Here is a 57,801-nt window from a genome sequence, read left to right as displayed (position 1 = left end):
CAGTCAAAATAATATTCCCCTGATTCCTAGTGTCGCGTTTGATGAAGCTAACTCCTTGGGAGTAGTATTCCAACGGGTTGTGAAGCTCACACGGCCAAGTACCGAAGCACTTTGGCCGTGCCCATGACAAAGTCTCAATTACCAAGATAACAAGACCATCTACACGCATACACGAGGGGGTTCAGTGAAGCTCAACAAAAACAAAACAACTCGAGTATATAAAATATAGAACACGGAATACAACTTGAGATGGAAAATGAAAATAAACTCAGAAGGAGAATCCTTTCTGAGTGAACAAGTCCAAAATAAAGTGCATAAAAGTAAAGAAATGGAAATAAAATCAAATATCGGTGTCGCGCTCTGGGTGCTCTGCTGCTGCTGGTGAGGAAGTATATGGTAGGTCCACCGGTGCTGGTATAGGTGATGGTGAAGATGCTGGAAATGCCGAAGGGGCCTGAGGAGTCCTCGGTCGCAAGACAAATGATGAGGCGACGTCTCGCTCTAAGATCTGTTGTAGTGCGTCAAAACGTGCCATGAACTCTGTGTACTGAGTAGCCTGCATGGCCCTGATCTCGGTAATCTTTGCTCGGGCCTCAACGACCTCTGTCTATATCACTCCTAAAGCACTCTCGAGCCTCTCAAAACGATCATGGGCTTGAGATGGTGAAAACATACATACGGGGGGCGCGTCCTCTGCCACTGGGGGTGCCTCAGTCTCCATCGGTGCTAGCTGAGGCTCAGGAGCAGGCTAAGATGCCCCGGCCTCATCACCCTCGTCCGCAGCTGTCTCTGGAGTCAGTAGAACTAAGATGTAAACCCCTGTCCGAACTCTCCGTACCATCCCCATCAATCTCAGTGTTTCCATGCCCAAGGGAGCAGGTATAGTCACCTTCCCAGCCCCTCTAATCGCATCAAGTAATCCCATACCAACGATTAATCTCGTGATATAAGGGCCTGAGAAAATCACTCCAAGTCTGGCATACTGCCCCTGGTGTCGTATGTACTCTGCCAAGATATACCCTAAGTGTATCGGTGTACGCCGCACCATCGAGTATAGATATAAAAGATCCTGTCTACTAAGCACACCAGTACTGTCACCTCGCCCGCTCACTGATCTACTCAGAATAGCATGAATGTATCTGTAGCTAGGGCGAGAAAGGCAACTGACCTTCGAAACCCCAGGCTCATACTGTCCCTGCCCACATAATACGGTGTATGCACGTTGTGGAGTCAAACTCCCAGGATAATCTGTGGGCAGGTGCTCATACTCCTCTGTCTCAGTATAAGGCGCATCATATAACTCCATCAAGATTGCAAACTGAGTCATACTCACGCTATGATGCTGTCCGAGGGCTCTGAACTGAATAGTACCAATGTTGCCGACACTATCAAAATGAGCAAAAGAGCTGTCAAACTCAAATGATGCGAGTACCTCCAAAGTGAGTGGGCGGATGGTAGGGTCACGAATATTAAACAACTTGTGCCAACTACCGACCAATAATAGCTTCTTGACGTCATCAGCCATGCCATGTGCTAGTTGCATCATCCTGAGTGAACTAACATCCGGAATTCGCGTTTACCCAAACTTAAGCTTTGCTAATCGCTCAAACCGAGTTCGATGTGCTGGAAGTATAAATTCCAAGACTTCTGGCTCAGGGGTAGCCTGTCTAGGACGTTTACCAACTGCTCTCTTCGATCTGGTGGCCATACCTGCATACATTAGAAAAAGAAAATCAATCAGCCTCATTTAGTTTGCAAAAGAATAAAAACAAACGGGCATGCGGAAATTCCACACGCCCGTGCACATTCACGGGGCGAGGGAAAACATACGGCCCTTGTAATCATCCTTCCAGCTACACCTCTATCTCACTTCCAGAGCTTATCAAAAGCAAATCATAACCATTCTAGCAAGAAACCGGTGTGCATTATTCATTTTAATAAAAAAAAAAGTCAACTAAAATCACAGGAAATCGGGGAAGAGAGAAAACAAGGATTTACCGATGGGTTGAAGCTAAAATCCCTTCAATCTGCACAATACTCAATCAACCGTCTCAAAAAAATAGGAAGACGGGAGAATGTCGAAAAGTGTTTTAGGGTCAGCTGAGGAACAGGGTCTAACTGATGTATCAGGAGAGAATACAGTGTTTTAATTCATGGAGAACCCCACTGGCGTACGGCGTTCACCCACGCCCGTACATCCTCACATGAAGGTCTCCTTGGGGCAGATGCACACCCCTGTGTACTCTCGGGAACAAATTTCACTATCTCTGAACGCTCTCGCACGGGCGTGTGGAAAATTACCACGCCCGTGCGTCTGTGGGTCAGGGGCAAACGCACGCCCCTGTGATTTCTCTGGTCATCCAAGACAAATCTCCTAAGTGTTCCGCACGCCTGTGCGGAAATGCCGTACGGGCGTGGACATTCACAAGTCCAACTCACAGGGGCAAGCGCACGCCCCTGTGTCTTCTCGGGATCGAGAAAGCTCCTCTGTAGAGATTCGCATGGCGTGCGGAAAATATCCACGCCCGTGTGACATTCAGAAGGTCGCCCATAGGGGCAAGTTCACGCCCCTGTGTGCTCTCGGGATAATCTGCCAAACTCTGCAGGAAATCACACGCCCGTGCGGAAATTACACACGGGCGTGCGATATTCGTATAGTTGTTTACAGGGGCAGCCGCACACACCTTCTCTGGATGAGCTCGCAGTGTACGTCCACGGGCGTGCGGAAATACCACACACCCGTGCGTTTTCCCTGGATGCCTTAGAAAAACCTGCAGGCTCTGTAGGAAATTTCTGAACATGTTTACCCACTTAGAGCCTGCCCTATTATGCAAGTTTTACCAGTGAAAAACATGAAATAAAGCTCAAACGACCCAACTTCGCCAAATCCACATGAAAACACACGATGAATACTTAAAACCTCAAATAAAATCACAGCACAAACATCTAAAAATCAAGACACCAAGACTCAACAATTTATTCATGCAAAATACTACATTATTCGACTAAGAAAAATAGTAAACACTTGGTTTGCCTTCCAAGAAGCACTTGTTTAATGTCACTAAGCTTGACGTACCTTGTCTTACCTCACGGGGGCTCATAGATGAATGTTGCCCTCTTACGCATGACTTGGAAGCATGATGAGCACAATCTCTTGAAGGTAGAGGGTGTATTATCGGGCTTGGAGCCACCTAGCAATGGTTCATCCAACTTCTTTGGTTCACGGATGTCTCCAACAGCCTTGGAGCATTTCCGGTGGCGTCACCTATCCCTCTTCATTTTCCGAAGCACCTTCATCAAGATCCCCGGGGTAGATGGTACTTCTTCCGTCGAACCAAGCATCATTATGTCTTCATAATCCTCCTCTTGGTCGAACAAACCCTCGTACGGGTCGGGATTGAACATTTCCTGCATATATTCATCAACAATCTCATCAGTAGTGTCTAGAAAATATAAAGTGTCATCAAAATCAAGAGAATGCCGCATAGCTTCAGCGAGGCGGTATGTGAGTTTGTCATCTCCAACTCAAAAAGTTAGCTCTCCGCCGTCCATGTCAATCAATGCCTTGGAACTCCGCAAGAATTGCCTCCCAAGTATCAAGGGTACATCCGCATCCTCATCGACGTCTAACACCACAAAGTATACAGGAAATATATACTTGTCCACCTTGACAAGTATATCTTCGATGATAGCCCTCGGATGTCTCACCGTTTGGTCCGCCAATTGCAAAGTCATCCGAGTGGGTCTAGGCTCACCCAAGCCTAACTTTCAGAAGAAAGTGTATGGCATGACGTTGATGCTGGCCCCTGAGTCCGCCAATGCCATTTCTTCACCCATATTGCCAATGCTACACGGAATGATGAAGCTTCCCAAGTCTTTCTTCTTGCTCGACATGTTCCTTTGCAACACCGCCGAGCATGAAGCATCTAGAATCACAGAAGCACTCTCCCTCAACTTCCTCTTGTTGGTCAACAAGTCTTTCAATAACTTCGCATACTTAAGCATTTGGGCCAATGCCTCAACAAAAGGAATATTGATGTGGAGTTGCTTGAACAAACTCAGGAACTTCTTGTACTATTCATCCCCTTGGTCATTCTTCAATCTAGAGGGATAAGGGATTCTTGGCTTGAAAGGTGGGGGTGCCACCTCCTTCTCTTTGCTTGTTCCCTCTTCAACCTATATAACCTCCGGTGCATATTCTTTTGGCATCTCACTCGGAAGCTTACCCTCAACCTCACGACCACTTCTCAAAGTGATCGCCTTCACCTACTCTCTAGGGTTGGTCTCTGTATTTCTCGGCAAGCATCCATGTGGCCTTTCAGAGAGAGACTTCACAATTTGCCCCACCTAATTTTCAAGGTTGTGTAAAAAGGCGGTGTGGTTGGAAGTGTGGCCTCAACTGATTCAAACCTTGTATTTGCAGATTGCACAAATCTAGTCAAGGCCTTCTCCAAATCATTCATTCGGATTTCCAAACCTGAAACTCTGTTTTCCACATGCGGGGCTTGTTGTTGTGGTTGGAAACCCGGTGGCCCCATGGCCTTTGGTGGACCCTGATTGCTCCATGAGAAATTTGGATGATTCTTCCAACCCGGATTGTTGGTATTGCTATGTGGGTTTCCTTGAGGTCTCATACCATTACCTACAAAATCGACGTTCTCAACCGAAGATGCATCACCAATAGAGATCGGACAATCAGAGGGAGCATGTCCTCCACACACCCGTTGCAATTCGTCACGGCCGCTACTCTATTCGAAGTTTGCACCTATCCCAACTACTGACAGTAATTATCCACCATATAGGCCTTTGAGAAAGTAGTCATCCACAAAGATTATAGGTCTACATCCTGCCAGGAATCCTGCCCTAAGTGGGAACAAACACACATACATCTATTTGAATCCAGTTTCATTGCATTTAAATTTAATTGTTGACCCAGGATGTTTTCTAATTAACTCAAGATTGTATCCATATAATTTTGTTGATGAGTACTATATTATACATATCCTATTGAATATCTTTTTCACTTAAGTCATCTTCAAGAGTGTTTTTATGGATAATTTGGTACTTAGTTTGTTCCATTTATACTCACATGTCATTATAAGAATAACTAAAGCCAAAGGAATGAATCGGGAGCAAAATGGGGCCATAAACATCAAATAGAGAAATACACAGCAAGGTACATGCACGTGTACATTCTTGTGTATCTTTCGAGTATCCTCAAGCTGAGCATCCAGAGAAATACACGGACCATGCACATGGCCGTGTAAATGACTATGCACTCCCCAGCCCAAAGTCTTAACGAGAAGAACATAGCTATGTATATGTTGTACATGCCCATGTAGATCAAAGAAGCTTTAGAGAATGATCAAGAGAAGAACATGAGGTGAAGTGAAGCACAAGCCCGTACATTTAAGAGCTGAAGAGAAGAGCATCTCGAGATATACATGGCCAAATTAAGAGATACACGACTGTGTACACCCGGCCTTGTACCCTAGAGATCGTGGTTTACATTCATTCAGAGATCTACATAGGCAAAGTGTACACATGTGTACTTGTCCATGTACTTACTTGATTTATGGAGGTATAGGAAGGAAGTTGAAAAATGTATTCATCATCTATGTCTTAGGAAAGTGACTTTTGGGTCATCGGCTAGGGTTTGAAGGAAAATCAAAGGAAGAAGAAGGAGATTGAAGGAGTCACAGCAGTGACGATCCAAGGTGACAATACCAGCTCACATCTATTCCGCCATTGAAGACATTGAGAGGGGATTTCTTCTTTGATGGATAGTGTTTTAGGGATTTATTTCCATTGCTTTGATTTGAACATTGACCCCATGGAGGGCTAACTTCCTTGGGTGTCCGGATTGATGTAGCTTGGGAATATATACTCTTTATTATTGCTTTTTATATAGATTTCCTTCAGTTTGTTGGTATCATCTATGTCTCTTTATTGTTGATTTAGCATAATGAAAGTGGTTATTTCATTCTGATTGTGTGATTGAGATCAAGAGATTCATCAAGTGAGATCACCTATAAATGAAGAGAATTAAGAATGTGCACTAGAGATAGGTCACTCATGATTCTCTTGAGTAGGGTTGTGTAGTGAGAGCTTCAACTTATAATCAGTGGTTTCTTTGATCTCTTTACAATCATGTGAAAGTAGGATTTGAAGATATTCATTAATACCATAGCATAGGATTAGATATTAGGGCACCTTGAAGGAGCACTTCATGTATTTTTGAAATCCCTTGGTCCACCAACACTAGGGTTTAATCTATGTCAATTGCAATTATTTCAATTCTTAATTCCCAAGTGAAATCATATCCGGGCACTGTCTTCTCTCATTGTTTGTTACTTCCCTTAACCTTAGTTCTTTTTATCATTGATGTTTATTTATTTATTATTATTTTTTTTGAGTTTACTCTTGATCATTTGATTGTTAGCTAGATAATAAGCATAGAAATAGTAGTAGTAGTAGTAGTAGTAGTAGTAGTAGTAGTAGTATTTAGTCCCTGTGGATTTGACCTTGCTCTTAGCACTTTATTACATGTCGGCATGTACACTTGCGTAGTCTCAATCACTAGTCATATGTGTATGCTCATCATCATCAAGCATCCTAAAGTCAAAACACATATGCATAGAACATAGTAGAAAAGGAAAATGCTTAGGATCCTATATAATGTAATATTTTTTAACATGCATTTATAATAAAATCAATTAGTAAACTACCTTGTTTCAATGCTTTTGACCCTCTAATCCTTTAACTTGCTAATGTTAACCTCTTGATTGGTTTTAATAGCTTGTAAGATGCCAGCAAGCTTTTAGGAAGGGTTTGCCCAAAATTACTCTAAGTACTGCTCTGCTGTCCATTGAGTATTCACATGCCTTATATTATGATCTTTTGTGCACTCATGCTTCAAATTCCTAGCCTTTATCTGGATAGTGCTCTTGTCTTTGATTATTAGTGAGGCCCATAGGTATAAAGGACAACCTCTCTTGCAATATGTTTTACACCTCTTCTTGGTATTAAGTTTAAAATTCATAACTCACCTATTCTTAATGCTATAAATATTAACTGCCTCTTTGAACTATTTAAAATTTCTAAACTTCATACCAATTTTGAATTTGGGATTCTTCATGTCAATTTGTTTAGTGAACTTAGCATACCTAGGTCTAGCAGGATCTAATTCATCTTCATTTGTTGATGAACATGACTGTAACTCATCCGACACAGCATAATCAGGCTAAACACCATCTTCATCACCATTTTCTTCCCTTCTAATTTCATCATGTGCAACTATTTAGGCCTATGCACATCAATATCATCCACTCCAACTTCACATTCCTCTCCATCACTATGAAGAGTATACTCAGAATCTTGTAATCCACTCTCTTCTTCTTCCTCAACATCCTCTTGTTCCATCTCTCCTTCTACTTCTTCTCCTAAATTTTCTGCTAGAGAAACACCACCTTGTGGTACACCTCCACAATCAATATTACCATTTCTTAAGGAAGTATCACTACTAGTGGCATTTACCCTAGTCACCTTAACATGCAAATTTGTGGCCCTACTCTCACCTATATCCACAGGCATTGCCACTACACCCAAATCATTTTTAATTTCTTACATTCCCAAACCTTCACTCTTACCGTCTTTAAACAGAAAAGAACAACCTTCTACATGTAATTTTAACTCCTTAGCCATGCTTATAAGTTCTCATCTTGATATGTAATCAACAACACAATAATAAACAAACCCTATCATCCTATACTCACTTTAATTCTCTACATCACCAACTCCATAATACATCTGAATGGTGAAATATTCAATAGTAGACACTAAAAAATAAATAAATATGGAAATATTGATGAATTAAAGTGTGATTTAAACTAAGTTGGGTACCCCTAACATTAAAAAACATTAAGGTGCATGCTTGATAAACAAACATGAAGGTACATGACAGATGTGATAAACAAACAAACCAGTAGGGTATCCTAAATACATGAAGACTTCACAACCAAACAAATCAAAAAAATCAACATAAGATCAAACAAAAATCTAATAAACATATTACAAATAACACGTTGAATGAATAAGAGTCTAAATAAAGCCTTGATAAAGATAACAAATCAAATAATAGTGTAATTCACAAAGACCTAACATTGAATGAAATCAACATTGTAAAATTACCAACATGATAAACATTAAAGTTTACAAGTAGCATCAATGTAACAATAAAAAATAAAAAATTAAACATATTAACCATGATAAATAGAAACAACTTAAACATCAACATTAACTACACAAAAAATTGGCCAGTATAGACATTAGTAATTTAGTTCTTTCATATTATATTCACATTCTTGTTGAACATCGAACAATGAGGAGTGGATCTAAGCAATGGTATTAAAAAAATAAAAAAAAAAACAATCACACACAAAGCGACGAGGGATTTTATGTGGTTTGGTAAAAAAAAAATGACCTACGTCTATGAGCACACTAGTATCAATTCTTTCACTCACAATAAGGATTTACAATTACAAGGATATTTATAAAGAGAAGAGTAAAATGAGTCAAAAAATTTCCATATTAGTCTGGGACTTAGATAACATTTTCCTTTCAGGGATGTTGTCCCTTAAAAACCTAGCAAGGCCCCCACCGAGGCGCTTATGCCCTTAGACTCATGCAAACAACGTAGTCATATATCATCAGGCATACATCAGACTCCAGATACTCAACAATTCCCACTTGGAGGCTAATCACATCAACTACACTCACATCTATGTAAACCCAAATCTACAACGAGTAACTTCAACTAGTGCGACATCTTCTCTTCAATCAACTCTGAAGGTTAGTTGAAGCTTTACAAAGCTTTAACTTCAATAAAGTAACCACCTTCGTCAACATATCTGTAAGATTATTTGAGCCAGAGATCTTTATCAAGGACAAGATACCACCACTGATCAATTCTCTAATAAAATGATACCTCAGTTGTATGTGTTTTGTTCTAGCATGAAACACAAGATTCTTAGCAAGATGAATATCACTCTGACTGTCACTATAAAGAACACTATCAACCTATTTATTTCCCAACTCCTCAAGAAGATTCTTCAACCAAGTCATCTCCTTACCAGCTTTTGAGATGGCCATATATTCTGCTTCTATGGTCAAAAGAGAACCACTATTTTGAAGTTGAGACATCAACCTAACTACTGTGCTTCCTACTATGAAAATGTACCCGGCAGTGCTTTTTCTTGTATCCAAACAACCACCTAAATATACATCAGAAACTCCTTCCAAAACATAATGCAACTTTGGAAGTACCTTTCAAGTAGCGTAATACCCACTTAACTGTTTCCCAATGCTCTCTACTTGGATTAGACATATATCTACTAACAACTCCTTCTGCATGATCAATGTTTGGCCTCATGCATATCATTGCATACATAATGCTACCAATTTTAGATGCATATGAGACTTCAGCCACATCTTTCTTGTTTTCATCCGTTTGATGTAATTGCTTCTTTGTGAGATTGAAGTGACTTCCCAAAGGCATGCGTCTAATCTTAGTATCTTGGAGACTGAACTTTTCCAACACTTTTCCAATATACTTGGAAAATCTTTAGAGTACTTTCAGATCTTTTCTTCCTAATGCTTATACCAAGTATTTGCATCGAAGCACCCAAACCCTTTATCTCAAACACTTTAGGCATCTGTCTTTTCAATTTGTTGATTTCATTCTTGTTGTCCCCTATAATTAGCACGTCATCAGCATACTACAATAATATGGTATAGGATGAATCATATTTCTTCAAATAACAACAATGATCCAAAGCACGTCTGTTATACCCACTCCTTCTCATGAAGCTGTCAAACTTCAAGTACCACTGTGTTGGTGCTTGTTTCAAACCATATAAACTTTTTCTCAACTTGCAAACCAAGTTTTCTTTCCCAGCCACTTGAAAACCATTAATCCTATTTTAATTTTCCTTGATAAAATTTTGAGTAGAATTTCTGTGTACATGTCAAACTAAAAAAACTAAGGTTGAGTACAACTATTAATGTTGTTCTATTTCCTTATTACAATAGCACATAATTAATTCATGCTAGTTTATTATTTGTTTATGTTTTTGTTACACAAATTTCTTGCTTGACCAATTAAAATGCTACAATTATATAAGTTTCTTTTTCTAAATATCAATTATTGTAGTTGAATTGTTGATATTTTACACAAAGCTAATATTGATGATCTATTTCTCTCATAATATTTTCTGTTTCAACATGCATTCACATGCTTCTTTACTTTATCTTCTATCTTTAGAGGATTGAAATAAGGATTGTTTTATTGATGCTAACCATCATTAGGAGGAAAATGACCAACTTTATGTATTTTACATAAAAACTATCAATTATTCTGCTTACTTATTTTCCTCCATATGAACATATATTAAGAAATTGAATAATTCAATATTACATTTTGAATTGTATTGTTTGTACATAACACTGCTATCTTTAGAAATTTTAAATGAGAACGGATGGGGAATAGATGTATAATATACTTATAAATGAATGTAGGTATATATCACCCTTGACTTCTTCGTTGGAGTTGATTCATTAGTTGAATATGCTTGGCATCAACCAACATTTATGGATTGTAATAAAAATAAGGTGCCCTTGAAGTTAAGGATTACTATCAGTGTGTTTACCATGGGAAACCTTTAGGTATAGTGAACTTTATGCAAACAAATTAAGTGTAATTTATTGTTTTATTTTTTTATTTTTGTAAGAGAAACACTAGATCCTATAACTTAAAGATTATATGGCATGCTTTATATTGATAAACCATTGTGGGCAGATTGTTCCAATCACTCATAGTTATATGTTTTGGCAAGATTGTTGAATATTAAGCCTAACTTTTATATAAGAGAAGTGTTATGATGTTTTGTTGCAATTATGATATTACTAACAGACAATAAATTGGTTGCCAACTTTTATGAGACAAAGAAGTTTGTTGTAAACCTAGGTCTTCCCATTGTTGGGTTAATAGATGCATGTTATGTTGGGGAGAGGATATTGACATAATAAGTTACAAATTTTATAATCACCCTTAATACAAAATTAAACAGTGAGGATCTATAAGAGAGAAGGTTGATATACCACATCACATGATGAATTACTTTCTTCTTACACCTAAGATACAAAGGTTATATGCTTTAAAAGTCATGAGTAAGCATATGAGGTGGAACAATAAGTGATGAGTGCATATTATACACATAATTAACATATATTTTGCATGCACTTTGTTTATCTTCTTGCATGATTTTTTTATATTTTAGTGGTACTTTGGCTATTTTGTGCATAAATGGGCAGGAAGACAGGTTTTAGGGAAAAAGAAGGAGATTATGTGCTAATTAGAGCGAAACAAGGAAGAAAATAGCACTCCAGAGGGAAGCATGACCATGCTTGGGCCATGCTTAGGCCATGCAGATCATAAGAGCTGATAATTCAGAGTCCACCAAGCCAACATGACCCCTTTGCTCCTTGCACTATAGTGCAAAAGGAACCACGACAGTGCTTATGCCGTACAATTTACAGGTTCTGAAGAATTAAAGAATTACTAGCAACTAGCTTCTTGCACGGCTAAGCTTTGGGAAGTATGGTCGTGCTTTAGCTCGTGAAAATCCTAGAGATGGATTTTTCACACTATTCAAGCCCTGAAATTCACCAGTAAAGTGCACGGTCATGAGCAAGGCCCCAACATAGTCGTGCACCTGTTGAACCTACATATTTATTTCCAAAAGTTAGACTAATGAAATTAATTTTGGTTGGAAAATAGAGGAGATGACTAGAGTTTCAAAGAGAGAGAGCCAAAGGCCATTAATCAAGAGGTGATTGAAGCTTCCCTCAAGATCCAGAGGAGAGCTATTGATGAATCGGCATTTTCCATCCTTGGATTCCATTGCAACTATTGAGAGAAGCTTGAGGGAGTTTTAATTATAATTTCCTTCTTGTCTTTAATCTTGGATTGCATCTTATTCATACTAACATGAGAGGCTAAACCATCATTTAGTGGCTCAATCCATGAATCCCAAAACTTATTCTATTTGACTTCCTTGTTTTTATTATATACTATCTAAGAGTATTCTTGTGAATCTTTTATGTTGTTTCATGCTTACAATTTACATTGTGTGAAAGCCTTAATTCCAAATCTGATTAGCATGAATACGATTGAGAAATCCATCATGATAGGTTATACATAGAAGATGGGGGTTGAGTGCGTTACTAGAGCTAGGGTATATAGTGTCAAAATCCTCAGAGGTTGAGTACATGTCTAGAGATATGGTATATGGTATCAAACCCATTGAAGGTTGAGTGCAAACCTGGAGATAGGGTGTATGGTGTCGAACTCTACTAATCATGGTTAATCCTACTAGTGGCATCCATAGAGTCTCATGCAATCATAGGGTAATGAGAGAAAATAATAGAAGAAAATGAAATAAAGGGGGTTATAACCCCCAATACCTTATTCATGAAGCTATATTATATAGTTTATTTAAATTTGAATATATTTATATTTAAACCTATACTTTTGGTTACCATTTGGTGTAATACACTAAATTACGTATGCTATTCTACACTTCTAATCCCCCCACTCTAATTTGATCCAATTTTGTCCCTCTACTTTTTAATTGCTTCAATTAAGTACACCCAAGTAATAGGAGTTATTCTTGCCGTTTGTTTCGACTGACATGTTATTGAAAAAGGAAAACATAAAAAATTATTAAATGGATTTCCAATTTTTGACTCTAGATCTCCATCATCGTCTTTGCCATTATTGAATACTCAAAGACGTGAAGATTGGTTCAATCTGTAACTTAGAAGGCAACTGATGTGAGCTTCTATAAGAAAAAATTAATAATTTTAAAGGAAATAGGCAGCTATAAAAGGAAGGGGAGAAAGGAGATGTGCAAAAGAAGATGCAAAGGAAGAAGATACAGGGGACAAGGGAAAAAGGAACATTATCTCTATATTCTCATTTATTCCTTTCTCTTTTTTATGAGAGCTTGTAACAAATTTGTAACAACCTCCTCAGATGCATAATAACAAACATCTCATATGCAATTCACTCTCCACTCTCTGAATATTGTACCCTATAACAACCCATGCCTCAAATTACATATTGATTCCTAACAACATTCATAATTAACCCATTACAAAATCACAACTACATTGATTACCATGTTCTTGTGTTGTCTAGTCTGTTAGTTGAGCATTTAGGATTAGTTTACCCTTTGGTAGGATCAACTTCGAAGTGTGGCTATATTTGACAAGTAGCAGTTATGAGTGATTTCCAAGAAGAAATTCATTCTCTTAGAAGTAAATGGCATAGTATCATATGCCATCATGAGTAGGTGAAATTAGAAGACTTTGGGCAAGGTAGTCAAACTAATCATGTGAGACACGAAGGGTAGTTTGGTAATCTTACTCTATTATGGTTATTTACATATGATTGAGTTTGGTGAGTTTGACGATTTCCATGACTCTCACTTAGTTGGGATAGAAGAACGAAGGGTTTTTACACACATAGTAATCATAACCATAAAGGTTTGTAATGATCTACTCAGTTGTATTTGATTTGGCTACAAGTGGGGCCACGGGGTTGGCAATGTATCCCCCACGCCCTTTAGTTCCTCCCATTGCCAATTGAAATTAAGAATCGGTATTATTTTGAGTGTACGATTAAAATTATTATTTTATAATTTTAATTCGTGGGATGAAGTGCAATTGTAAATTGGGCTAGAGTTTTATCTTAAGATTAAATTTTGATTAATTTTGATGGAGTTGAATAATTAATCAAAATAATAAGGGCTTGAAGACAAAAGTTATTTTAGTTGCTTTATGACTCATATTTATGTCTAGACTTCATGATAGAATAATGTTTCTCATGTTTTAAAGAGTTTATATAAATACGACTCCTCTCTAATCCTTGACACACAATTCTATTCTTTTGTGAGATTATTCCCTAATATTTCTTTCTCTAGCTCTAATCTTAGCAGCATTTTTAGAGAAGAAAAGGAGATTATTTTTTAATTTCGGCATGCGATCTAAAGATGTGGGATCTTTGTTCGACTCTAAAAGATCTAGGATGATCCGAGTAACAAATTGGACACATCAAAGATAACATTTTCAGTTAATGTATTTAATTAAAGAAAATAAATTAGGTGTTTATTAAATCTTGTAGTTGATATTAAGAAATTTCTCTGCTACCGTATGCATCTGATTTTATTTATATAATTTTGCAATGTTTTCTAATAGGTGAGTGTATACCTAGCTTAGTAACTACTAATCTGATCATTGCAGTTATCAGGTCAGCAATCTATTATGAGTGCGATCGATGAATGGTTAGTCCAGATTATTAGATGGTTATTTATCATTTTAGTTAAAGAATCTATTAGGCCCGCAATCTCTTACGGACATCTAGATTGAAACTAACAATCTGATCATAGCACTTATCAGGTTGGCAATCTCTTATGAGTTCGATGGTTGAATGGCTAGTCCGGATTATTAAATGGTTACTTATCATTTCAGTTAAAGAACTTATTAGGTCCGCAATCTATTACGAGTTCGGCAACGAGATGGTAATTTATCAATTCATTTAGAGTATCTATCAAATAGCTAATCTCTTATGATTTTGATGATTAGATGGCATGTAACCTTTTAAAAATAAGCATTGTCATCTATCTTGCTCATTTCTATTTTTCTGTTCTTTTTAAAAAGCTTAAAAAATAAAATAAGCATATTTTTTGGTGTTATAAAAATAAAAAAACGATTTGATGTGGATTTGATGTTTGCAACTGCAAGGACTTCAATGAAAATGTAAATAAAAATTGGGATCTATTGGCCATTGAAAAGTCAACCCTTTTTGGTCACTATGAAACTATTTTGTGCCGTAGAGAAATTTTCTCTTATTTGCATCTTTATTTAATTTATAATATTATATTTTTTCTATTTCTTATGCAAAATTTTGATTTTAAATTAGTGGATTTATGGATTTTTCGGTAATTTTTAAATAATGATATTAAAAATCTAAAATCATTATACATCTATTAAATTAGATGGATTATTAAAATTTGTTATTGTTTGAAAATTCAACATAGAAGAGCATGGCCATGTAACTAGGCCCACTGGCCTCGAACCAAAACCGTCCCAACCTACGGAGCCTACCCACCTGGGTAGGTTGCCTTGACATACCAACATGGTCCATTGCCTCTAAACAAGCGCATCAGGCTAAATTCATCGGTTCACATGCCAGTCAATGAGTTTTATTATTTTTTATAAGTACTACAAAATATAATTTTAAAAAATAACATAAAATATAAAAAATTACAGCCATTTGCTCTTTTACTGACTTATCTCAAGACTCATTAACAATTAGTGAGAAGTTACTATCACTAATTTCATTAACTATTTCTAATGTTGTTTCTGTTACGGATGCATTCACTAACTATTTTTCTATCAAAGGAGAAGTTAATTGATTATTCTCATGAGCATTTTCATTAATAACACTCCTACTCTTCTCAACCTTTTCACATACCAATTAAATATCTGTAGAAAGTTCGCTGTATTTTTAGAACTATAAGACTCATCATGACCACGGAAAGCATAACCTTGTGCAAAAATAATTTAAACAACATCCAAAATAGCTATCAACTAAAAGCGATAATCAATCTCCATTTGACGACCATGAGAAACTAACACATGTGGCACACTTTGTCTTTGATTTTTAAAATTATCACAATGTTGTCTAGCATCATTTCGTGCATTGTTCAATAGACCTACATGTTGATTAAAAGCTTCAGGTGCTCTCCTCCAATTAATATATCTGTGTCTTGTAGAAATATTATTTACACCTTCATTTCTATCTTGCTTGAAAAGATAACAATAAAAGCAATAGGTTTCTTCTTTTGCCACATTATATTCCAAGCAATCAAACTTCTAAAACCATGCATTTTAAAAGCCCCACATTTATTTCCTTTGCGGTTTTGTAGGAAAGTTATATCTAAATGGCTAACACAGACATTTTAATAAATACACCCTCCGAACTTGATCTCGAATCCCCACATCATACTCTTCAACTAGTTTTGGAAGTCTAGGATCAACAATGACATCATTTGGACTAAAGTCAACATGAATTCTTTCTTGTGTTATAATGCTTGTTCAAAAGAAACATGTGTTCTCGGTTCATTACGTCTTGGTTTTGGTGTAAAAAGGCTCTCCATATCTACATAATTAACCATTAACAAAACTAACAATTAAGAACTAAACTAACAAATAATGCAATTTTAAAACAACTTGACACAATTCACAATTTAATTCAATATTTGATACAACAATTATTTAAAAAATAATTTAATGAATAATCTAAATTTTCATAACAATCAACTAAACAAATATCTATCAATTTTTCTTTAAAAAAAATTTTCATAACAAATAATCAATGAGACAAAAATATTTTGCAAAAAATTATTTAATAAATAATTAAACAATCAAATTAAAATAGGTATATAAAAACACACACAAATCTCTAAGATAAAATATAAATTTAAAAAAGATTTAATAAATAGAAAAAACTCACCAATCAATGGAATCTGCAAATATAAACTTCATTAAATTTCAGTACTACCTTTGGACTTATGAGAAAAGAGAAACGATAGGGGAATTGAAACTTTTTTTTAGAGATTTTGAGAAAGAGAAGTAGGGATTTTAAGAGAGGGGTTATGTCTTTTTTAGGGTTTTTAATTATATTTATATTTATATTTATTATTATTATTGTTTTTTTTATATGCTAAAATTTGATGATTATGTATGGATAAATCAAATAAAAATATATATCTTAAATATAAAAATTAAAAACAACTTATCCACTTTAATAAAAAAAATAAAAATAAAAATATTATATAGATCCGTATTTGACTTAATATCAATTTTATTTAATATACCAATTTTATAGTTTTAATTTTTTATAAATAGTGCCGATTAAAAAAAATCAAGTGTGGATTCATCACAAGTGTGATTATTGTGATTTTTTTTTAATCTCATATAAGCATATAATGAATTGATTATTAATACTTTAATTGTGTATGTATATATTTATTAAAATCTTTTGCAAATTATGTAGGGATAAGTTCAATAAAAATATATATCTATAATATAAAAATTAAAAACAACATTTCCACTTTAATTAAAAAAATAAAAATAAAAGTATTATATATCCGTATTTGATTAGATATATTATTTATTATTATGGCTTAATAACAACAAAATCCGGCTATGGCTATGACCGTTTTTAGAGGCAATTATGATGTTTTTCTTAGACGAGCCATTGTGCCCCTCTGACCAATTAATGTTATTCAGAGAATATTACGATTTGAAGTTAATAAAATTTTAGAAATAGACAAGAATTTAGAGATTTTAACTTTAAAAATATATATATATACAGCAAAAGGCTTTTACTTTTAAATTAACAATATGTTTATACTATTTGACACCATTAAAATTATGTTACTTTATATAAGAATATTTTCTATACAAAATTTGGTATATATTCTATACATTGTAAATAAAATGTATGACAAGATTGTTGGAAATTTTTAACTTATAGGGCCACGCATATAAATTAAATGTGTGTGCGCTATTCTTTATTTAAGCCCAGCTAAAGCGATTTAATTAAATTCTTTAATGGGTTAAGGAGTATAATTGTTATGAGGTTCATGTGGAGACCAATTATAATTTTCAAATTAATGAGGCCAAATGGAATAAAATGTAATTAAAATAACTAAATGAGTCATACTTCCCGACCCATAGATAAGATTTTGAGAAAGTTTTAACCATCCCATTAGAGAGAACAAGGCCCTTTTATAATGGAAACACATAGTAAATTGGAAGATCATAACATATCACACAAATTCTTGGCTATTTATTAAGGTATGCTTTTACATATTTAGATATTTATTCTGTTGATGAGTCATGGATTATGATTCATAGGGTTTCATGAAACTAGCGATTTTATGTCTCAATTTTGTGATTCCCTAAACTATATTAATTTTAATCCCATAAAGTGGTACCCGAGTCCATCCATGAACAATTCCATAAAATTTAGATTGTTTTAGAGATTTACCTGATTTGTTAAAAAATTTCAAATTTGTTAAAATTCTTTTATAATATGGTGAAATTTTTTCAAATCTATTAAAGTTTTGTTCCAATATATTGAAATCCTTCCTACGTCCATTAAATTCTTTTCAGATGTGTACAAGTTTTTTTTTTTTTTAAAAAAAATATTTGATATTAAGGTTACTGTGGGCTCCTTTCTTTTCACCCAAGCCTTTGATTAGGATTGACCGGGTAAAAAGCATGGATCACAAATCAAATTTTATTTTTTTTATATTTCAGATGATTGCGGGTTCATGACTCCTATTAGGGGCAAACCCCTAATATTAATTACCCTAGACAATATCATGGGAATCTCCGATTAAGAAACAAGTGTGAATGAGAAATAACTTAGCAAACATAGTAATTTTTTATTTAATTTCAAAGATGCATATGAACACATGATCATAAGCGAGAATACAAAAGTAAGAGAGCTATTCTCTAAGAAAAGTTAACGAGAGATTTTTTAAAAGAGGGCTATTTTTATCATGCTCTTCAAACCTTTTTTTTTTTTAGCTGGCGCTCTTAGCTCTTTTACTGAAAGTATGTCGGAAGATCCTTTTAACTCCGTGAATGTGACCCTCCTCGATTTCTTATTTTTTATATGTGGGTTTGTGTTTTGACATATCGCTTAGTTCTCAAGTTGCGGCCATTCTACATTTGTGAGTTGCCTGCTTGGTCATCTTTGCTTCTTTTGTCACTGAAGACTTTGGCACCTTGTTCTTGTAAAATCTCCAGCTCCTGGACTTGTGAAACTCCTCAAGTCTTTTGCTTCTTGGTGACTTAAAACTTCAGAGTTGCATTTATCGTTTACATGATAGATTTAGGTCTTAACTCTTCAATGCTTTTGAGCCTTGACCATTTGATTTTTTTATTTTTTTTAAGTCATGACATTCAACATGGTTAGGTCATTAACTTGATAATTTTGACTTGCTTTTAAAATGGATCTCAAACTCATTTTTTTTCAAAAGAGATCTCATAATGGGCTTTAGGAAAAGCTTTGCCAACTCAACTTTTTCAAAAAGTGTTGACCAGAGACATTTTTTTCTTTGTTTGTGAAAATTTTCATTCATTTTTTTCTTCCTTTCATTCATTTTTTTTGTTTTGAAATTTTCAATTTTTTTACTCTTCCTTTCATTCCAAGAAAAGATTTTTTTTCACCTCTTTTCACTCTAACGAGTGTCAAAAGACCTCCAAGCGAGCTTCAAGAAAATCTTTGTCAACTCTTCTCTTTTTTTTTAACGAGTATTGATGAGAGAAATTTTTTGTGAACTTTTCATTTTTTCCTTTTCTTCTCTTCCTTTCACTTCAAGAAATTTTTTACCCTTCTTTTCAATCCCCTTTTTTCTTTTACTCCAATGAGTGTCAAAAGACCTCACAGTGAGTTCGAAGAGAGGTTTTTTATTTATGAAAATTGCTCTTTATCACAAACGTGTCTAAACCTCAAAGTGCCATTAGAGTATTTCATGACAAATCCTCGTTACCCCAAGAAAGTCAAGACTTCGAGGTGGAATTAGAGAATTTGTGAGAATTTTCTCGTTACCCCAAGAAAGTCAAGACTTCAAGCTGGAATTAGAGAATTTTTGAAAAATTTCTCGTTACCCCAAGAAAGTCAAGACTTCAAGGTGGAATTTGAGAAAATATGAAATTTTCTCAAGGCTTCAAGGTGGAATTAGAGAAAATATGAAAGTTTCTCGTTATCTCAAGAAAAGCAAGGCTTGAGGTGGAATTAGAGAAAAATTTTTATGAAAAATTTCTCTTTACTCCCAGAAAGCCAAGGCTCAGGTGGAATTAGAGAAAAATATGAGAATTTTCTCGTTACAAGAAAGCAAGGCTTCAGGTGGAATTAGAAAATATGAAATTTTCTCGTTAGCCCAAAAAAGTCAAGATGGAATTAGAGAAATTTCATAGGATTTTTCTAAAGGAAACCCTACAAAGAAAATTACTAGAATACCCTTGCTAAATTCATCCATCATTCATTTTCATATCTTCTCTCTTTTTTTAACCTCTCTTCATTTTTTCTCTCTCTTTTTTCTCATTTTTCATCTCTTCTTTTTTACTACTCCCTTCACTTTTTTCATTATTTTTCTCTCTCTCTTTTTTAACCCTTCATTTTTTCATCTCTTTTTTTTCCTTACTCACCCTTCATTTTTTCCTTCTCTCTTTTTTAACTTACCTCTTCATTTTTTATTTTTCCTTTTTCTCTTCTCCCACTCTTCCTTCATTCATTTTTTTCCCTCTACTTCATTTTTAATCATTTTTCTACCGGAAATGCCCCTCACCAATAAACTCATCACTTATCATTTTTTATAACTTTTTTTCCATCATGTGTAGTAACACTACTAGAATAATAAAATAAATAAATAAATAAAACCAGCTCTTCCATGCTTCATGCTAACCATTAATAATTTTTTTATGGACCATAAACCATTAGTCTTTGCTAGCTAGGGATTTGTATCTTGAGCTTCTCATCCTAAATTTTGTGACCGTTACCCTCACTTATACTCTCAAATATTCAGAGCTTTCACTCTAATCTCTAACTCACATGCCTTAATTTCCAAGTACTAAACCAAACAAACAATTCAACTAGCAAGTTCAAACTCACCCTATCATTATCAACAAGAGCAACTTCACCCATTTTTTTTTCAAGTATATGTGAGCAACAGCTTCATTATTTCAACTAAATCAATTTCTTCTACGGTTTTGCCTCTCTACACATGTCGTGGATCAACATTGTATGTGTTCATTCGGCTTTAATTTGGTCCATTAGTTTTCATCAGCCAAAACATCTTGATAGCCTCTGGCCTTCGCTATGCTCTCATCAATCCCTCAAGCATGCTATTATGAACAAAAATATCTATCTTGAATCCATTATCGTTCATCTTATTCTAGATCCTTGCAGCTTCAAACACATTCTTTATCTTGCAATATCCGAAGAGGAGCATAGTGTAGGTCTGGAGATTGAGCAGGTACTGATCTTTCATCTTTGCAAACGAGGAACTTACTTCTTTGCCAAGCTTAACTCTCACTAGCAAACCAATCAAGCAGTTGAAGGTCTCGACATCCACTTTGAAACTGAACTTCTTCATGATCTTGATTGTGATGAGCTTCTGTTTGCTTGATTCTTCAAGCATGGCCACCATGGTTTCAAGCATCGGAGGAAGTAGTAGGTGGGCCTGTGGGCATACCAAAACCAATCAAGGACGCCAATCACAACAGGTTCTTCAATATGGACGCTGCAGTATCCGGAACAGCCTCCATGTTGCCATCACGAAAAGTTCATTGATAATTATACAAACCCGATCAATATCCGACGAGTGCCCAATGGCGGTACGATCCGAATCAGGATCCGAATTAGAAGAGATCGGACCATTGCCATATGAGAAGGAATGTGGGAAGGATGAAGAGTATATATTTTTTTTTAAGAAAATCCCTTTTTTTTATATTTACAACCCAGGAAAAACGCTCATTTTTGCATGTTCATAAAAACAATGCATGCTAGCTTTGATAATCTATTTCATAGAGGCCAAGTATCACACGTGAATGGCATGCATTTAATCTTAAAAAAAACATATGGCATGAGCGGTGGGTCCATGTAAGCCATGGCATGAATGCATATGCTCAATCATGCATACATAAAGACTTTTCTCTTACCATATATATATATATATATATAGTACATTTATTTCTCTTATTGTGTATTTCTTGGGAGAAATTTTTAGCTATCCGATGATCTTTCTTCTTCAAATTTTTTCGTCTCCTTCCCCGTAAAGAACCAAAACTTCTTCTTCCTTTCCTACTCTTCGTCCTCTTCTCTCTATTCTTCAACTGTTTTTCTCCAAACCCTCTCTTTTTCCTCCTCCTTCTCTCTTTTTCTTCGTCTTTCTCCTATTCGAAAAATCCTCAACACCCCTCGTCATATGAGATTTTTCATTTTCAATTTTTAAATTTCAAACTTTTTTATTTCAAAAATCAGGTCTTATCCACTCCTTTTTATATTATTATATTCTCACTTTTTTTAAACTTTTAAAAATTTTTAATTATTATTTTTTACACCATAATCCGAAACGTGACACCTTTTTATTTTGGTCCTCCTATGTTTTTATTTGATTCTGTTTTTAAATTGATTTATTTATTTTTTGCAAAGTCTATATAAACAGTTACAATCTTCCTATAAGGAATTATTTGATAATTTGTGAACAATTTTGATAGAAATTGTTGTTTATAAATCAAAATGTCAATTTTAAGCGTTGGTTTGACACTTGCAATAATTAATAATCATTGTTCTTTTCGAGTTTTTCCAGTAGCTCGTCATTTAAAGACATAGCGTTGGGTATAGTAAGAATTTAGTAAAATGGTTATCCAACATTCCAATTGAATTGGTTAAAGCAAGATGTAACCAAAGTTATCTCTCTTGTATAGATTATTCATGAAGAATGTTCAATGTTTGTGTGTATGTATATTTATGCGAATATTAGCTGGCCTAAAGGAAAATTACTATTTAGAAAAGTTATATACACACTTGTGGTGATAAATATGAGGTAATTATAAAGTTTTACGTGCCAATAATAATTTGATCCAAAAATAGTTTATTATTGGACATGATTTATTGATTATATTTGATCATAACAACAAGATCACCACTCCCAATTAATATAATTGTCCAAAGTGTTGAGATTAATATTGTGCTAAGTATCTTATGATGAGTGTTGCCATTGTTTGAGTTTGTTTTGATTATTATTTCTTTGCTAGATATTGATGTCGTATAATTGTTTGTTTATTTTTGTTTTTATCAACTTTTTGTTTTTCACAATATCTATTAATATCAATAGCATTCCTATCCTTTTTGGAACAAAATTCAAGGATTGGATAGAAAATTCTCTTATTGTTCTAAGCTGCATGAATCTAGACCTTTCACTTTTGATTGAGCAACCCCCTTCTCTTTTGCATGAAAGTTCTCTTAAAGAAAATAGAAACATTGAGAAGTGGTATCGCTCAAATCTCATGAGTCTGATGATCATTAAGCACATCACTCCTGAGTCATTTAGAGGTGTGTTATCTGAAGAGATAACTAATGCTAAGGATTTCCTAGTAGAAATTGAGAAACATTTAGCCAAGAACGATAAGGCAAAAATAAGCATGCTTTTGCAAAGCTTGATTTCTATGAAGTATAAAGTCAAAGGAGATATAAGGGAATATATTAAGGAAATGTCTCATCTTGCTTTGAAACTTAAGGTATTAAAACATGAGCTTGCATCTGATTTGCTCAAACATTTGATATTGATCTCTCTCCCTGCATAATTAAACCAATTTAAGGTCAGTTATTATTAGCAAAAGAAGAAAGGGACTCTTATTGAGCTTATTTCATAATGTGTTCAAAAGGAAGAGAGATTGAAGCAGGATTGAACACAAAGTGTCAATTTAACAAGCACCTCTAAGAATAAAGGCAAAAAGAGAAACAAAATTAAAGCTGCTAAAGATTCACCTTCCAAGAAACAACAACAAGATAAAGAGATTTTTTTTATGAAAACCTAAACATGTGAAGAAGGATTGTGCCAAATATCATGTATGGCATGCAAAAAAAGGTACATCTTTTACTTTGGTCTATTTTGAGGTAAGTTCAGTACCTAGAAACACCTGGTGGGTAGATTCCACTTCAACCACTCACATCAATGTTTCCATGTAGGGTTACCAAAACTGCCAAAAGCCAAATAATGTTGAAATAGACATCTATGTGGGGCAATGGAAAATTGGTAGAAGTGGAGGTAATAGGGCATTTTAGATTGTTATTACATACTGGTTACTATTTGGATTTCATAGACACTATTATTGTATCGTCTTTTCGGTGGAATTTGGTTTTTGTTTCTCAGTTGGACAAATTTGGTCACTCTTGTTTATCTAGAAACAAGTTATTCAGTTTGTCTACAAATGCAAATGCCATTGGAACTAGTTTTCTTAATATTTATGACAATATATATACACTTGATATAGTTGAATCTTACATTGAATCAATGCATACAAAATTAGGTGGTATTAGACATAAAATTAATAAAGAATATTCAACCATTTAGTGGCATAAGCGCTTTGGCCACATCTCTAGAAATAGAGTTGAACGACTTATGTATGATGGAATTTTTAGATTCTCTTGATTTTTATAGAATTTGATGTTTGTATTGAATGCATTAAATGAAACATACCAAAACAAAGAAATCAGGGTGTCTCTAGAGCAACAGATGTTTTAGAATTGATTCATACAAATATCTCGTGAGTCATTCCCTGCGAGTTTATTGGAATGGTCAACATTATTTTTATATCCTTCATAAAAAGATTATTCAAGATATGGGTACTCTGTATTTTTGTTCATGAAAAAAATCACAACCTATGGATGTGTTTAAAACATTTAAGGATGAAGTTGAGAACCAACTCAACAAAACAATTAAGAGTGTCAAATCTAATCGTGGTAGGGATTACTATGGTAGTTATGGCAATTCAAGTTTACCACGTCTAGGACCATTTGTTAAATTCCTAGAGGAACGTGGAATACTCCATGCCAGGATCACCTAGAATGATCGATGTAGCTGAAAGACAAAATAGGATTCTTATAGATATGATGAGGTCTATGATTATCCATTCTACCTTACTAGAACCCCTCTAGGGAGAAGTACTCAAAACAACAGCTTATTTTCTAAATAGCGTGCCAACTAAAGCATTTCCATATTTGGACATGTTGAAAGCCTAGTCTAAACATTTCCATATTTGGGGATGTTCAGCTGAGGTTAAACTTTTTCAGCCAAATGAAAGAAAATTGGACTCCAAAATAGTAACAAGCTACTTTATTGGCTCTACAGAGTGATCTAAGGAGTACAAATTTTATGATCCTGCACTTAAGAAAATTTTTGAAATGGGCAGTGCAACATTTTTTTAGGATGTTGAGTTTGGTGGGAGAAATAAGGTTGGAAATATAATCTTTAAGGAGATGGAATCAGTTTCAGTTCCTATTGTAGCTTTTGATAATGTGCATGTTTCTATAACTGTCATTGATCAAGAAGTTTATTCAAATCATTAACCAGAATATGGTGAACTCCCCATTCATAATAAAGTAAGTGTTCCTTAGAAACAAACTCAACAACCTCAAGAATTAGTACCATTAAGGCAATCAACTAGAGAAAAGAGAAGTGTTATTCCAAATGATTTTGTTGTATTTCTCATGCAACATGAGGAAAGCATTGGAATGATGGAAGATGATCCAATTAACTTTCATCAAGCCATGAAAAGTTCCAATTCTCAAAAGTGGATTGAATCCATGAATGAGGAGTATAAGCCTATGCAAGAAAAGTTTGGGAACTTGTCCCATTACTAGAAGATGTTAAACCCATTGGTTTTAAATGGATATTTAACACCAAATGGGATTCTAAAGGTAATGTGGAAAGGCATAAATTTGTCTTGTTTCTAAGGGCTTTACTCAGAAGGAAGAAATTGATTTTAAAGAGACTTTCTCTCGAATTTATACGAAAGACTCTTCTAGAATAGTCATGGCTCTTGTTGCACATTGAGACCTTGAGCTTCATCAAATGGATGTCAAAACTACATTTTTCAATGGTGACATTGATGAAACAATTTATACGGTGCAACCAAAAAACTTTGTATTAGGTGGTCCAAAGAACATGGTTTGCAAATTGATAAAATCAATTTATGGACTGAAACAAGCTTCCTATCAATAGTACTATAATTAAGTTTCACCAAGTTATTGTCTCATTCAGTTTTGAGACAAATGTTTTAGATATAGGAATGCCACAAGTTCAGTGGGAATAAATATATATTTCTGGTTTTGTATGTTGATGACATACTACATGCCACAAATGATAAAGGAATGTGATATGACACACACACACACACACACACACACACACAAAATCTATCAACGAATTTTGAGATGCCAGATATAGCATATATTTTTAGGATGTTAGGTAGACATTTAAGTAACACTGGAATGGATCATGGAAAAGTATTCAAATGGGTTATAAGGTATTTGGAAAGAACTAAAGATTATATGCTCACATATAAGAAATCAGATCATTTGTAGATCATAGGGCATTCCAACTCTTAGTATACTGAATGCTAAGGCAGCAGAAGATCCACATCAAGCTACATTTGCTCACTGGTAGGAGCTATATAATAGAAGAGCACTAAGCAAACAATCATAGCATTTTTCACAATGGCAACAAAATTTGTAGCATGCTATGAGGCATCTAGTCACGGAATTTGGCTACAAAATTTTGTTAAGGGGCTACACATTGTGGAGAGTGTTGAAAGACCACTCAAAATATAAATTGTGATAATAAGCCCACATTGTTATATTTCAATAACTTCAAGAGTTTATAGAAGGCAAACCATATTGATATTAAATTCCTGGTTGTAAAAAAAAAAAGAGTGTAAAATGGACAAATATCTGTAGTGTGCATTGAGACAAACTCCATGATAGAGGATCTTCTTACAAAGTGATTACCATCCAAATTCTTTCATAAGCATATTTCTTACATGAGTGTTAATTTATATGAAGATAACTTGTTATAGTGTGACTTTGTATTGCTTTATATTTTGCTGCTTTATTTTTGTCTTAGGTTATGTCCATGCGCTTAGATACTTTTCTAATTAAAAATAAAGAAATTTAATACTTTTAATTCTATTAATCTATGTTAAAGCATTGATCTCAGTAAGATAAAGTATGACAAGTTGGAAGTAGACATGTACAGCTCACATTTCATGTAATTCCCCTGCTACACACCCATAATTGATCTAAGTGATTTAGTTATTTTGTATGGGTGACCATTGATAAATCTAGTTGCGCTAAATGCAACAAAAGTCGTTTTGGTCCAATATCAATATAGGTAATGGGCGAGATTGTCGGGATATACTCCAAGCTTAAAATAGCAAATCAAGGAGCTCTCATAAAGTTTAGCACATTTAAATTTATATATGTGGTCCATTAGTAGATTGTTGGAAATTTTCAACTTATAGAGCCACATATGAAAATTAAATGTGTGTGTGCTATTCTTTATTTAATCCCAAGTAAAGTGATCTAATTAATTCTTTAATGGGTCAAAGAGTATAAATGTTATAAGATTTATGTGTAGAGACCAAATATAATTTTCAATTTGATGAAGATGTAATTAAAATAACTAAAGGGGTTGTGGTCCCCGATCCATACATAAGATTTCCATAAAGTTTTCTCCATCCATGTCAGAGAGAACAAGACCCTTTTGGAGTAGAAACACAGTGAATTGGATTCAAGTTCGCTTCCACATATTTAAATATTTATTCTCCTGATTTTTCATGGATTGTGATTCTTAGGGTTTCATGAGATTGGATATTTTGGATCTCAATTTTGTGATTATGTGAAATTTATTAATCTTAATCTCAACAAAATAAATAATACATATAATTTGTCAAAATATAGAAAAAAAAGTCCCTCTATTATTCAAATCATGCCTCAGTACTCTCTACAATATAAAAGTCTGCTGATCCCTTTATTTTTCATATTTAGGAATTTCGATTCAATCATGAACATCCGTTAGCCCATCCATCTAGTGTTTGTCTGATATGACATACTTAATATTAAAAATTATTTAAAAAAATGAGATAAAAGTTAGAAGCAATATTAAAATATTAATTACTAAGTTTTTAGATCCATTCTTCTTTTGGATCTGAATCCAATTAGAGGTGGGCACGGGCCGGTTAACCGGGCCCGCCGGGCTCGACTCCCCGGGTCCGGTTCACTGGAAACCGGATCCGGAACCGGCCCTGCTACGGGGAGAGCCGCCGGGCCGGGTTGACCCGGCAGGCCCGCCGGGCCGGGTCCATTTTGTGAATGAACCGGACCCGGCCCGGCTTATCACGAACCCGCCGGGTCCGGCCAGGCCCGCTTTGACCCGGCGGGTTTTTGTAAATAACCCAAAAATTGTGTCTGAGATGGGGTTTTGAACCTAGGGGACCTCTCACGTGAGAAAAAAATAAGATTAACCAATTGGCTCTACAAATTTTTTTGTCTTAGTTTTAAAAACATAAATAAATATAAAGAAGTTTACAAAAAATATTTTTTTAAATTTAATCTCAAACAACAAAAAAATTTAAAAATAATTTATAATAACTTAAAAAATTTTTATGACATATCAAAAATAATTTTTAAAAAGGATAAAAAGCTACATTTTTAATTTATTTATCTATCAAATTAAATTATTAAGAAACCTTTTTTTAAGTCAGATAAAATGTATATATCAAGTAGTATTACTTTATTTTTTTAAATTGAAGTTATCATCAACTTTATTTATTTATTATAATTAGGGTTGGGCTCTAGATTTTTACTTTTGGTCTCGACAATAGGGGTTATTATTGTCGATTATCGTCATTTGTTATTGAAAAAGTTACTGAAATCAAAAAATAATATGGTGTGAACCATATTATTCAAAGATATTTTTTACTAATATATTTTTTTATAAATTGATTTACATAATTTAAAAAAACAATTTTTTTGTAATTTTTATTTTTTTATTTTATAAATTGAAACAAAATAATCTAATATATATGTAATAAATAAAAAGTCGCTTATTTAAGAGAATTTAAGAGTATGTATATGTAGAGATTTAGTCTTATGAGTAGAAAAGACAATTAACAAAATAATTATTTTTTAAAAAAATATTTATGAAAATTTATTGTTTGATACATTGATATTTTACTAATTGATTTGTATACTTTTTTAATTTATTATATGGTTTCTTAATTTTTTTATAAATTAAATATATAAAAATATTTTTGATCCATATCCTACATCTATCTATATATAATTCTTTCCAATAAATATTGGAAACAAATGTAGACTTTCAAGTGGTTGGGTTTTTCTTATCCAAGTCCAAGATCGTGGGTTGAAATCCCATAGCAACAAATACTTAGTATTAAAAAAAAACAAACAAAAACATTAAACCGGGCTTGACCCGGCCCGCCGGGCCCAACCGGTTTTGACCCGGGTCAACCCGCCGGGTCACGGGTTGGGAAAACCCCTAACCGGCCCGTCTACAGTACGGGCCGGTTACGGGTCAATGAACCGGTCCGCCGGGTCATTGAACCGGCGGGCCGGGCACGGGCCGGGCCGGTTTTCGGACGGCCCGTGCCCACCTCTAAATCCAATCCCTCTAAATCCCTATCACTAAGGCGAGCCAGATTGTGAAGAACTCTCGCCGATCTCCATCCTTCCAACTCTGGTGATCTCCATACCCACCTGCGCAATGGCTTCCACCACTATTGCAGGAGTAGCGGCCTTCCCAAGCGGCTCCACCACTCTTGCGTTGGGCTTTCTCAGCGCTTCTTCGGCAAGGTATACCTCTCTCCTTCACCACTCCCTTTCTATGTATGAATTGGCATTTAGAGTATCTAATTAAGCCTATTTGTGTTGTTATATCTATTATATATGATGTATAGAGTGAAATGTGAGGTTTGGTTTACATCTGGTATATATTTAAAGGGATGTGCTCTAGTAAGACCCTCATCCCCTTTCACAATAGTTTAATAAATCCTTTATTTAGTTCACCATGCTTATTCATGCTTGATGTAGTGGTTTCTACATATGACAAATGTGTGCAGGACCACCTTGTATATATAATTATATGTGTCTACTACATATATAGAGAATTAGATTTCTCTTCAAGGTAGTAACTTAGGTCATAAAACTGCCTAGAGCACAATATGAGTTAGTCTTGCTATTTCAAAAGTAGTGGGCACCATAATTGGACCATATGTTCAAACTTAGGACTTTTTATGAAGCCATGTACTTCTTTTACGATGTGAATCAAGTGTGAATTAATAATAGAAGTTTATTAAATGCCTATGTAATTCCTTGAGATCTTCTTTTATTGTTGTTTGAATTTGTTCCATTTCTTAAATTGAATTCCATACCATCATTATTGTTATGGAGGCAATAGCATCATATGCATTTGTGCATATATTTAGAGTTATATGTGAATATATATATATATACATACAGTTATATGTGTGTATCTATATAGTTATATATGTCTATATACATATATACATATACATACATACAAATACACAATTATATGTGTGTATATATAAAGTTATATATGTCTGTGTGTCTATATATACAGAGTTATATGAATGTATATCTATATATAGTTATAAGTGGCTATATACAAATATACATATATACATATATACATATACACAGTTATATGTATGTGTATATATAGTTATATATGTCTATATACATATACATATATATACAGCTATACGTGTGTATGTATATATATATAGTTATATGTTTGTATGTATATATAGTTGTATGTGTCTATATATATACAGCTATGTGTGTATGTATATATATAGTTATATGTGTGTATGTACAGTTATATGTGTCTATTGGTTACATGACATTGTGTCTATGTAATTCCTTGAGATCTTTTATTGCTGTTTGAATTTATTCCATTTCTTGAATTGAATTCCTTATATACCATCATTATTGTTGTGGAGGCAAGAGCATCATATGCATATGTGTGTATTTAGAGTTATATGTGTTTCATTTGATATAGTTTCAATGTAGGCTTGTAAAAAAAAATGTTTTGATTCTGCCCTGTTGTTTAAGAATGCATAATTCATAGTTGTGAAACCATTTTATTTACAATTATATGAGAAGAATTGTTATCTGATTTTGAAAATGATATGGCATTAGATTTGGGGAAATATAATGAGAAGAATTGTTTGGAAGATGATTTAAACAGGATGGTTAATGCCCAAATTGTTGATGTTAGTTCATATGAAGAATATTGAAATAGTGTAGTGGTCACAAGGTTTTTTATTGTTGAATTTGGATTCGGTTGGCACTAGTTTCAATGTAGACTTGTAAAAAAAAATTCTCTTGATTATGTCTTGCTGTTTAGGAATGAACATTCCAGAGACTGATGAATTTTGTAATGGTGACAAGATTTTACTGTTGCATTTGGATTTGATTTGATATAGTTTTAGTGTAAACTTGTAACATCCTGATTCTATCCTGCTCTTTAAGAATGCATAATTCATGGTTGTGAGACCATTTTATTTACTATTAGAGGACTAGTATTGTCTGAAGTAAGTTGGCACTAGTTCACTTAAGGCTATCATATTGCTTCAGAATCAACTCCTTAATTAAAAAAAAAAAAAGAGATGAAAGATAGAAGAAAATTTTAAAAAAATTCAAATGATTTTGACCTATTTTTTAAGAATGGACAATTCACATAATTCTTATTGTTGTTTTTGGTAATTTAGTTGGCATTACTTTCAGTGTGGGCTTTAAAAAATAATGTCTTGACTTTGACCTACTATTTAAGAATGCACAATTCATAGTTGAGAAAACCAATTTGCTGTTTGAAAGGAACAAAAGTGGAAAATGTTCTTGATAAGAATATGCTATTTGTCATGATTTTTTCCTTATAAGGAATCAATTTTTGCTTGCGAGTTGCAAACAAATCAAATATGCTCTTTCAATGTTGTAGGGTGCTCGCACTGGAGAATTAATTATTGGAAGAGAAGTTCCACATGGTTCATCATTCGTTACTGCTGAAGAATTGGTTGTAATATCTTTTCTAAATTTAAATATAGTGTTACAAAAAAAATCAACATGCATTTAACATTTAATTGGTAATATATATTAATATATCATCTTTGGTGCTTATTGATGACAGGCTAGAATGAATAAAAAACTTGTTGCAACCAACAACCAAAATGGAGAAAGTTGCCAAGGCTCCACAATAGAAGAAGTTGTGGATTTACCAACACAACAAAGTAGGATAAATTATGTTTTTACTGAAACCCCTCAACCTTGAAGGAAGGAAGCATTCTGTCTGTAGAGATTTTTTTTTGTTTTTTGAGAATGGTTTATATTTATCTCAAACTTGATAAATGCTATGCGAACCTTGATGATTGTCCAAGGTTGTAATGTTTTGTTGATTAAATATCAAATTGGATCATAGGATTCACAACAATATAGTTAATTGTTGTTCTTATTCATTGTTGTTCTTACTTAAAATATCTTGAAAATTAACTGTTAACTTAATTGAACCAAGCCTATAGTTAACCATGCTAACAATTATGTTTATTGTTAAATTAATAGAATAAGTTTTAAATTAACATAAATTTAATTGTTCTTTATAGTCAACCATGCTTTTACAACATTGGCGAAAATAAAATCTAAATCTAAAACTAAATTAGTATCATATATTGCCCTAGAATTGTGATGACCTCTATCTCCAAGTAAACCACAAACACTTTTTGAAGCCCTCAACAACACTACAATGAAAAGAGAAAATGTTAGAATATCAACCTAAATTTTGTATTTATCATTGCTCAAGCATGACCAACCACAAAGACCTTTTGAAGCCCTCAACAAATTAAACTATAACTATCACAATAATACCCACGAACTACAAACTACAAACTACAAACTACAACCAATATGATGTAACAAATGCAAAAATCTTGAACTATGGATCTATTAAGGAGAGAGGCATACTTGATCAGAGAAACGGTGGGAAGGTCTCGTGCACAAGGGTGCTCGAGCTGCTAGCGAAGGCCGTCATGCCGTATAATAGTGATGGAGGTCATTGTGCTCGAAGTTTTGGGGTTCGCTAGATTCAGAAGGGTAGAGATCACCAGAGTAGGGATTGTGGAGATTGGCGAGAGTTCTTCACGATCGGGCTCTCCTCATTGTTAGAGATTTAGAGGGATTGGATTCGGATCCCAAATAACAAGGGATCCGAAAACTATTAATAATTTAATATTACTCCTAAATTTATCTCATTTATTAATAATTTTTTAATATTGAGAAAGCCACATCAGCAAACACTAGACTAGACGAATGGAGTAAGGGACGTCAATGATTGAACTGAAAATTTCTAAATATGAAAATAAAGAAATCAAAAATAAAGATTTTATATTAGAGAGATTAAAAGGGCGAAATTTAAATAACAGAAGGATTATTTTGATATTTTGACAAAAAAAAACAATGACTTGTAATATTGAATGATAGAAATTTTTCTTTATAATGTTTGCTAATGACAATTGAAATAAATAAAATGACACTAAATACAAAATAATGGGATGAAGAGGGGTATATATATTGAAAAACAAAAAAAGTAAAAAATAATCTTTCATTTTATTTTTATTATTTTAACAAAGAAAAAAAAGCTTGGGTGTTTGGTTAGAGGATGACATTCTCTACCACCACATGCGTCTTCAAATTTTTTTTAGCATGGATTCAAACAAAATAAATGATAAAAAAATACAAATAAAATCTTCTTTGTACTTAGTGGTTAAAAAAAATATTTTGAATAAAATTATCAAAAACATGAGTAATAGTTATCCGTATTCCGGTGGGAGATCTCTATTGGCTCGGCTTTATGACACCAAACTATTTATATATATATATATATAAAAATGGTCCGTAAGTGCCCCCCATGTAGAGGGGGGCACGGGCCGGTTAACCGGGCCCGGCCATTTGTGCTGACCAGCCGGCCTGGTTGGCCAGGCCGATCCGGTGGGTCACACGTCACCTTGGGGGTTATTTATTTAAATAAAATTGTAAAATATAATTTAAAATAAAAGAAATGTGAAAAAAATCACAAAAAGATTTGGGATAGTTGCCATTGCTTTTATAGGCAATTCATATGGTCATTTTTTCATCCTAAATGATGTGGGACTAAATGTAAGTAGTATAAAATACATTTATTGTTTATATCTTTTAGTAAAGAAACAATGTCAACTCAAAATACATTGATAGATTGGTTAGAATGATGTTGTTATAAGTGTGTTGGTGTCATGAGGCTATAACCTTGTTAACTATTATATATATATATATATATATATATATATATATATATATATATATATATATATATATATATATATATATATATATATATATATATTGCCATAAATTTAATTAAAGTTTTAAAATTTTTTAAAATACTTATGATAATTTCAAATAAATTGAAATAATAAAAAACTTTTGTAGTTATTAATTCATTTTATTAAAAACTTATTATATAATGTTTTAGTAACATTTTTAAAACTGGATATTAGTTGATGGGAATTAAATTTAAATATATTAGAGAACCATTAATTTTATTTTTAATATTATAAAATAGCTAAATATAGAAATGATAAATCTAACCAATTTTAAAATATTAATGGTTATATTATAATATGACAATTGTTAATATAATCTTATAATTGATATTTTTGTCCTAATTTAAATTTTTTATTAAAATATATTGTTAATATGAAGATTAATAAAAATTTATAGTTAAAAATTTTATTTTTATAAACTATGTTGTAGGAAAAAAAAATTTATTGATATGTTAATATGTTAATTTAATTATTTATTAATCAAGATTGAGTATTATGATTTTAACTTAATAATATGTTTAGGATTTTGGAGGTTATATTAAAAGAAATACATAAAATTGTTGTAGAACGAATTATACATAATTATGGTTTAACCACCTAATTATAGAAACCAAATATGATTATGGTTTAAGATTTTAGAGACAACATTACAAAGATAAAAATATAATAACATGATGATGCCCAATGTTTACTTACATCAATTATAAGATTTTAGGTTATATTTACTTTGCATAGACAAAATACAAAAAAATATTTTTTAATTAATTAATATTCACTATATATATATATAAATCAACATCAAATGTTGGATGAGTTGGTTAAAGCATGCCTCTCTCGGGTAGAGGTCGCCGGTTTGAACCCTCTAAAGACCGGTTATTTTAATAAAATTTTTGTTAAAAATTAAAAAAAAAAAAATTATCAACCCACCGGGTTGGAAAACCCCAACCCGGCTCACTGGGTCAGCTGATCCGACGGGTTTTGCCGGGCTGGGCCAAATGTGTATTTCACTAATTGAGTCTCTAATTGGTATCTCCTTTAAACACAATGTACATGAAAATCAGTGGCATATAGGGCATTCTCCTAAACTAAAACTTTCAAAATATAGAGCATATAGCGCATTCTCCTAAATTAAAACTTTCAAAATATAATTTAATAAAACGAAAAATTATTTATTAGCTCTTCCAACTTTTCAAATATCCTTTGACATTTTAATTTTCACTACAGTTCTTCCTTTTTCAGTTTACTTATTTTTAGTCCCTGCATCAATTTATTTTATTTAAAAAATCCAATTTTGCTTAACTTACGAAATATATTTCCCTTCTATTAAGTATATTTTTATTTAACATTGTGTGTTTACGGGTAACTACATAAGTTTTCATTTAAAATATAAATTTTTTGTTTAATATTTTAGTTTCTTATTTACTATTTTGTGTTTCCGTTTAAAATCACTGATGGACATTTCTGACAAAAGTACGGAAAAATAAGCTATTAGATGGTATCGGAAAAATAACTTTTTGGAGAAATGAAATAGTTTAGGGATTTTTTGATCAAGTGAGAAAGTTGGAGGGATGATATGAACAATTTCTTTTAATAAAATCAATTGCAATAAATTACATAGCCTCCTCAATATTTGAAAAGAAACCCAAAAAACTTTAATAAATTCTGTTCTTCAAAAACTTATTTTATAAAATAAATAGTTTTATATATAGAGAGGGTCAGTCTTCTTTAGACGTCTGTAGATAAGCACTCAACGGACATCTGTATAATATAACTGTTGCACATCATACAATGATAAAAATAATGAAGTAAACAGTATGCATCAAGAGTGCTATCAATAGTGTTACTAATAGTGATGAACAACAAAATGTAATGCACAGACCCGCCCCCCCTGGTGGGGGGGGCGCCGGGGGGATTTGTCCGGCCCCGCGGGGGGATTTTTTTGTTTTTTAAAACCAAACTACCACCCATTTTCTAACCCAGTCCAACCCTCCACTATTCCAAGGTACTATTGCCCCTCTCTCTCTCTCTCTCTCTCTCTCTGACTCTCTTTTATCTTTTCTCTCGCTTACTTTCCGTCCTCTGCAACCAACCAACCAACCAGGACCTTAAAACGGTTCACGTTTACCATGGACCAAAACTTCCCATGGGTCAAAATATATACCATATTTTGAAAGGGTACAAAATACAAAAATTATCTTCCAAATTCTATCTTCTCGCATACATATTTTCTAACGTTGGAATTTAGAAAAATAAAACAAAATATTCATTTATCATGCACCACATGAATTCTCACACACACAATGAAATAGTATAAAATAAATCATTCTAGAGTTGTCTTCTGCCATTCTAACGTGCTAAAAAATAAATCCAATCTTCATTATATTATCTTAATGTAACCGGCATGTTACCAATTGTTTTAGCATTAAAAAACAAAAACAAACCACCTAAGCCATAAGCAAGAGTTCTGACCATGCGAATGACAACAAAAGACACCTTAATAAAATCACACAATAATTAAAGTCATACACCTGCAATTACCATGATGAGGGTACTAGATTTTGTTTCATCACAATAATCAAAATACCTTAATAAACGTTACTTATTACAAAAAAAAAACAGTAAAAGTGCTCATGCATTTCTACACTCCTGTGTCATCCGCCGTTGGGCAACAAAGACAGCCGCACTTCTTTAGATGCTTTTGGAAAATTCAGTATGAATTTTCTATAAGATTGATACAACCAGCTCAATAATGCAAACTTGGCACAATTTGCCAAACTTCAAAAGTTGGTCACTTCTGTTGTGCTGCTTGCAAACCAGCATTTCCCTATACAATCAAAGAAAAAAATTATACATTAAACATGTACAAAAGAATAATAAAAAGTGAATAAAAAGATTACCTTGGCCTTATTAGGGTTTCTTAGCCTTGGTTTCTGGAGCAGACTTAAAACTCAAGAACTCCTGGCCACCCATGAATGGCCTCAAGACTGTAGGAATTTCAATCCCATCTTCCCTCTGATAGTTCTCAAGGATACAGCAAATGGTCCTTTCAGTTGCAGTCAAGGTAGAATTCAGGATATGGACATATTGTTTTGCTTGTTCATCATTCTGCAGTCAAGCCAGAACAGCACACGATAGCTTAGAACATATGTCCAAAAAATAGAAACTGAAGAATAGACTTTCCCTAATTCCATTAGAGCTACTTATGAAAGGAAGCAGTGGGGAGAAATCTTGCCTTTTTTCTGCCCACATCCTATCCCTAGTCTCCTCGACTGGTAGTCAGTGCAATTAGAACAAGAGACGAGCTCCCTGTAAGTCTTTGATGCAGGAAACCAAGCTTCCAAATCATATTTCTTGGCGGCTGCATCATTCAAAGCACCAGACACGATTGTGACAACTTGATAGGGGAGATTTAGCTACAATAATCAAAACAAATGTTAAATTTGATTTTACTGGAAATATCCTAAATTGAATTGATTTCACAAGACCGCACCTCCTTGTAGAAGTCCTCTGAGTTCTTCAACATTTCCTCGTGCATTTCCCATGAATCATTGTCATTTGGGCTGGTTATACAGAATTGCTCCACTTTCTCAAACTGATGGACCCTGAAAATGCCCAACGTGTCCCGACCATGTGAACCAGCCTCTTTCCGGAAGCAAGTTGAGTATCCCGCGTATCTGATCAAGTAAATAACAAAACAGAAACAAAAACAATCTCCGGTTTCTGAGCATACACCTTGGCACTAATTTTTGTTTTCGTAGATCTGATCTAAGATCTAGCTGGTGTTCTTTTTTTTTTTAATCTTGTTGGAATTTTCAGATTCAAGATATGACGTACAGCAATAGTACATACCTAATTGGCAAATCCTGTGGATAGATTCTATCATTCAAATGGTAAGCACATAATGGCTGTTCAGCAGTAGCAATCAGGTACTTATCATCCCCATCACCAGTAACCTGTTGAATAGCATATTAGAAAGGTTTCAGAAAACAGCACACTTGGTTAAAATTAGCAGATTGTGCAAGAAGTTGGATAACACATCACAACTACATCTTCCTATATGACAAATAGTTCTTAGGGTGAACTGTCCACAAAATCAATCAATCAGAATATTGTCATGAGCAGCACATATGTATACCGGTCTTACAAACAGTAATAACAACCAAGACTAAACTTCTAATCCACTTGACACGAACATTTTTCCCGAGGCTAAAAAGATCACCCTTCTATGTATCTAATTCATGAACCAACAAGGTTCTTATCTTTCTTTAATTTTTCAATTAGTCATGAGAGTAAAATGATGGCCTCTACACCAAACTTTCAAAACGAAAACAATATCTGCAATTCAGTTCTCTGAAACCCATAAGCTCCCTCCTTCATTTGTTTACCAAGTCTTCAAAGAAGTCCACAAGCCAATTTGAGAAGAATACTCCATAATTGTCAATTGCAAAATTGTATGTTAATGTCACCATTTCTACCAAATATCACCTTAAACAATGCATAGGTGCAGAACCAATTGAAGCCATACGCTATAGTTCAGATGGACAAAAGTTACATTGTTACAAAAAGTCAATGAAAATCATCTGCTAATTAAACAGATCATATCAAAGAAAAGTATTGCACTCTTCGTATTTATTTACTTTTCTTCTGTTTCTTTGAAAGACTTCTTCTTTTTCTCTTAAATTAAATCTCCAAACCCTGAACAATTCTCAAGCCACAACTTTTTCATTTTGCTTCCTGCAATTACTAGCCCAATCCATACAACACTACATTTAGTCAATCAGAAATTAAAAAAAGTCAGTTAGGGGTATAAATAGCAGATGATTTTCATTAGCTTTTTGTAACAATGTAAATAGGAGATAGGTGCAGAACCAATTGAAGCCATACACTATAGTAATTTAGCTTTTTAGGGTTTAAGTATAAATAGGAGATAAAGTAGTCATATGGGGATCATGCTGTGGTTTGTTCTTTTTGTTCTTAGTAGTTAGGCATTGAAGAGGTTGGCTTGCATCTCGAATTACAGGCCAAGCTTTGGTCTTCTTTGATTCAATTATCAATAAATCTTCAATTGTTTTCCTTTAATTCCTATCAACTTCCTCATTGTCCACTTGATGGTGCAACCCTACAACCATTTCTCAAAAATCCAGGAACCATTTAAATTAGATTCAAACTAATAAAAGCACTTTTACTTGATTGATTCTCTTTTAGGAAAAAAAAACCATAAAAGTAAAATATTTCTTCTCCAACAGTTCTAGAGCTTTCCTCACTTCCAAACCCAGTACTTACTATGGAACATGGAGCTCAAAAAGAGTAACCGATCGAATACATCCACATCCTCTAATGGGCATAGGTCCCCATCTTGAGTTAGCACATCATAGCAAATGTGTGTAAGAGCTCATTGCTAAATCAAGAAAATTAGAACCATCATGCTCACTGCCAACAAAAACCAGACTGTTTCCGTCCCCACCATATTTCAAAACCAGGCATCCAAGAGTGATTTTCACATCACTTACATTACATATAGGAAGTATGCCAAAAGCACAAGCAATACCAGATCCTCATATCTATAAGCACTTTTTTGTAAGTGGAAGTGAAGCTGAAAACAGCATAAAGAAGTTGGAAAGGTACATAAATTTCTGGACCTGACAGGTCCTAAATATTTAGACCTGAATATCTATAAACTAAACTCAAAAATGTTGTCTACTTCATGTAGCTTTATAAAATTTGTATACTAAAAAACCATGTCACATTAAGTTATTATATTTCAGTTCTTGTTCCCGCTCTAGCAAATGTATTACAGGATAACGCATTTTCCAAATGAACCAAACCCACAATGACATCCCAATAAAGTCTTTGGTTGGCATAATTAAACCTTCCAACTAACATAACCAAACAATTATCCCACGTCAATCAATATTCTCACATTATTAATATATTTCTTGAGTAAAAAAACACCTCGGAAACAAGATGCCTTTAAAGAATATATGACTGTAAGATATTATCCTTTCAGCCAAAATATTGATGAAGATTTGGTTTAGTTTAAGAAACAAGATGTATTACCACTCAACATAGATTATAAATACCACAATGAAAAACAGAATATCTGTAATATTCATTGATCAGAGTAGAGTTAGTAAACAAACCTTGTATAGCTCTTCATCAAATTGAGCTAATTGTGCACATTTTCCCATAATATCTTTTCTCATGAAAAAGGGCGTTTGCATCGGAACATACTTCCTTTCTCTCAAAAATGCTAACCCAAAGTTTATTAGTGCCATATTTAGTAGAACACCTTCACCTTTCAAATAGAAACCTCTTCCTCCCGCCACATCAGCACCTAAACAACCCAAGTAGCATTGTATTCATTAAGTAGATCATACTGTGCTAAGAAGTCATTTGAAAAGCGCAGAAAAGATCAAATGTCATTTGAAACCCAATGTGCCCTTTTAGCAACAAAAACACAATTATGAAGAAGGAAAAAGGGATAGCTAAGCTTGATAAGCACCTGCCATCTAGAAATTGATGTTTGATTCTTGACAGTTTGATGTCAGAAGACAAAGATCACCTACGCTTACTTAACATCAACAAAAAATTGTTCAATTGAACATACTCCAAACTATGGTTTTTTACTGTAAAAGCCCACTTTTCTATGAGTTTCCATGTTTGACTCTCAGATACCAGCCTTATTTATATTAGAGAAGTATATATAATTTCACTGTTCACAAGTTTAACAAGCTGATGTCTTTAAGAAAGTATGAAGAAGGTTTCTTGCCCATGGTCCTAATGAGTCAATTAAAAAAACCATTACTACTAGTTCATATGTGAGAATGTATAAGCATAGGAAGAGAAGTCTCATGCCTTTTCTTTTTAAGATAATCAGGATGAAAATTTTCATCCATTAAAACTAAAGGTTTATTGTCCCAAGTCACAACGATTCAAAATGATTCATGCTAATTCATATGTGAAGAATGCAAGACCATAGAAAGAGATGTCCATGCCTCCTAAATATGACAAACATAATGAGGATGACAAACTTCAAGAAACTGTCTTCAATGTTACTCCATTATTCCATCACTTGCAATTTTCATGGATGTGGCATTGCTGGGAGCAGTAAATATTTCTAATATTAAACTTAGCCCTATATGCATAGAGAGAAATAATTCCATAATATCTATGATGACCATTAAGGATCTTCTACATAGATAAAATTCAAAACATTTAGTTTGTTAATCATGTGACAAAAGGAAACAATAAAAATTGGTTGGGATGTGCAAGCATGGAGATGGAAGCCTGAGTAGTCAATGGCTCAAAAAACTTCACATTTTGAATTCAAAGATTAGGGTTTTGATGTGATGTCTCAATTATGTACATACCAATAGCTACTCAAAAGCATCTACGGAGATTAGCATTTCTACAACAGCCACAAGGTAACATCAACAATATAAGATTGGCATTGGTTATGTTCAAAAACTTCCCATACCAGTGTTACTTGTCACTATGTAGGAACTATTGATTTATTTGATTGGAAGCAAATAGTTACTGCTTTTAGTTAAAAAAAAAGTTCTCATATCAGCACTACTCAACTGTGATAGGAACTATTAATTTGTTTGATTGGAAGCAAATGGCTATGTTTTTGGTTAAAATAAAAATTCCTGGATCAGCCTTAATTGACTATGCAAGGAACTATTGATTTATTTGATTGGAAGCAAATAGCTATTGTTTTTGGTTAAAAAATTCCCATATCAGCCTTAATTGACTGTTTCAGGAACTAATGGTTAATATGATTAGAAGCAATTAGTTATACAATGAAAACTGCCAATCCAGGGATTTTGTAATATGGAGAATATACATTTGAATGAAATATGTATAGGACAAGATGCAGGTTTGTTCAAGGGTAAACAAGAAATCCACATTTAATTGGTCATCAAAGGTAAGATGAAAACTTGCCAATGAAGCGTCTCTTCAAAAACAATTACTCAATATTGTCTTCTGATCATTATTGATTCTTGTCATTTCATACGGAATAAAAATTTGCAATCCAACGAAATGCAGAATGCAGATGAAACCATGTAGCATGATCAACTAGGGTCACAGGAGTAATTGCAACATCAACAAACTAGATTGCCATGCTGCAGCATAGACCAAATCATATATTTCGATTTTCAGAAAAGATCTTGGATCCAAGGTAAACATGTACCTATAAGACTCATGCACGCAGCTAGTTCAACACGTATCAGTAACTGAAGCCTTTAAGATCCTAGATATGTGCAATGAATGACAATGTGCAGTAGAAGCAGATCGAATAACGCAAATTATAGGAAAAACAAATACACAAGCTATAATATTATAAACTGTAATTACCATGGTAGAAAGGCATAAGAATGTAGTCTTGAAATGAACACCATACGCATAAAAGCTTAAGTTGCCAAACGAAGTGCAGTCAATGGTGTAAACAACTAAGTCAAATTACAACTTTGCTGCAACTGAGCATACCTTTCTCAAGATCAGCAATGTCAAGAAGCTTGACAAGATCAACATGATTCTTCAACTTTTCTTCCATACGTCTATCGCCCCATACTCGAACTATTTCATTGTTTGCCTGCAAAACATAGTCAAATTAATCTCCACAGAACACAATAAACATCAAAAGAACGAAAAGCAAGATGTCTGCTCACAGGCGAACCTCATCATTGCTAACAGGAACAGAGTCATGCACAAGATTGCCAATCGTCTCAAGCTTAGAATCAAGCGCAGCCTTCGCCTGTTGAACCTCAATCTCCTTCTCGGCAGTCAATTTCTTGTTCTCATTAGTGCTATTTATCATCTCCGTCGCATCCTCCTTCGCCTGCACCAATCAAACAATAAAAAAAACCCTGCTTTTTCCCAAATCACAGCTTAGAACGTCAAAGAAACTTACAATTTTGAGGCGTGCAACCTCCTTGTTGATTCGATTAAAGTCTTTTCTGAGATTCTCCAACTCGAATTGACCTGCAAAAACACCAAGATCGAAATGAGAAGAGTTAACCACAGAGATAAGAAGAGAGGAAGTGGAGGATGCATACGCTGCCGCCATTCTTTGTCGAGGCTGATGATCTCGTCGACGACCTCGACGCAGGAGAAGCGGCGGCGCTGAGACTCGCGGATGCGCTCGGGATCGAAGCCTTTCTCGGCCCTGAAGATATTGATATCCAGCATCTCTGCGGTCGTGGTCGATGAGGAAAACGCGCAAATGAGTCCGCCGACTTCTTCGAGCGCTGATGCCAACCTCTTCGAGCAAGGCTTAAACCTTGGATGGGGCCGTATCTAATAAAAAGAAATTCTCAAGCGTTTTTGTGTTTTGGTTTAAAAATAACAGAAAATAAAAAGTGTAATTCTCTAGATAGTTTTTTTTTTTAAACTTTAATATTGTAGTTCTTCATTTTAAATTATAACTTTTGGGAAAGAGGAGTGGGCGACCCACTAGAGACCCGAGGGGGCGTGCCTGGCCTCGAGTGGAACAAGTGAGGGACACAGACTGTCGCAAATGCGAAAACCACCCGTCTGACACATGATGCACACTCAGGAAATGTGCCCTCGACTCCGAGAATCGAACTCTCACTCGGTGAGAGCTCTATCGGCGACTCGTGTACCAATAGACCCCAAGGTCGTTGGCAAATTATAACTTTTTAGTTCATCTACTTGTTATGCTAGTCCCTTTGATACTAGTCATGCTAGTCCCTTTGATGGTTTAGAATTAGGGTTTAGGGTTTAGGGGAACTAATAATGACTAAATTAAAAGTGTAAAGAGACCAAAATGTTACAATTCAATATAAAGGAATTTAAAGGGTAAATTTGAAAAAAATAAAAGGACTGTTTAGAAAATTATACCAAAATAAAATTATATACTAATATTATCAAAATACCTTAGAGTATTAAATTTTTATAGAATGATAAGCAATCGACCAATAACCAAATTATAATTGATAACCTTACTTTAAGTATTGCTAGAAAAATGATTAATTAACATATGGATATATTTATCTAAATATTTTTAAATCTTTTATACAGCCCCATGAATATATATTGATATATATATATATATATATATAACAACAATATTTTTGTTTAGTAAATTTACAAAAAGCGGTTCCCGCAGATCTCCGACAATGAGAGGAAGAGAAGAAGCTCAAAGTTAGGGTATTTTTTTATTCACTCAAAACATATAATGATATAATTAGTTACTAAAAAGTTATTACAAGGGTATTTTCATCCATAAAGTTATCAACCTAATTAGAGAGTCGAGAAGTGAAGGTAAAATGGGGTGTTTTTAACCCTCATTTACTTCCTAAACCTTTACCTATCTATCAACCTTTGTCCCCAAAGACAGGTTGAGAAAACCTTTACCTTCTAAGCCATCCAAACCCCATCTCAACCCTTCTCCTTAAACAAGGCCTTTAAGGCACCGAGTTTGGAGGTGCTATTGGGGATGATATCACTTTTCTTTCTTTTTTTATTTTAACTATTTTTTATAATAACCAACCTTTTAACCCTTTTTTTTTTATTTTGAGTGATTACCGGATTTTGCCTTATTTCAATTTGCATTAGAATGGGTACTAAGTTTTAATTTCATTTCACCAAGCAGTGTAATTAGGGGTTTCTAATAAGTTTTTGTTGATGTGGATGTTGGAATGTTTGCATGGATGCCCACAATCCATGTCACATACTTGCGTGAAGTGTGTCATGTCAGTGACTTACAACATGGTGTATAACTTCACCACATAGGGAGACACGTCATCTTTCCTTTTTCTGACTTTCTCTTCCCGATGGCTTTCCTAATGCCCTAACCCTAAAACCTCACTGGTGTGTCAGTCGAGCCACCACTATCCAATGGAATTGGATGACAACAATGTTCAACATGTAGTATAAGGGGTTTTGTCTTCCAATCTTAAAAGAGAAAAAATTAAGCACTTTATTTCATTTTGTTTTATGTTCTATTTTTAGAGTTTTAACTTGCATTGTTTATTTCAATGTAATCGTATTGATTTCAAGAACTAAATGAAGATAATGTAATGCTAAAAAGGGAATAACATAAATCAAACTTGACAACACAATGCAAAGTTGCTATTTTCTTCAATTTAAAACTAACAATTTTAATTCTACTACACAATCATTGTAAATTTATAAGTTAGTTGAGTTTGTTGTAACACAATTGTTTCATTAAAAGTACAAATGCAGATACAATTCATATAATTCCTTCATTTGTAACACTGCAGAAATACAAAGATGCAGAATAACGTAGACCATATACAATATTGTAAGAGAAAGGCAATAGACACAAAGTTAATGCATAATGCTACAGAAATGCATAAACACTTAGATCATATGAAATACATACATCAAACTAAAATACAATGTTGCAAGAATGTAGACATTGCTTTTATAACTGTAAATACAATTCATCTAAGCATAGATAATGGGCAATACCAAAATATCAGACACAATTCAATTAATACATTCATATAATTCATTCATATTCCTTCAGTTCATTCATACAAATCATATACGTACACGAGATAATTCATAAACAAAAAATCAAACTGATTCTTTCAATTCATTGGGACAATATAGCATATTGTCACAACTATACAAAAATCCCAAAAAGTAGCATGTCATTTTTGAAGCTACACAAAAACCAACAATTGAATTTAATCATCTTGCCCTCGAAGTCATCCGACTTATATCAACCTCCTAGTTATTCTTAACTGCTTGGATAATCCCAATAATAGACCATGAAGGATTTGCTCTAAATTACTCCAAGTAGTTCTTTGCAATCTATTTTGCATTAACATGACTTATCTTATAGTCCCTTGGCACACTCATGTTTGAGAAATCCTGACTTGATTTAAATAGTATTCTTGTAAATAAAAAGGGCATCCTTTCTTGCAGATTGACTTGTATCTCTTACTGTTGTTGGGTTAAAAATTCATAACAACTCTGAGTTTTATGTCATAGTTTTGATAGTCTTTCTAAACTTAGTTCCAGTCTTGAAATATGGATCTTTCATGTTAGTTTCCTCACTAAATTATGCATGCTTTAGGCCATCTTGGACCAACCATTTCCTTATCTGTTGAAGAGCAAAATTATAACTCCTCTGAAGCACCATATTCGTTTTCCATTTCATCCTCAACATTATCATTTAGACCTTGTGCATTTATCTCAGTCCCTTGTGCATCACCACTATCCTGATCAACTTCATCATCTTCACTCCTGAAACAATATTTTGAGTCAACCCATTGTCCTCATCTACTTTCCCTTGGTTTGTCACTTTGGTTTTCTAAATCTTCTCCTATGGCATCACCATTGTCTAAACCATCATCTTTTCTACTAAATTGTTCTATATGCATCCTTCTTCTTCTTCTACTATACCATCCCCGCCATATATTATATAATCACTACCATTACCATTCTCTAGGCCACCATACTAAATCAATTTTGTGCATTACCACCATCTACAATACCATCACCCTTAAATCCACCATGCCCTTCTATAAATCCATTCTATTATCTTCTTCTTCTTCTTATATGGCATCATCACCATTAATTCCACCATCCATATATAGTGATTGGTCCTATATTTCTTTTCTTAGCTCATCACCAATGTCCAAATCAATATCAACTCTATCTTTCATTTCCCTTAATCTACAACAATCCCACCACTAGCAATTGTACAGCTAGGTGTAACCACCATAGTAATTTTAGCATAATTGTTTACCACTTTGCATAAGTCAACACTTTGAGCCATTACTAAAGCATCTGCATCATCTTTAATCTCTATCATACCCATCTTATCACTCATGAGATCCATCCACAAAAACTTACAGCCTTCCACATCTAAATTCAACTCCTTTGTCATGCTTACAATTTCAAACCTAGATATTTTGTCAAGATAGCAATAGTCAATATATCCAGCTAGTCTATAGTCATTCCATTTCTGCACATCACCTATTGTGTAATGGAGCACTATTGTGAAGTACACTGAATTGGGTTATGAGATTAATTTAGCCAAACAATTGTTAGCTAACTTACTTAAAGCATGGTATAACTAGAACTCAAACTTCTAAATTTAAATAGAGATTGTAGTCAAAATGCCTAGAGAGAAGAAGCTCCAAATAGAATTAAAAATTCTAACATTAAATAGTCCACATTCAACTAGAACTTAAAATTCTAAAATTGTAAACATGAAACACAAACATAGTTGATTTGAAAGATGGTTTAAATTGTTCTTTGTATTAGGAATGGGGCATATTAGGGTGTGTTTTAGGAGAAAATATTCCTTATTATATCTTAAGAAGGATATTATTTTGTTATGATTCTTTGTATATTTTAGGCTAGAATTGTTTGCTTGGACTTGAAGTAAGGATTGATTTTTGAATCTCAATTTTTATATATATTGACTTGTATTAGCTTAATGGAAGACAGAAAAAGAAATTCCATTAAACAACCGTTGCAATTTCACATGATACCAGAGTAAGGAGGGCTCACCAAAAGCTAGGAAGATAAGGAACTTAGCTTGAAGATTGACTACTATATCTGGTGGAGACGACTCAGGAAGAACTATGTGGTGACTAGGATTTCAAGACTAAGCCGAGAATAGTGGCCAACATTACTTAATCTCTTGGATACTGATAAAACAGGAAGACTTGAATGACTCACCGTAAGGAAAAATATAAAGTGACTTTTCATCATTTCTTCACTGTGTACCCACAAGGTTAGTGATCCCGAGCATCACACCATAGGACAAGGGAACTTAGCTTATTATTTGATGTTGGGAATATCACACCATGCCCAGTAGCACTTCTCAATGGAGAGTAAACAACTGCGATAAAAGAAAGCACAATGCATTTGGGTGAAGATCTTTATTTACATCATGTGTTGTTTGTATCCAATATTAAAAATTCACTCTAATATCATTAGGTAAGCTATTATGCAGAACTAAATTGTACTATCACTTTTACTAACAAGTTATGTATGATATAGGATTATACTTTGAGGACTTTGATTGGAGTGGGTAAAGAGTTTGATGGGGTGTATCTTTTCCAAAAATAGTACCAATTCAAGCAAATAAAGTGGGAGGTATGAATTACTGAGTGAAGTGGCATCAGCGACTTGAACATCCCTTTAAATAGATACTTCCCTTACCTCTCTCGAGCATAGTAGTAATGATAACCCAGTTGGGCCATGTGATGCATGCTTTTAGACAAAACAAACTCTAGATATTTTCCAAGAAAGTAGTAATAAAAGCTGATGATTGCTTTTCCTTGATACATTGTGATATGTGGAGGGCATATAGAGTGCTCACATGTTGTGGTGCAATGTATGACAATCATCAATGACTTCTCATGTGCAATATGAGTTTATGCTTGAAAAAGTGAAGTTTCACAAATCATTAAGAATTTTTGTGTCATGACTAAGCACTCATTTGTAAAAGCAAGTTAAAAATTGTTCATATTGACAATGGAAACTCAAATTCATATGTTTGAGATCATATTTTGAGACACATGGTATATTGCATCAAACATCATGTGTAAATACACCATAGTAGAATGGTCGAGTGGAGAGAAAACATAGGCACATTCTAAATGTAATTAGAGCATTGAGCTTTTCAGAGAGCTTGCCCATTCAATTTTGGGGAGAATGTGTATGATTGTTGGATACTTGATAAATAGACTCTTTCTACTTTACTCAAAGGAAAAACATCATGTGAGGTTTTCTTTAGGAAACCACCCCAATATGACCATTTGAGAATTTTTGGATGCCTTTGTTATGTGCACAGAAATGCTATTGATAAAAACAAGGTTGATGAAAGAAGCAAGAGGTGTGTATTCATGGGATATCTATATATAGATGTTGGTAAGTTTTATGATATTGAAAAAGGAGAATACTTTTGTTTCTTAAGATGCTATCTTTTCATTAAAGTGTCTTTCCATATGTAGAGGCTATGAAGTAGTTTTTGAGGCACGAGATAAACCGTGTTGAGCATGCCTCGATAACACAATTGATGATGCACTTGAAGAACTCAGAAAGAAGTGGATATCAAGAGTTAGAAGAAGTGATGAACATGATGCTTGTGCAGAAATAAGTGAGAATCCAAGAAGCAATGGGGATGAAGAAGAAACACAACATGGTGAAACTAATTTTGCCAATGGTACACAAAGTGATGATGCTCAAGATAAGAATGATGCAGAAATATCTAGTCAAACCATAGAAGTTGTTGAATCAATAGAGAATCTTGGTAGGGGACATAGCTACAGTGCTCATCGTTCTTGTTGAATGATTATGTAACCTATTCAACATGCTGTCTGAAAGACGCTGTTTATGCACAAGCCCAATCCTAGTCAAAGTCCTTAGGTACTACTCCTTGTCCCATAGCAAATTATGTGAGATGTGCTAATTTTTCTCCTCTATATTGTTCTTTTTATCTACTGTGACAATAGGAATTAAGCCCACTCATTATTTTTACGCAATGAAAGATGAAAGATGGAAAGAGGCCATGAGAAAAGAGATACTAGCTTTGGAGAATAATGAAACTTAGACATTAAAGACTTTACCCCTGGAAAAAAAGGCTAGTGGGTGTTAATGTGTATATAAGATCAAGTAAAACTTAGATGGAACACAAGATCATTATAAGGCATGCTTAGTGATTCTTGGGAATAGACAAGTGAAAGGCCTCAATTATACTGAGACCTTTACCCCGTCTGTTTAGATGGTGACAGTGAAAGCATTGTTGGTTGTTGCAATAGCAAAGAAATGCAAGTTGCATCAAATGGATGTACATAATGGATTCTTATATGATGATTTAGATGCAAAGGTATACATGCAGTTACCTCTAGGATTTTTCACAAAGGGATTCAACAAAGATGTGGAAATTGAAGAAGGTGCTCTCACTGGATTACAACAAACTCCTTGTTACTGGTTGTCTAAATTAGCAACATCGTTAAAAAAGTTTAGGTTTGTTCAATCTTACTTTTGCTATTCCCTATTTACTTATTGTGAAAATGATATACATTTGAGTGCGTTAATATATGTTGATGACTTAATCATAGCTAGAAATAACTTCCAGGCTATTGCCGAATCCAAAGAGTATTTAAGCAAATGTTGTTATATGAAAGACCTTGGTGCTCTTAAATATTTCTTGATTATTAAAGTTTCCTGTGGTTTAGAAGGTATTATTCTTTGCTAACTTAAATATAACTTGGACATTATATCTGAAGCTACTTTATTGGGAGCAAAGCCATCATCTTTTTTCTATTGAACAAAATTATTGTTTGGGATTGACAACAAGTGTAGTCATGGATGATCCTGAGTGATATCAATGGTTGGTGAAGCGATTAATATATCTTACTATTACAAGACCTAAGCTTGGCTATTGTGTTCATGTCCTCACTTAGTTTATGTAGTGTCCATGACAAGATCATTGGGAGGCCGCTCTACATGTGAGTGGTGCATTACTTGAAAGGACATCTCAGATATGGTATTTTCTTACAAGCTGATAGCGACTTACACTTGAATGTGAATTGTGACTCTGATTGGGCAAGTTTCACAATAACCTGATGCTTACTGACTAGCTATTTTGTGTTGTTCTGATCCTTCCCCATCTCTTAGAAGACAAAGAAGAATAAACAGTGTCTCAATTTTCTTCAGAAGCTAAGTATTGATCGATGGCAACATCTGGTCGTGAGTTAAAATGCTTGGAAGGTTTGCTTTAGTCTTTAGGGTTTACACATAAGGAACCTATGTGCTATATTGTAGGTCAAGTCGCTCTCCATATAGCTAAGAATCCAATTTCCATGAAACGAACAAAAGCATATTCAGGTCAACTGCCACTTCGTTGTTGATTACTTACAATGTGACAATATTGCCACTTGTTATGTTTGAACTATGAACCAGTTAGCTAATATCTTCACCAAGGCCTTTGGACGATAGCAATTTGAATCCTTTGTTGGCAAGTTGCCATTTGAGATTTACATACTCCAACTTGAGGGTATTAGGAAGGGGGAGTATTAGGAAAAGGTATATTAGGGTATATTTTAGGAGAAAATATTCTCTAAATATATATCTCAGGAAAGACATATTATACTCTTTGTATAAGCTAGAATTGTTTGTATATCAACTTGTATTGGTTTATATTGACTTGTATTGACTTATATTGACTTATATTGACTTGTATATTTTAAGTTAGGAGTGATTTGTGAATCACAATTTGTATATACATATTGACTTGTATTGGTTTAATGAAAGATAGAGAAAGAAATTCTATTAAACCACCTTTACAATTTCTTACACGATGTTGCAAATAGGAGTTTGTTACATTGATTTAATTTCTCACATATACTATCCACACATAAAAGTAACCAATTGAGCAAAAAACATTCTCACATATGTAATTGAATTAGCCAAACAATTATTAGATAAGCCACTTAAACACGATACAACTAGAACTAAAAATTCTGAAATTACATAGAGATGGTTCTCAACATGACTAGGGAGAAGAAGTACCAACTAGAACTAAAAATCCTAAAATTAAATAAAGAATATACAGCTAGAACTTAAAATTTTAAAATACTAAAAATGGAACACAAACCTAATTTATTTGAAATATGGCTCTAATTGTTCCCTTTAACAAATATAATTACATTGATTTAATTTTTCACATGCACCATCTAATTAAAAAATTTAACTAATTGAACTAAAACAGACTCACATATATAATTGAATTTGCCAAACAACTAGAGATGGTACCCAAAATTCTAAATTTATTAGAGATGGTACTCAACATGCGTAGTGAGAAGAAGCACCAACTAGAATTAAAAATTCTAAAACTAAATAGAGATGGTATAACTAGAACTTAAAATTATAAAATTCTTACACATATAATTTAACTATATAACCTATTATTCATGAAACATACTGACATATAACATTTATCTATACATAGTCCCTAATTGTATAAAAGAATGATATGACAATTTTTTTTCTTGCTATATTGATTTAATTCCATTCCATATGTGTATATCATTTTCTTCATGATCTAGAAACATGTTCCAAAATGTAAAAGCCAACTACTACATTAACTAAACTCAGTCCCAAGGATTAAAGACATGATCCAAGCAAGTATTTCCTATGTAAAAATACCACAGCGTCATAATAGAACTCAAATTAGGATGTTGAGGCAAGAAAATTATCAGAATGGAGAAAAACATGAAATTGTAAATACAAAACACAACATAATAAATTCTATGAGTGAAACATAGATTGATTGGAAATTATACAATCTCACATCTTACCTTAGCATAAATTTCATGGCTAGTTGAAATACAACTCAATAAAAACTAAACAAATGAATAAAAACAAGTATTTCCAGTGCAAATATCACATTGCAGAATAAGAAATATTCTTGCATTATTTCGGGTTTTTATGCACGCCATCTGAAGGACCATTCCTACATAGATCAGCACATTATACATTATGAAGTTTATTTTAAAATTTTAAAAAATTATTACAAACCCTAACTAAAATTTACAATTAAATTTAAGATCAATAAAAGAAACAACTTATCTTAAACTGGTCGCTCAATGTTTGGCGGTCTTATGTGGCCACGAGCTTTGGATGTACAAGTGCAGAGGGTTTGAAGAGCTGCACCCACCATGGAGGTCTTAGCATTCTCTAACTCAATCGGAAGTGGGAGAGGTTTTTAGGCTAGGCATTAGGAGAGCCATTGGGAGAGGAAGTGAGAGAGGAAAAGATGAGTTGTCATCCTACGTAGCGAAGTTGTATGCCATGTGTATAAGTCACTAACGTGGTACACTCTACGCAAGTGAGTGAAGTGGACTATGGGCATTTATGCAGACATTCCGGCATCCACATCACTAGAAACTCACCGGATAGCCCCAATTATGTTGGTGAAATGAAATCAAAGCCTAGGGCCCATTTTGATACAATTTGAAAACTAGTGTTCAAATTGAAATAAGGGCAACGTTCAATACCCACTCAAAACATTTACTTTTTTTTTATTTAATTATGAATGATTTTACATATATACCATAGCAAAAATAAAAAATTATACATGTACTTAGTTATTTATACCCCTTCAAATATCACTTAATTAGAAAGATAGTTAAATTCTTAATTTCCAATATATAAAACTACAAAATAAAAATTCTAAATATAGTTATGAAATTAATTGAAATATGTCTTACAACCATTCAAATAACTAAACTGCTAGTTTAGAATAAATAAATAAATAAATAAATAAATATATATATATTCAAATTTCGGAGCAAGCTATAAAAATTTTAAACCAAATAAAACCAAGCTACAACTTTGTGGATAATGAATAAAACCCAAGCCCACTATGTGTTGGTTTCCTTTATTCTTACCCAGACTTTAGTTAGGGTTAACCGATCAAAAAGCGATGGATCACAAATTAAATTTTAATTACTTTTATATTTCAGATGATTGCAGGTTTATGACTTCCATTGGGGGCAAGCCCCTAATGTTAAAAACTCTAGACTTTGTCATAGGAACTTTGGATTAAGAAACATGTGCGGATGATAAATAATTGGACAAACATATTAATTAATTTTTATTGACTCCAATTAGCATATGAGTACATGAGCATGAGTGAAAATACTAAAACTAAAACATAATCATTAATTTTTATTGACTCCAAACAGTATATGAGTACATGAGTATGAGTGAAAATACTAAAACTAAGAGTTCTACACCTCCTTAATCCTATTTCATAATAATTTCCTTTTAGGTTTACATGATTTGGCCACTACTCTTGACTCATTCACAGAAAGCATGTTGCAATAGACCTCTTTGTAGTTTGTTGATCTTGACTTTTTATGCTAATCTCAACCTTACTTGAGATACTTTAATTCATATCTTAACATATTACTTGAATTTTAAGTTATGATCTCTCTATGTTGATAAGTTGCAAAATTGTGCTTGAAGACTTCAATATTTTATATTGGTCATCCATCCCTACAAGTGTCAAACATTCAACCTTACGGTGGATTTGAAGAAAATATATCAAAGATTTTTGTCATCCCTATTCACCCCCTTGAGTGTCAATATCTTACAGTAGGCTTCAAGGAGGTTTTCATAAATTTCATGAATTTTCATTAATCCTACCCAACCCTATGAGTGTAAAAATCTCATAATAGTCTTAAAGCAGTTTTCATTTGATTTTTATCATTTCTATCCACCCCTGTTAGTGCCAAGACCTCACAATAGGCTTGAAAGAGTTTTTTAAATGATCTTTATCACTCCAATTCACTCTCATGAGTGTCAAGATCTCACAGTAAGTTACAAGGAGGTTTTTCATAAATTTTCATGAATTTTCATTACTCTTGTTCCCCTTCATGAGTGTCGAAACCTTGTAGTAGGCTCAGAGGACTTTTCATTGATCTTTGTCACTTTTATTCATCCCTATGAGTGACATCACTCCCATGCCAACTACACCACCTACGGATGGCAATACTTCAGCTGGTATAGAAGAGGAAGCATATCAAGGACCATTTACACAAAACCATGCTAAACAAATCCAAAATCAGGTGAATGCTAACTTAAGCTTATTCTTAAATTATATTGAAATGGTGGTGTTTCCAATTTCTTCTACCTTAATTGTACTTAGGTGAACCGGAAGTGAGGACGTAATTCCAGACTTAGTCAAACAAGAGGATAGCAAGAGAAAAGCATTTGGAGCTACGCCACATGTGGGACTCACACTCACGTGCATGTCCAAGAAGGAAATTGTGCCTATCTTTGCTATCCCTTACACAAACAAAGAGAGATGTGGTTTTCCTTTTATGACAAATTAGCCCAAAATATTCCTTTCCTAAACCAACCCAATTTCTGGAAGGAAACAAAATCAAATCCCAATCAACCAGGAAATCAAATATTCCAAGATTAGAAGAAAGCCGAAACTTTCCTCTTACGAATTTGTGAGTGTCAAGACCTCACATTAGATTGGAAAAGGTCTCTTAATAGATTTTTATATCTCTATCCACCCTCATGAGTGTCAAGACCTCATGGTAGGTTTAAAAAAAGAAAAAAAAGAAAAAAGGTTTTCGTAGATTTTTATTTATCCACCCCATAAGTGTGGTAGGTTCCAGAAAAAATTTTTATAGATTTTTTTTATCCATCCTATAAGTGTCAAGATCTCTTGGTAGATTTCCAAAAAAAAAAAATTCTTATAGATTTTTTCTCATACCCACCACCCCATGAATATCAAGACCTTATGGTAGGTTTCAAAAAGGTTTAATAGACGTCATTCTCCTTATCTAACTCTATAAGTGTCAAGACCTCATGGTAGGTTTCAAAAAGATTACATAGCTTTCATTCCTCCCATCCACCCGCATGAATGTGAGAACCTCATAGCAGGTTTCAAAGAGGTTGCATAGACTTTTTTATCCACCTCCATGAATGTTTAAACCTCATGGTAGGTTTCAAAGGATTTTTTTTATAACCCTCCTATCTATTCCCATGAGTGTCAAGACCTCATGGTAGGCTTCAAAGTGATTTTCATAATTTTTTTCAAAAAAAAGACACTAAAAAATTACAAAAAAAAATCCCTCACAAATATATATATATATTTTTTTAATTTTACTATTTTATAAGGAACTAAAAAAAAAAGATATGGTTGAGTGAGGGCCACCTCATGGTTGCCAATCAATCCCTTTTCTTTCATTAGCTATTTAGGGGGTGTTTGGTTGTCAAGGGTGGAGTAGGAATGAGGGGTGATTGGGTGTAAACCCTTGTTAAAATATGCTTCAATGGGAGTGGGAGAGTAATGAGGAGTGAGTGAGACACATGTATGAGAAGGAGTCCCAATCACCACATATTTGGGTGGGGTGGATTACTCAATCCTGGATGTGAAAATAACAATTATGCCCTTAAATATAAAACACTTTTCAATTAGGCTTTCCTCATCGTGCTATGCATCGCTTTGAATGAGAGATTCTAGATCTCAGCTCCGATTCTCTAGCTCTGTTCCTCACGAAGACTTGGCCTTCCATGAAGACGATTCCAAGCTCGAGTGAATCTAAAGATCTTGAATTCCTTTGCAATCCAAGCTCCATCCCTTTACCCGATTTGTTTTTGTTGTCTCTTGTCGAAGATAAGGATGAGTGTCAAGATCGTTTCATGATTCAAGAATCCTCTATTTCATAAACTCCATAAGATAAGAGTGGGTATATGTCTATTCCTTTTATTTTTTTTTGTGAAAAATTACATCTATAACCATACAAAATTGTAAGTTTGCATGTACACTTATAAAATTTTTGTTTAACTACTTTGTTTTTAGGTTTTTTATAATTTAATAGATAGTTAATTATAGTTTTGTTTGTACACTTCAACAAATTTTGTTTGTATACCAGCAAAGGTTAGAGTTTTGTAGAGAATAAATACAATTATTATATTTGCTTTTACACATGAAACTGTGAGGTTTTCCAAGGGTATATATGCAAAAAAAAAATTATATAATTTTTATTCCATTTTCATTTATTGTGAAAACTCAAAATCAAGTTAGATGCAATGAACCTTCAATTTTAAAGCAATGGAAGTGCTAAATATAGGATTAAGAATATATTATTCTAACTTATTTTCAAATTAAAATGTGGAAATTTTAAAAAAAGGGACAAACATGGTGACATAGATGAGTATGGGTTTATAAATGATTATGATTTCTATATATATGGATTTGAAAGCAACACTCAATATAATATTATAATTGAGATTATTGTCTAATAGCTTATAATATCATGCCGTACCGACAAAATGGAGATGAAAGCTTATAATATTTATAGGGTAGATGAAAACTTATAACACTTGTTATGTTTTATTATGCAAATTAATTGAGATTGCATCCTCCATGTTTTATAATGATTTTTATATTCTTTATAATGATTTTTAATATTTGTTTAATAGGTTTTGCCTAAAGACGACAACCAAATGAAAATATTTTTAGACTTGCCAGACAATAAGGAGTTGCGTTTTTGTCAAGTGTATTGTTATCAAGATTGTCAGTCCGCTCACCCAATATGTAACCTCTCATTGGTTTGCTTTTTACTTGATTGGATGATGTCGTTTGTTTTAAAGTTTGATGTGACATGTTGTGGAGTTTTTATGAATTGTATTGCAGGAGCATTGTGTTTGTTTAATGTGTTTAAATTATACTCTTCATTTTTAGTGAGCTTGGTTGGCTATCATTGTATAATGTTAGTTTAATTTTACAAGACTTTGTATCATTTTTAGCGATGCGTAATGTATGCCATATTCAAAGAAGGTTTATGAACTGTTTGATTTTCATAGACTTATTCCACTATGTTCTTGTGTCATTGAATATTTAATTGTGTATGGAAAAATGTAAAAATTATAAAAAAAAAATTGTAATTAATAAAGTTAGCTTCTTTTAGTGTCATGCATATGTGATATTTTGCAAGGTATTTTTAATTGTTTTGATTTTTTTTATTGCATTGTTGTTCTTGTTATAATTTTTAATTGTTATTAAAATATAAAAATATAAAAAATAATTAGTATGATTAACTTCCTTTATTTGGAATCTTTATATTTTTGACGAATAATTATTAATTAATACTAATTAAT

General features: G+C 33.6%; 2 protein-coding genes and 1 long non-coding RNA gene across 3 annotated transcripts; 2 read left to right on the top strand and 1 right to left on the bottom strand.

The window, feature by feature from the left end:
- Positions 1 to 21,531: 21,531 nt before the first annotated feature.
- On the top strand, positions 21,532 to 25,273 carry LOC120265036. Its single transcript, XM_039272965.1, has 3 exons — positions 21,532 to 21,614; positions 23,040 to 23,442; positions 25,133 to 25,273. The coding sequence occupies exons 1-3, from the start codon at positions 21,532 to 21,534 to the stop codon at positions 25,271 to 25,273; spliced, it is 627 nt and encodes a 208-aa protein (XP_039128899.1).
- A 4,144-nt stretch (positions 25,274 to 29,417) lies between these two features.
- LOC120265889 lies at positions 29,418 to 32,224 on the top strand. The gene is made up of 3 exons (XR_005537788.1): positions 29,418 to 29,575; positions 31,746 to 31,820; positions 31,935 to 32,224. It is a non-coding gene; the product is annotated as an uncharacterized LOC120265889 (long non-coding RNA).
- A 4,408-nt stretch (positions 32,225 to 36,632) lies between these two features.
- Positions 36,633 to 43,444, bottom strand: LOC120264261 (serine--tRNA ligase-like). Its single transcript, XM_039272061.1, has 10 exons — positions 43,215 to 43,444; positions 43,070 to 43,140; positions 42,836 to 42,997; positions 42,646 to 42,751; positions 40,296 to 40,489; positions 38,005 to 38,108; positions 37,646 to 37,829; positions 37,391 to 37,568; positions 37,053 to 37,262; positions 36,633 to 36,979 (listed from the first exon to the last, which is right to left on the bottom strand). Exons 1-9 carry the CDS (start codon positions 43,345 to 43,347, stop codon positions 37,063 to 37,065), a joined length of 1,332 nt encoding a protein of 443 aa, XP_039127995.1. The 5' UTR covers positions 43,348 to 43,444; the 3' UTR covers positions 36,633 to 36,979; positions 37,053 to 37,062.
- Between the last annotated feature and the right edge of the window lie 14,357 nt (positions 43,445 to 57,801).

Source organism: Dioscorea cayenensis, chromosome 7 (assembly GCF_009730915.1).
Source record: "Dioscorea cayenensis subsp. rotundata cultivar TDr96_F1 chromosome 7, TDr96_F1_v2_PseudoChromosome.rev07_lg8_w22 25.fasta, whole genome shotgun sequence".
NCBI lineage: Eukaryota > Viridiplantae > Streptophyta > Magnoliopsida > Dioscoreales > Dioscoreaceae > Dioscorea > Dioscorea cayenensis.
This window is presented reverse-complemented; position numbering and strand designations above follow the sequence as displayed.

Bases quoted from the DNA above. Each gene is read 5' to 3' on its own strand.
- LOC120265036 (XM_039272965.1), top strand. From the start codon at position 21,532: ATGGCGGTACGATCCGAATCAGGATCCGAATTAGAAGAGATCGGACCA. The intron at 21,615-23,039 runs GTATATATTTTT...TAATATCAATAG, and splicing joins GAATGTGGGAAGGATGAAGA to CATTCCTATCCTTTTTGGAA. The intron at 23,443-25,132 runs GTATTAAAACAT...ACATTTTTTTAG, and splicing joins ATCTTGCTTTGAAACTTAAG to GATGTTGAGTTTGGTGGGAG.
- LOC120264261 (XM_039272061.1), bottom strand. From the start codon at position 43,347: ATGCTGGATATCAATATCTTCAGGGCCGAGAAAGGCTTCGATCCCGAG. The intron at 43,141-43,214 runs GTATGCATCCTC...GTGTTTTTGCAG, and splicing joins CGACAAAGAATGGCGGCAGC to GTCAATTCGAGTTGGAGAAT. The intron at 37,263-37,390 runs AAGGCAAGATTT...TGGCTTGACTGC, and splicing joins GATAGGATGTGGGCAGAAAA to AGAATGATGAACAAGCAAAA.